The sequence below is a fragment of the Sorex fumeus genome, unplaced genomic scaffold (assembly GCF_029834395.1).
Source record: "Sorex fumeus unplaced genomic scaffold, SorFum_2.1 ptg000236l, whole genome shotgun sequence".
Taxonomy (NCBI): Eukaryota; Metazoa; Chordata; class Mammalia; order Eulipotyphla; family Soricidae; genus Sorex; species Sorex fumeus.
This window is the reverse complement of record NW_026606293.1, coordinates 1,002,756-1,063,703: the sequence shown is the minus strand read 5'-3', so window position 1 is coordinate 1,063,703 and position 60,948 is coordinate 1,002,756. Positions and strand designations below refer to the sequence as shown.

The window sequence follows — 60,948 nt, the reverse complement described above, 5'->3', positions numbered from 1 at the left end:
TTGCGCCGTCCTTCATTGCACATCAGATTTCTTTTCTCCCACATTTGGAGAAGTACATGAGGCATTGGTTGCAGTCCTGCCCTCACGTGCAGTTTTAGGAAATAGAGATGTCACTCTGAAGGTGATTGAGGTCCTTTAATTGACTACACAGTGTGGAATGTGTCAAGGTTCTCTGTAGTCTACCTGCTGCCTAGAGAGCAGGGTCATCTTACACCATGTTATCCCTCTGCTGAATAACAGGAGGAATAATGGTACTTGGTATCTTTAATAGTGGTGACCAAGAGAGATGGATGCCTTTAAATCTTAAGGATATCTCTGCACAAATATTATATGAGAAGTCATTCATTACCAAAAAGGAATGACTAAAAATGATCACATCGCTGAATAAACGGTGGGTATGTTATGTTAGTTACATAACTGACTGTGGCCTCAATAAGTTGACCAATTTTGAGAGATCAGGGTCCCCAAATAGGACTCTAAAATAGAGCAGATACTTTATGTATTCAGAAGAAACTTTATAAACGTTTTTTTATCTGCTTTACATTGATAAGATTTTTCGTCAGCGTGACTTCCATATTGTTGAATTACATATTCTAGTGGGAAGATTTCCGACATGCTTTACACCCCTAGGATTTCATACTGTATGAATTTGATGATGCTGAATTCTGCATGACTTTTGTGAGACTGTGTATGTTTCACATTTGAAATGTTTGTCTTCAGAGTGACTTCGATATTGTTGAATTAGATGTTTTTTCAGTGGGAAAGATTTCCTACATGTTTGCTTGCTTTGCATGCAGCCCATCAGTTTGATGCCTGGCATCCCAGTACTCTGTCTTAGCATTTGATGTTTGCTATTTTGCTGAGAGATATCAGGTGATACTGTGTTACTGTTACTGTATTTGGCATATCGAATACATAACAGGTAGCTTGCCAGGCTCTGCTGTGAGGGCAAGATACTCTCAGTAGCTTGCCGGGCTCTCCGAGAGGGGCGGAGGAATCGAACTCGGGTCGGCCATGTTGGCTGTGTGCAAGACAAACGCCCCACCGCTGTGCTATCACTCCAGCCCTCCAGGTGATAAGTGTTTGGTATTTTCTTAATATCTTACAGACAAATACCAATTGATAAGCCTCTTGAGGATTTGACTTGCATTACCCTGATCTTTCACTTGCCTGGAATATACTCATTTCCTGATATATGTATCTGTCAGATTCCAGCAAGTAAACAACTCTGAAGTCAATAATGTAGCCTCTTCTGGACAGGCTTGATCTGATTGGTAAGGCCCACTAGAATTTTGAGGTTACTGACTTATACTTAAGTATTTCTAGAGCTGGGGAAATCCTGCATCAGGTAAGATGCTTCCCTTGTATGTGGTCGACCGGGTTTGATCCCTGGCATCCGTAGAGTTGCCTGAATGCAGAGCCAAAAGTAAGCCCTCAGGAGATTGTGCACTGGACCAGGATGGGATTGGTCCTAAATCCAGAAGAGAAAATGCTGTAACTTGCATTGGATTGGATGGACTTCTGGTAAAGTTAAGAGAATCAGAAAGAACAAAGGGTTCATCGGGTAGTCTCACCTATATGAGGTGTAAGGAAACAAGGCACCACCCAAGGATAGTGGAAGGAAGACCAGGAGGATTATTCCATGGTAGGAAGCCTGCTTGAATGACTGGTGGATTCCCAGTGTCTCCCTCTTTGGGTTTTTAATTGAATTAGATATTTTTTGTGAGAACATTTTCCTACCTCTTCCGTGAAAATTCATGTGAACTGTTACCTGTATGAATTTATTATTTTTGTCTTAGATGTTACTTTATTGAGAAAGGTTTCCCACCTGTCCAACTTTGATAGTGTTGAGTTAGGTATGATTTCAGTGGGAACGATTTCCTACATGCTTTATACCCCTCGGATTTCTTCCTGTATGAATTTGATATTGTTGGATTCTACATGACTTTCATGAGAAAGTTTTACTACTTGCTTTACATTGATAAGGTTTTTCTTCAGAGTGACTTCCATATTGTTGAATTAGATATTCTAGTGGGAAAGTTTTCCGACATGCTTTACACCCCTAGGATTTCATACTGCATGAATTTGATATTGCTGAATTCTGCATGAATTTCGTGAGAATGGTGCTGTTTCAAATTTGCAATGTTTATCTTCAGAGTGACTTCCATCTTGTTGAATTAGATGCGATTTCAGTGGGAATGATTTCCTACATGCTTGCTTGCCTTGCATGCAGCCCATCGGTTAGATCCCTGGCATCCCAGTACTCTGTCTCAGCATTTGATTTTTGGTATTTTTCTGACAGATGCCAAGTGATAAGTGTTTGGTATTTTGTTAATACCCTGGATGGCTGATACCAATTGATAAGCCTCTTGAAGATTTGACTTGCATTACCCTGATCTTTCACTTGCCTGGAATATTCTATTTTCATGATTCTAGCAAGTAAACAACTCGGAAGTCAAGAATGTAGCTTCTTTTGGAGAGGCTTGATCTGATTGGTAAGGGCCACTAGAATTTTGATTTTGCTCACTTATACTTAAGTATTTCTATAGCTGAGGCAACCCTGCATCAGGTAAGATACTTCCCTTGTATGTGGTCGACCGGGTTTGATCTCTGGCATCTGTATAGTTGCCTGAGTGCAAAGCCAAGAGTAAACCCTGAGCAGATTGTGCGCTGGACCGGACTGGGATTGATCCAGATCCAGCAGAGAAAATGCTGTAACTTGCATGGGATTGGATGGACTTCTCGTAAGTAAAGAGAATCAGAAAGAACAAAGGGCTCATCAAGTAGTCTCAGCTCTATGAGTTGTAAGGAAAGAAGGTGCCACCCAAGGACAGTGGAAAGAAGACCAGGAGGATTATTCCATGGTTGGAAGCCTGCCTCAAAGGCTGGAGGATTCCCAAACTCTCCCTCTTTGGGTGTTTTAATTGAATTAGATACATTTTTGTGAGAACATTTTCCTGCCTCCTCCGTGAATATTAATGGGGACTGTTAGCTCTATGAATTTATTGCCTGTACGGGACTTTCATGAGAACGTTTTACTACGTGCTTTACATTGATACGGTTATTCATCAGAGTGATTTCCATATTGTTGAATTAGATATGATGCTAGTTGGAAAGATTTCCTACATGCTTTACACCCCTTGGATTTCATACCGTATGGATTTGATATTGCTGAATTCTGAATGACTTTCTTGAGAATGTTTTGCTACCTGCTTTAAATTTAGAAGGTTGCAGTAGCCGATCTGTTTGATCCCCAGCATCCCAGTACTCTGTCTCAGCATTTGATGTTTGGTATTTTCCTGATAGATACCAAGTCATATGTGTTTGTTACTGGGTCACTTGCAGGCAGATACCAGGTGATAAGCCTCTTGAAGTTTTGACTTGCATTGCCCTGATCTTTCACTTGCCTGGAATATACTATTTTCCCAATATATGTGTCTGCCATATTCTAGCAAGAGAACAACTCGGAAGTTAAGATGTTAGCTTCTTCTGGAGAGGCTTGATCTGATTGGGTAAGCCCACCAGAATTTTGAGGTTACTCACTTATACAAGGGTAATTCTAGGGCTGGAGCAAATGTGCATGAGGTATGATGCTTCCCCTGTCTATGGTCAACCGGTTTTTGTCCGTGACATCCGTATAGTTGCCTGAGTGCAGAGTCAAGAGTAAGCCCCGAGCAGATGGTGCACTCGACCTGGCTGGGATTGTTCCGAAATCCAGAAGAGGAAATTCATGGGGTTTCTTACGTGTACCCATTTAGTGTTGATGACTTACACGTGACTTTCGTGAGAAAGATTTCTCACCTGTCCAAATTTGATATTATTGTGTTACATATTATTTCAGTGGGAAAGACTACATGCTTTAGACCCCTCCTATTTCTTACTGTATGAATTTGATATTGTTGAATTCTTCATGACTTTCGTGAGAAAGTTTTAGTACCTGCTTTACATTGATAAGGTTTTTCGTCAGAGTGACTTCCATATTGTTGAATTAGATATTCTAGTGGGAGGCTTTTCCTACGTGATTTACACCCAGAGAATATTGTACTACATGAATTTGATATTGCTGAATTCTGCATGACTTTCCTGGGAATGTTTTGCTACCTGTTTCACATTTTAAATGTTTATCTTCAGAGTGTCTTCGATATTGTTGAATTAGATGCGATTTCAGTGGGAAAGATTTCCTACATGCTTGCATGCTTTGCATGCAACCCATCAGTTTGATCCCTGGCATCCTTGTACTCTGTCTCAGCATTTGATGTTTGGTATTTTGCTGAGAGTTACCAGGTGATTAGTGTTTGATATTTTCTTAATATCTTGCAGACAGATACCAACTGATAATCCTTTTGCAATTTTGACTTGAATTTTCCTGATCTTTCACTTCCTTGGAATACACTATTTTCCCGATATATGTGTCTGTCAGATTCTAGCAAGAGAACAACTCGGAAGTTAAGATGTGAGATTCTTCTGGAGAGGCTTGATCTGATTAGATAAAAGCCACTAGAATTTTGAGGATACTCACTTATGCATGAGTATTTCTAGGGCTAGAGCGATTATGCATCCGGTAAGATTCTTCCCCTGTATGTGATCAACCGGGTTTGGTCCAAGACATCCGTATAGTTGCCTGAGTGCATAGCCAAGAGTAAGCCCTGAGCACTGTGTGGGCTGGACTGGGGTGGGATTGGTCCAAATGCAGAGAGAAAATGCTGTACCTTCCATGTGATTGGATGGAGTTCTGCTAAGTGAAGAGAATCATAGAAAAAGGGGTTCATCAGGGACTCTAACCTATTTGAGGTGTAAGGAAACAAGGTACCACCCAAGGACAGTGGGAAGAAGACCAGCAGGATTGGTCCATGTTTGGAAGCCTGCCAATTGTACTGGAGGATTCCATAATTTCCCTCTTTTTTATTTTTTAATTGAAATATATAGGATTTTTTGGGTACATTTTCCTGCCTACTCCTTTAAAATTCATGGAGTTTCTTACCTGTAACAATTTAATATTGTTGACTTAGTTGTGACTTTCGTGAGGTTTCTCACCTGTTTAAATTTGATATTGTTGAGTTAGATATAATTTTAATGGGAAAGATTTCCTACATACTTTTCACCCCTCAGATTTCTTACTGTATGAATTTGATATTGTTGAATTCTACATAACTCTAGTAAGAAATTTTTAGTACTTACTTTACATTGATAAGGTTTTTCGTCAGAGTGACTTCCATATTGTTGAATTAGGTAAGATTACAGTGGGAATGATTTCCTACATGCTTTACACCCCTAGAATTTCATGCTGTATGAATTTGATATTGCTGAATTCTGCATGACTTTCGTGGGAAAGTTTTGCTACCTGCTTTGCATTTGAAAGGTTTGTCTTCAGAGTGACTTCGATCTTGTTGAAATAGATGCGATTTCAGTGGGAAATATTTCCTACATGCTTGCTTGCCTTGCATGCAGCCCATCAGTTTGATCCCTGGCATCCCAGGACTCTGTCTCAGCATTTGATGTCTGGTATTTTGCTGACAGATACCAAGTGATGAAGTGTTTGATACTTTCTAGATACCTCCCTGGCAGATACCAAGTGATAGTTCTCTTGTGGGTTTGACTTGCAGTTTCCTGATCTTTTCCTTGCCTGGGACATACTATTTTCCCGATATGTTTTTCTGCCAGATTCTAGCAAAAAATCACCATGGAAGACAAGAAATTAGCTTCAGCTCGTGAGCTTGATCTGATTGGGTAAGATCCACCAGACTTTTGTGAGTAGTCACTTATACTTAAAAATTTATATGGCTGGAGCAATAGTACAGCAGATTAGATGCTTTCCTTCCTTGGGGCCCACGTGATTTGATCCCCTGCACAGCAGATTATTTCCTGAGTATAGAGGAGTTGGGATCAGAATAGGGACCATATTGACAATGATGGTTGGAAGGGATTTCTCTGAATGGAGATGTGTTTTGAAATTGGGTAACTGACCAAACATGATGGCCTCTCCGTATCGGTATTGGAAGCCATAAGCCCAAAAGGAGACAGAGAGACAAGATGAAATATGCCTGTCTACAGGCACACTTGGTGGCTCAGAGTGTGTGGAGCTGGTAGAAGGGAAACTCAGGACATTGGTGGTGGAAGTGTATTTGGTGAAATGATGGATGTTGGAACATCGTATGTCAAAAACCTGATCACGAAAAGTTTATAACTATCTCAAATATTCAGGTAAATTAAAATGAATTAAATAATATTGGTCACTGTCACTGTCCTCCATTGTTCATCGATTTGCTCGAGCGGCCCCAGTAACGTCTCCATTATGAGACTTTGTTGTTACTGTTTTGGCATATCGAATACCTCACAGGTAGCTTGCCAGGCTTTGCCCTGCAGGGAGATACTCTCTGCAGCTTGCCGGGCTCTCTGAGAAGGGCAGAGGTATCGAACTCGGGTTAGCCATGTTGGCTGCGTGCAAGGCAAATGCCCTACCCGCACAGCTATCGCTGTAGCCCCATAATATTGGTACTATCATAAAATATACATATATATTTTATACAAAAATTCAGTGGTGGAGGGTCTTTGGTACTTTGGTGCTTTCCAATGTACAATAACTTTGTACTTGAAAACCATAAATGTTAATACTTTCATAATGTATTACTTTCAGTGCAATAAAAATGAAAGAAAAATGTAAAACCTCCACTGGTGGAGGTGGGCACTTTTCATTGGGGTGTTTTAATATCAGTCAAGAGAAATGGAGACTATGGTGTGGATTGTGGTGTTTAAAGTTTGTTTTCTGAAATCTTATCATTGACAATATTATAAAATTGTAAATCCCACTGAAATTTAAGAAAAGCATTTTATAGAAACTGTGCTCTCCCTGATTACTTGATGGCAATAAACAGTCTGCTGTTCTGTGTATACAAAATACAAACCAAAAATCTTGAACACTGTACAGGTCAATACTTTTGTAAGCACGTTTCCTACACTAAAATAAAAATTAAATTTTGTTTGTTTTGTTGCTTTTGGGGTCACACCCAGCAATGCTCAGGGGTTACTCTGAGTATAGAAAACTGTTTAAGTTTGAACATAGAAAGGGCAAGAAAACCAGTAATGTGAGGAATATTGTCTTTAATGGAGGCAGGGGGCAGGTGGGAAAGGGGAATATACCAGGGATATTGGTGGTTGGTAATGTGCAGTGGTGAAGGGATGGGTGTTTGATCATTGTGTGATTGTAACCCAAATATGAAAGCTTGTAACTTTCTCATGGTGATTCAATAAAATCAAAATACAACAACAACAAAAGAAAACCAGTAATGGACCAAACTAATCTATCCTCAAACCCCCATTTTTTTATGTTTTGAAATTTTTTGTTTCAATTATGTAGCGAGATCTAGCTATGCGAAAGGATCACTCCTAGAGGTACTCAGGGGACCATAAATGGCAGGTGGTAAAGTGGTATGCAACTAAGGTTAGCCAAGTTCAAGGCCTTAACCGAATACTGTTTGGCCTTCAGAACCAAAACTTTGTAAGCAAAGAAGTTAGTTTCCAACACGACAAATATATCTTAAAATATATTATCAGCAGTTAGAGAGTATAGCAGATGTTCCCCTTACGTGTAGCCACCCCAACCTTGATCCACAGCACCCAATATGATTCCCCCAAGCCCAGAGTGATCTCTGAATGTAAAGCCAGGAGTAACTCTTGAGCACAGCAGGTGTGGCCCCAAAACCAAAATATATGTGTGTATAGATATGATTGTATATGCATATATATGTGTGTGTATACATATGTGTGTACACATACATATGTATGTATGTGTTTATATACAAATAAAGTGGACCAGAGTCATGCTAGAGCAGGTGGAGCGTTTGTATTCTATGCAGCTCGCTCAGGTTCAATTCTTTGGACCACAGATGGTCCACAAGCCGCGCCAGAAGGAACCCCTGAGCTCAGAACCAGGAGTAAGCCTGAGCACCACTGTGGCCCAAAAATACAAAAAAAAATTGTTGAAGTCATCCGTTCCTTATCCCCCATAGCTATCTTTAAAATTAAGTGTTTCTAACGGGGCCTTACAAACAGAACTCAGGGACCATCCCGTGGATATTGGGTCAGACAACTCACTGGAAGGGCCCAAGCATGTGGTGCTGCACTGACTCTGCAGATTGGGGAACCTCCAGTGCCACCTGGCAGTCTCTGGGGCCACCTTTTGATGCTGTGAACAGGGCTTTTAGTGCTGCGGGAATCAGACGTAGTTTAATAATCTACGCTCCTAAACCGCTATCCTCTTGCCCCCCAAAATCAGTTGAAATGTGCAAAGATTAACCCTACCTCACACAGACTAAGGATTATAAAGAAAACTTTTAGGTATTTAAGAAAAGTAAATCCTCGTTCAAACATATCCTACCTCTATAAATGCGTTTATTAGTATGACTCATGAGAGTGTTCAAAGCAGCAAGGAATGTGTCCCAGGCAAAACAAGGAGAGGAGGGGGAAAGTGAAGAGGGGCAGGGAGGAGAAGAGAGGAGTGAGGGATAGGGGAGGAGAAAGGAAAGAGGGGGAAGAGGTGAAAGAGAGAAGGGCAAAGCAGGGAAGTGAAATCTGGAAGAGGAAGGGAAGGAAAAAGAAAAGAGGGTGGGCATGGGGAAGAGGAAACGGGGAGAGTTGGGAGGGTGGAGGAAGGCAAAAAAAGCGGAAGGGGAGGGATAAGGGGAGAGGGAAGAAGTGGGGGGAAGAGAGGCATGGGAAAGGCAAGGGGGAGAGAGAAAATCGGGAAGGGAGGGAAGAGGAGGAGGGGAGAGAAGGGGAAGAGGAGAGGGAAAGAGGATGATGGGGCGAAGGGGAAGGGAAGAAGGAACAAGGGAGAGGATTATAAGAGGATGAGAAGGGTAAGGGGAGAACAGGGACTGGAGCATAGCACAGCGGGTAGGGCGTAGGCCTTGCTCATTGCCAACCAGGTTCGATTCCCAGCATCCTATATGGGCTCAGGAGTAATTCCCGAGTGCATAAGCCAGGAATAACCCCTGTGCAAGGACTGTTGTGACCCAAAAAGTAAAAAAAAAATTAAAAATAAAAGAAAATGCACGACATTAAAAAATAGAGGACAGGGGATGGGGAGAGCACAGAGAGGGGGATGAGGAAGGAGAGTGGGAGAGAAAGCTAGGAGGAGGGCGAGAGCAGAGCAGGGAGAGGCGGAGAGGAGGACTCAGCCAAGTGGACATAAAGGGGAAGGGAGAAGAGGGGAGAGGGTAATGAGAAAGGAAATGGGGAGGGGGAAATGGAGGGGTGAAAAAGCTAAACTGTCCGCGTGAGACAAGTGCCGGTTCTAGTGCGCATGCGTTCCTCGCATTACGTCCCGACGTGCATAATCTCTTCCGGATTAAATGGTCTCTTCCGGGGGAGCTCTAGTCCAATGGGATTGCGCGCTGAAGCCGAGCGACCGACCGTTGAACGGCTTTTTCCAGAGGTCGTTACATCGGCATCTTGGAGCAGAAACCTGTGGAATATGAAGTAAGGCTCCGCTTGTCCTACATGGTGTGTGGGAGGTCGGGGCTGGGGGATTGGGATGCGGGGCGGGAGGAGCTGAGGGAAGAGGCGGGGGCCGAAGCGTCCGAGGGGGCGGGGATCGCGAATTCTGAACAGGGCCGTGACTCTTCCAGTGGAGACCTAGTTCGGCGTCTGGGTCGCTGGGACATTTCTTTACTCTGCGGCAACTTCCGCAGCCCATTGACGAAATTGAAGTTAATCAAGGAACTGAAGGAGCGAGGGGTCCAGCTGGCGGTGGCAGAGAAGGTGTCCTGGCACCCCGAGTACAAGGACAGCGCCTGGATCTTCTCGGGTGAGTTTTGCCGCGGTGCGCTTCGGGTTCCCCGCCTCCTGGCTTTCCAGGGAGGGTTTCAGCCTTCCGCCTCTCTTCTCCCGTTATTCCTCTCCTCTCCCTGGCTCTCGCGCCCCCCCTCCTCGTTTAGGTGACACCCAGAGGTGGTCAGGCGTCACTCCGGGCTCTCCATTCAGCAGTTCCTTCTGGCGGTGCTCACAGAACCTATGGGATGGTCCAGGGATGATGCCAGGGATCGAACCTCATGCAAGACGATTACCCTACCCGCTACACGAGCGCTCCAGCCCTGCCGGCATGTATTTCTGCTTCTTATTTTGGGGCCCACACCTGGTGGTGCTCCTGCGTTTCTCCTGGCTCAGTGCACCGGGATCACGACTGGCGGTGTCTGGAATTATATGGTATGCCAGAGATGGGACCCACGATTTTGGCCACGGGCACGGCAAGCGCCTTACCCATTGTACCATTTTTCCAGCACCCTTATTTCTGTTCTTTTTCCAGGCTTTCATTTTTCCCCTCCGTTTCTCACCCTCCCATCCCATCTTTTTTTTTTTTTTCATTATTGAAACACCATGAAGTACAGTTGAAGACTTACAAGTTGTTGTGCTTGGGTTTCGGTTATAGAATTGATTGAGTACCAATCCCACCACCTGTGCCCATTCTCCACCCCCACCAATACTGGTATCCCACTCCAACCCCCATCCCCCATCTCACCCTGCCTCTGTGGTAGGGCAGTCCCTTTTGTTCTCGCTCTCCTTTTGGGTGCTGTGGTTTGCAGAAGAGACATTGGGTGGCAGTCATGTTCGGTCTATAGACTACTTTCAGCATGCATCTCCCATCCTGGGCAGATCTTCCCAGAACCCTTTATTTGGTGCTCCCTTCTCTATCTGAGCTGCCTTTACCCCTAGATTCTGCCTCTGAGCCATGGAGTGAACAACCTGGTATTTATCACAGCTGTTCTTCGGTGTTAGTCTCTTATTTTGTTACTCTATGTTACCCAGATGAATGCGATCTTTCTATGTCTGTCCCTCTCTTTCTGACTCATTTCACTTAGCATGATATTTTCCATGTAGTACCACTTGTATATATATTTCATGACTTCCTTTTTCTAACTGCTACATAGTACTCCATTGTGTAGATGTACTAAAGTTTCTTTAACCAGTCATCTGTTCTCGGGCACTAAGATTTTTTCCATATTCTAACTACTGTCAACAGTGCTGCAATGAACAAACAAGTGCAGATGTGACTTCGACTATACTTTTTTGCCTCTCTGGGGTATATTCCCAGGAGTGGTATTGCTGGGTCAAATGGGAGCTCAATTTCTCATTTTTTGAGAATCGTCCATACTGTTTTCAAGAAGGGATGAACTGGTCAGCATTCCCACCAGCAGTGAAGGAGGGTCCCTTTCTCGCCACATCCGTGCCAACACAGGTTGCTTTTGTTCTTTTGAATGTGGGCCAGTCTCTGTGGTGTGAAATGATATCTCATTGTGGTTTTGATCTGCATCTCCCTGATGATTAATCATGTAGAGCATTTCTCGTGTGCCTTTTAGCCATTCGGTTTTCTTCTTCGAGAAAGTCTCTGCTCATTTCATTGCCCCACTTTTTAATGGGGTTGGGTGTTTTTTCTTGTGGAGTTCAACCAGTATTTTGTATATCCTTGATATCAACCCCTTGTCGGATGTGTATTTGGAGAATATCCTTTCCCATTCTGTAGACTGTCTTTGTATTTTGGTCAGTGTTTCTTTGGAGGTGCAGAAGCTTCTTGGTTTAAGATAGTCCCATTTGTCTATCTCTTTTCACTTGGTTGGCCAGTGGCGTGGCATCTTTGAAGATACCATTAGCTTCAATATCATGGAGGGTTTTGCCAACTTTGTTTTCAATGTACCTTATGGATTCCGGTCTGATGTTGAGGTCTTTGATCTATTTTGATCTTGCATTTTTTTCATGGTTTTAGGCAGAGATCTAAGCCCAGTTTTTTGCATGTAGTCATCCAGTTTTGCCAGCACCATTTGTTAAAAAGGCTTTTCTTACTCCACTTCGCATTTCTTGTTCCTTTATCAAAGATTAGATGAGCATTTGTTTGAGGGGAGATGCCAGTATATTCAATCCTGTTCCACAGGTCTGCAGCTCTGCCTTTGTTTCAGTACCATGCTGTTTTAATTAATACTGCTTTGTAGTAGAATTTGAGGTTTGGGAGGTTAATTCCTCCCATTTTCTTTTTCCCAAGTGTTGCTTTAGCTATTTGTGGGGGCTTATCCATATAAATTTCAGGAATGTTTGCTCCATTTCTTTGAAGAATGTCATGGGTATCCTAATAGGGATCGCATTGAATTTGTACAGTGCTTTGGGAAGTATTGCCATTTTGACAATATTAATTCTCTCGATCATGAACAGGGGATATTTTTCCATTTCCTCGCGTCCTCTTTTTGTTTCCAGAAGCAGCGTTTTGTAGTTTTCTTTGTACACGTCCTTTACTTCCTTCACTTCACTTAACTTAATCACTTAACTTCCCGTTAGTCGGCGATTTGCTCGAGCGGACGCCAGTAACGTCTCCATTTGTCCCTGTCGCGTGCTAGTGTAGCCCAATGGCATCTGTTCGCTCCGGGAACATGAAGGGCCTCAAACCGATCGTTCATGATCTTCACGAAGACGTCTGACCATCTGGTAGGTGGGCGGCCACGCTGTCTTTTGACATCCCGTGGAATCCAGTCGGTAACAGCTCTAGTCCAGCGGTCATCTTTAAATCTCATTACGTGACCAGCCCATCTGATTTTCGACACTTTGGCAAATGAGACAGCGTCCCTGATTCTTGATCGTCGACGGATGTCAGAACTCCGGATTCTTTCTCTCATTTGAGTGAAACGTGATATTCCAAGCATAGCTCTTTCTATTCTTCTTTAGGAGACCTGAATAGCGTTCTCATCTTGTTTGCGTAGGGCCCAGGTCTGTGAGGCATATGTTAATGTAGAAACAACAGTGGAATCAAAGAGACGTGCCCGGAGCCGGAGGTTCTTCGTCCTCTTAGCTATTTCTTCGACGTTCTTGAAGGCGTTCCAAGCCGCTCTCTTCCTCCTGGGCAGCTCGGGTGCCAGGTCATTTGTCATGTTGACCTCTCGACCTAGGTACACATAGCTGTTGCATTCGGAGATGGTCGTTCCATTGAGAGTGAATGGGGAGTCAGGAACGAGGCTGTTTCTCATAAACATTGTCTTCGTAAGATTCAGCTGTAGTCCTACCTTTCCACACTCACGGTCAAAGTCGGCCAGCATTTGTGTCGCTTGGCTGATGTTTGGTGTTATTAGAACAATGCCATCAGCAAAGCGGAGGTGGTGTAATTGCCGACCATCTATCTTCACTCCCATTCCTTCCCATTCCAGTCGTCGCATGATGTTCTCGAGGGTGGCATTGAAGAGTTTCGGTGAAATGGTATCACCCTGCTGCTCCCCTCTCTTGACATCAACGATCACTTCTTTGTAGAAGTACTTCCTTAGTTAAACTAATTCCTAGGTAGTTGATTTTGTGGCATACAATTGTGAACGGGATTGTTTTCTTCATGTCATTTTCTTCTCTCTCACTATTTGCATATAGGAAAGCCATGGACTTTTGGGTATTGATTTTGTAGCCTGCCACTTTATGATACAAGTCAATCGTTTTTACGAGTTTCTTTTTTTTTTTTTTTTGATTTTTGTGTCACACCCAGCAATGCACAGGGGTTAGTCCTGGCTCTGCCCTCAGGAATTACCCCTGTCAGTGCTCAGGGTACCATGTCAGATGCGGGGACATTGAACCTGGGTTGGCCGCGTGCAAGGCAAACTCCCTACCCATTGTGCTATTGCTCCAGCCCCTCTAGGAGTTTCTTGGTAGTGGTTTTAGGGTTCTCTAAGTATAGTATCATATCATCTGCGAATACTGAGAGCTTGATTTCTTCCTTTCCTATTTAGATGCCCTTAATCTCTTTTCCTTGCCGAATCGCTAATGCTAGTAATTCCAGTACTATGTTGAACAGTAGTGGAGACAGTGGACATCCTTGTCTCATCCCTGATCTTAGGGGAAAGGCTCTCAGTTATTCCCCATTGAGGATTATGCTTGCTGTATGCTTGTGGTTGATGGCTTTAACTATATTGAGGAAAGACCCCTCTCTCCCCAATTTGGCGTGAGTTTTCATCATAAACGGGTCCTAGATCTTGTCAAATGCTTTCTCTGCATCTATTGATATGATCATATGCTTTTTATCTTTTCTTTTTTTATATGATGGATTATGTAGATTGATTCCCGATTGTTAAACCATCCTTGCATCCACGGGATGATCCCACTTGCTCATGGTGTATGATCTTTTTGATGAGTTGTTGAAATCTATTTGCTAGTATTTTGTTGAGAATCTTTGCATCCGTGTTCATCAGGGATATTGGCCTGTAGTTTCCTTTTTTGTGGTGTCTTTGTTTCCTTTTGGTATTAGAGAGATATGGGCTTCATAGAAACTGTTTGGGAGAGTTTCTGTGTTTTCAATTTCCTGGAAATTGCTTGTTGTTCCCTATGAGATTTCTGTTGCTCATCTTCAAGCGCGCTGATCCTCTCTTCAGCTGCACTTATCCTATTGCTAAGGGTACTTACTTGCTTTTTAATTTCACCTACTGAATCCTTTATTTGTGACGCTTCTTTGTGTAGCTATTTTATTTCTGCTCTCATTTCTTCCTGTATTTTCTCGACTATCTGTTCTATTGTTTCTTTCATTTCTCCTTTTAGTATTCTGGACATCTCTTCCATTGACTCTTTGAGTAGATCCTTGAAGACCCTCTGCATTTTGTCCCGGAACTCTTATTCAAAGAGAGCATGCATAATTGTGGACAATCTCGGTTGAGGATTCGCGATTCTTTTCTTCGTATTCTCCTTGTAGTGGAGATTTGCGTTGTTTCTTCATGTTGCTTTGGTTGCTAGAGGTAGAATGCTGAAATCACAGGCACTGATCCGTTTTATCGTGGGAAAGGATTTTGGTTAAGATTGGTCGATGGTAGCCACCCTTCTCCCAGTCTAGAGTCCGACTTTCTATCGGTAGCTTGCCGGGCTCTCCGAGAGGGGCGGAGGAATCGAACTTGTGTCGGCCATGTTGGCTGTGTACAAGGCAAACGCCCTACCGCTGTGCTGTCGCTCCAGCCCTGACATTGAGTGAAGCTTTGGAGGAGGTGCTTTTTAGGATTGAGATTGTATAGCTTATTTCATACTGGCCTTTTGTTAGAAGTAGAGTAGGCCAGTGGGATGTTGTTATATTGTAGTAGAGGTGGTCAGAAATTTTTGGTCGGTATTAGGAGACAAAGTATGGGATGAAAGTCCTGAGTGCTCAGATTGGGAAATATAACTATGGCCAGGAGAAGGACACACCCACTTCTGGGAGGCCACGCAGCCTATGTAGTGGCCACGCCCCTGGCCTGCCCCCCTCCCGTTGCCCTCTCCTTCACCCTCCCTGTGCTCTCCCCCTCTTATTCCCATTCTCCCTGCTCTCCTCATCCCCTGTCCTCCTCTATTATTTAATGCTGTACAGTTTCCTGTATTCTTCATTTTTAATTTTTTACTTTTTGTGTCACACCCGGCCTTGCACAGGGGTTACTCCTAGCTTACTCACTCGGGAATTACTCCTGGGGCCATATAGGATGCTGGGAATCGAAACCGGCTTGGTCACGTGCACGGCAAACGCCCTACCCACTGTGCTATCGCTCCAGTCCCTGTCCTTTCACCCTTCTCCTCCTCTTATAATCCTCTCCTTGTTTCCTTCTTCCCTTCTCCCCTTCATACTCTTTCCCTCTCCTCTTCCCCTTTTCTCCCCTCCTCCTCTTTCCCTCCCCTTCCTCAGTTTTCTCTCTGTCCCCCTGGACTTTCCCATGCCTCTCTTCCCCCCACTTCTTCCCTCTCCCCTTCTCCCTCCTCCTTCCTCTTTTTTTTGCCTTCCTCTACCCCTCCCACCTCTCCCGCTTTCCACTTCCCCATGCCCTCCCTCTTTTCTTTTTCCTTACCTTCCTCTTCCCATTTCCCTTCCCCCCTTTGCCCTACTCTCTTCTACCTCTTCCCCCTCTTTCCTTTTTCCTCCTCTACCCCACACTCCTCTCTTCTCCTTCCCCCTGCTCCTCTTCACTTTCCCCTTCCTCTCCTTGGTTTCCCTGGGGCACATTCCTGGCTGCTTTGAACAATCTCATGAGTCATACTAATAAACCCATTCGTTGAGGTAGGTTATAATTTAATAAGGCATTACTTTTGTGAAATGCCTAAAAGTTTCCTTCTTAATCTTTAGTCTTTGAGAGGTAGGGTTGATATTTGCATATTTAAACTGATTTTTTGGGGGGCAAGGAGATAGTGGGTTAGGGGCACAGTTTTTGTTTTGTTTTGTTTTTTATTTTTTTGCTTTTTGGGTCACACCCGGGGATGCACGTGGTTATTCCTGGCTCTGCACTCGGGAATTACCCTTTGCAGTGCTCAGGGGACTATAAGGGATACTGGGAATTGAACCTGGATCGGCCGCGTGCAAGGCAAACGCCGTATTCGCTATGCTATTGCTCCAGCCCCAGGGTTGCAGATTATTAAAGTAGGTCTAGTGTCCCCCAGCACTAAAATCCTGCTCACAGCATCAACCCATGCAGCCTTGGTGGCCCCAGCGCACTTCCAGGTGGCACTGGAGGTTCCCCAAGCTGTAGTGTCAGTGTATCACCACATCCTTGGGGCCTTAGAGTGAGTTGTCTGACCCAGTATCCAGGGAATGGTCCTTGGGCTCTGCTTGGAAGACCCCTTTGAAAACATTTTTTGAAGGTACCTATGGTGTATAAAGAGCGTATGACTTTAAATTCTTTTTGTATTTTTGAGCCACAGGCAGTATTGCTCAGGATTACTGCTGTTTCTGAGCTCAGGGCTTCCTTCTGTTGGGGCTTGGGGACCATATCTGGTGCACAGGATTGAACCTAGGCCAGCTGCATATAAGACAAGCTCTCTACCTGCTGTAGTATGACTCTGGTCAACTTTATATATATATATTTATATATATATGTGTGTGTGTATGTATATACATACACACATATACACAGATACATGCATGCATATGTATTTATATGTATTCACACATATATGTATATATAACCATATATCCATACACATATTTCGGTTAGGGAGCCACACCTGCTGTGCTATTGGTTTACTACTGCCTCTACATACAGAGATCATTTCTGGGCATGGGGGAATGATATTGGGTGCTGGGGTCAAAGTTGGGTTGGTACATGTAAGATGAGCATCTGCTATACTATCTCTTTAACTGCTGATAATGTATTTTAAGATACATTTGTGTTGTTGGAAACTTAACTCCTTTGTCTACAATTTTTTTGTTTTGAGGGACACCAATAGTACGTAGGTAAGGCCTTGAAATTGGCTTTCCTTAGTTGCTCACCACTTACCACATAGGGTCCCCTGGATATCTCTAGGAGTGATCTTTGAGCATAGTTGAATGTGGCAAGATCATTGAAACAAAACATTTTCAAAACAAAAACAAATTGGGGGTTTTGAGGAAAATTTATTTGGGTCCATTGGTGGTTTTCTTGACCTTTCCATGTTCAAACTTAAAAACTATTCTATACTACTGGTGTGGGCTGGAGCAGTAGCACAGCAGTAGGGCCTGTGCCTTGTGTGCAGCCGGCCCGGCCAAGCCGGTTTTGATTCCTCCGCCCCTCTCGGAAAGCCTGGCAAGCTACTGAGAGTATCTTGCCCGCAAGGCAAAGCTTGGAAAGCTACCCGTGACGTATTCGATATGCCAAACACAGTGACAACAAGTCTCACGATGGAGACGTTACTGGGCCCGCTCGAGCAATCGAAGAACAACAGCAGGACAGTGCTACTACTGGTGTAATGTATTCTATTAGATTGTGAGTTCAGATCCTCTTTTTTGATAACCTCAAGGCTAGGCCTAGGGCCTTGTAGATAGTACATGCTTGGTAAATGTTTGAACTGAAATGTGATTTTTCTCTTCTAGGTGGACTTCCTTATGAACTGACTGAAGGTGCTGTTTATCTGTGTTTTTGCCCAGTAAGTTCGCTTTAATTTTCTCCTTTCTAGATTATCTGTGTCATTTTCTTCCGTGATGAAATTTGTTTCCATACAAATTGTAAGCTGGCTGGCATTTCTGCATAGGGAGAGCTCAATTCAAGATTTTGCTTTAGTTCTACCCAGGACGTAGATCTAGAGCTCTCCCAGTCTGGAAAATCCAACAATTTGTCTCTAGGCTTCGGCTCTGTTTCTATTGCTTTTGTTCTTCTTCTTTTTTTTTTATTTTTCATTGCAGAGTCCTTCAAGCAGTTACTCCTGACTGTGCTTAGGAATCACTCTTCATTTTTCTTTTTGGGTCACACCTGGCAATGTGCAAGGGTTACTCGTGGCTCAGGATTTACTTCTGGCATTGCTCAGGGGACGAATGGCCTGCTGGGAATTGAATCAGGAATCGGCCACATGCAAGGCAGGCACCCTACCAGCTGTGCTATCGATCCAGCCCCAGAACCGCCCATGGTGTGTGGTGCTGGGGATTGAACTCCTGTCAGCTGCATGCAAGTAAGGGCTGTACCCCCTGTATTTTCTCTATGGATATTTCCTTGATCTTTCATTGAGACTTTTTAAACTTGGATCTATAGTAGAGCAGATGAAAGGACTTTTAGATAGCTACAGTTCCCCTACAAGGTTTCTTTTTGACCCCCTACGGACTAGGGATAACAGCCCTTCTCTGCCCACACCTGTGTGACACTATCCATTTAGGCAAAGTATACAGGATGTAGGGGAAAAGAACTAATGGTTTTGGTTGTAGTTTGCTTTCTTTGTTTTCAGATAAGTGTGAGGTTAGTGAGCCGACCAGATCTCCTGTGGCTGGAGAGCTTAGGGGACAGTAGTTTCTGGTCAGGGGATGCGTACAACAGAGGTTAGAAGGCCGTGGGAAAGAAACTTGGCAATGCTTTTTATGAGAAGTGAGCCATAGGTATAGGTTTTGGCCATCCCACTCAAGCTGAGAGTTCTGGCAGGGGTTGAGGTGTCTTCCTCCTAGCTTCTGGGTGTTGGGGAGGTTCACAGTAGGTACAGCACATGATTTCCATTTCTTCATGGTATCTGTTCCTGTCTAGTCTCTCATCTAGGGCTGCATCCTTCAATATCACTGGCCTGCATACTGGTCCATGGACTTTTGTTTGAAGACCTATTGATCTAGATGTTTTTGTCTTGTTTCTATTGAGTGATGGTCAGCTAGTATGTGTATTCTAGTTTTCGCTCCACAGTGCTCTTCATAAAGACCTTTTGGCATTGTTAATAATGACTTTGAAAACCATTTTTGATTTAGATCATTTGTCTAGGATTGGGTTCGAGCAGAGTGGTTTACTCTATGGGGGTAATATGAGAGATTTTGTAGGGTTATGGAACTGTCTTTGGAATTTTGGAAAAGTGTGTTTTCTGGAGACAAACCTAAGGACAACAAACAACCATTGGCAAATGCACTGCATAGTTTTTTTTTTAAATTCTTAATTGTCTTTTATTTGTGAGCAGTGTTTCCAGTAGTTTACTACTAGAAATTAAACCATAATATATATTTTAGCATGCTGCTCTTCTTTGTGAAATTATTGGGTTAATGTGGCTAGTTTTCTCTTTACTGATTTTTAATTTTTTTTTCGTTTTGAGGCCATACTAGTCTCTGTGTAAGTATCATTTCTGAGGAGCTCTAGGGACCATATGTGGTTATCTAATATGGTTTGGTTTTGTGCAAGTCAAGCACCCTGCCTGCTGTACTGTCTCTCCAGTCCCTCTTTGCTAACTATTAAATGTTACTTTAAGATGTTTTTATATTATTTTCAGATTGCTCTCTATAAAGGTTTTCCGGCTTTCCGCTCAATAGTATGCCCCCTTTTTCTGAATTCTAATCAACAGTGATTTGTTATTTTAAAATTATTTGCCATTTACTTTCTTTCTGAAATTTATCTTATTAAAGAATTGTGGTTTCCAGAGTCATTGAAAGTTGAGTTTTAGACATTTATTTCATCATCAGCCCTACCACCAGTGTTCCCTTATTCCCTCCCACCTCAACCCCCACATCATCCTCCACCTGAAAACTTGGCAGGAGCATGACAAGTTTCCGTGGTTGCAGCGTGGATCCCATGTTTTCAGTTTTTGTATTTCCTTGCTTTCTCTTTTATTTTTAAAATTTTTTTTAAATATGGAATGCTTCACAATTTTGCATGTCATCCTTGTGCACTGGCCATGCCAATCATCTCTGTATTTTTCCAATTTTAATATATGTGCTGCCAAAGCGAGCACTTGCTTTATCTTTTCATTTGCTTTTAAATTCATCATCACTGTATCATTGTAGCACTGTCATCCCATTGTTCATCGATTTCTTTGAGCAGTCACCAGTAAGGTCTCCTTTCGTCCTCAACTGAGATTTTCACAAGTTCCACATTGGAGACTTTCTCAGGGTCAGAGGAATGAGAGCCATCATTGTTACTGGGTTTTGGCATATCGAATACGCCATGGGGAGCTTGCCAGACTCTGCCATGCTGTTGGGATACTGTTGGTAACCTGCTGGGCTCTCTGAGAGCGAGAACTAGACACCGAGAGGTCATGCGGCCGGAAATGTGGCTGCATGCTTTCAGGAGCTTGGTTCATCAGCAGTGACATTAAACATCTTTTTCATAGATCAACAGATCATTATTCTTTTTAGTATGCTATGTACTTTGCCTATTTTTTTTCTAGTGTTGTGTTCCTCATTAGTGATTTTACAAGCCTCCTTGATAGAATATGGATATAGTTTTGTTATATCATTTTATCATGTATTAATGGGCTGGAGCGATAGCACAGCGGGTAGGGCATTTTCCTTGCATGCGGCCAACATGGCCGACCCGAGTTTGATTCCTCTGCTTCTCTCAGAGAGCCCGGCAAGCTACCGAGAGTATCTCACCTGTACGGCAAAGCCTGGCAAGCTACTCATGACGTATTCAATATGCCAAACACAGAAACAACAAAGTCTCAATATGGACACGTTACTGGGCCCGCTGGAGAAAATTGATGAACAATGAGAGGACAGTGACAGTGACATGTATTAATTGATTTTTAAAAATGTGATATACTAGGATGGAGAGAATACATAGATTAAGGTCCTTGCCTTGCATACCATTTTTGGCTACAGTAGTGGTTCATTTTTGAGCACTTTATATGATTTCTTGAACACAGAGCCAGAAGTTGCCACAGAACTCTCCTGGGTGTCCTTCCCCCACCCCAATTTGATGTGTGATAGTACTGTGCCTTTATTCTTTCATGTTGAAAAGTTTTCAATTTGAGGTCTAAAGAGGCCTTTTTAACCGATTCCTCTACTGTTTCTTTGCTTTTTATTTTGAAATACTACTTATATTTCATGTTAATATATTTTATATGTTTATTTCAGACGTAATACAGAAAAACTATAAAATGCAAGGAATGCCACAGTATTCCCTTAGCCAAGTCCCTGAATATTAGCATTGTACCTAATTGCTACTACTATTTTTTATTAGAGAAACACCATGAGGTACAGTTACAGACTTACAAATTTTTGTGCTTGGGTTTCAGTTATACAGTGATCAAGTACCCATCCCTCCACCAGCACCCATCCTCCACCACCACGGGTCCCAGCATCCCTCCAACTCCCCATCCCCCCATCGCACCCTTTAATACATGCCTCTGTGGTAGGGCATTCCCTTTTGTTCTCTCTCTCTCTCCTTTTGGGTCCTATGGATTGCAAGAGATGCATTGAGTGGCAATCATGTTTGGTCTATAGTCTACTTTCAGCATGCTTCTCCCACCCTGGGAGGATCCTCCCAACACCCTTTATTTGGTGCTCTCTTCTCTATCTGAGCTTCCTTTTCCCCTAGCGCGTGTGGCTGGCCTCCAAGTCATGGAGCAAAACTCCTGGTACTAATCTCGGCCACTCCTGGGTGTTAGTCTCCGATTTTGTTGCTTTATGTTCCCTGGATGAATGCAAACTTTCTGTGTCTATCCCGCTTTTTCTGACTCATTTCGCTTAACATGATAGTTCCACTTGTATTACCACTTGTATGTGAATGTCATGACTTCATCTTTTCTAACAGCTACATAGTACTCCATTGTGTAAATATACCAAAGATTCTTTAACCAGTCATCTGTTCTCGGGCACTCAGGTTTTTTCCAGATTGTGGCTATTGGAAAGAGTGCTGATCCCTATAAGGATACCCATGATATTCTTCAAAGAAATGGAGCAAACACTCCTGAAACTTATATGGAACAATAAGCCCCCACAAAGAGCTAAAGCAATTCTAGGGACAAAGATAATGGGTGGAATCAACCTCCCCAACTTGAAGCTCTACTACAAAGCAGTAATAGTTAAAACAGCATGGTACTGGAACAAAGGCAGAGCTGCAGACGAATTGAACCGATTTGAATATACTGACATCTCCTCCCAAGCATATGCTCATCTAATCTTCTGTAAGGGGGCAAGAAAAGTGAAATGGAGCAGGGAAACCCTCTTTAATAAATTGTGCTGGCAAAAGTGGATGGCTACATGCAAAAAAGTGGGCTCAGATCTCTGCCTAACGCCATACACAAAAGTATGATCAAAATGGATTTATGACCGCAACATCAGACCGGAATCCATAAAGTTCATTGAACACAAAGTTGGCAAAACCCTCCATGATATTGAAGCTAATGGTATCTTCAAAGATGTCACGCCACTGGCCGAGCAAGTGAAAACAGAGATAGACAAATGGGACTATCTTAAACCAAGAAGCTTCTGCACCTCCAAAGAAATACTGACCAAAGTACAAAGACAGTTTACAGAATGGGAAAGGATATTTTCCAAATACACATCCAACAAGGGGTTGATATCAAGGATATACAACGTACTGGCGGAACTCCACAAGAAGAAAACACCCAACCCCATCAAAAATTGGGCGAGGAAATGAACAGAAATTTTCGCACAGAAGAAATCCGAATGGCTAAAAGGCACATGAGAAAATGCTCTACATCACTAATCATCAGGGAGATGCAGATCAAAACAAGGAGATATCATTTCACACCACAGAGACTGGCCCACATCCAAAAGAACAAAAGCGACCGATGCTGGTGTGGATGTGGCGAGAAAGGGACCCTCCTTCACCGCTGGTGGGAATGCCGACTGGTCCAACCCTTTTGGAAAACAGTATGGACGATTCTCCAAAAATTAGAAATAGAGCTCCCATTTTTCCCAGCAATACCATCCTGGGAATATATCCCAGAGAGGCAAAAAACGTATAGTCAGAGTGACATCTGCACTTGTTATTGCTATTTTTACCTGTTTCACAGTTTCTGATTTTACTAAGTTATCAGAGAGTCCATTGCAAGACATGATTTGTGGGTTTGGACCATGCCTGGCGATGATCAGGGATTACTCCTGGCTGTGCACTCAGGAATTACTCGTGGTGGTGCTTGGGGTAGCACATGGGATGCTGGGGATTGAACCCCAGTCACAAGGCAAGTGCCTTTGTGCTGCCCTCCAGGTCAGTACCAAGATCTTTCAGTTTGTGTTTCCAAAAACTAAGGCCATCAGGAAATCAACACTGATACAGAACTATGATGAATCTTTTGGTTTTCTTCCGTTTCACCCTCTGTCTCATAAAACCCTTTTTTGTCTCTGGCCCATACCCAGTGGTTCTTAGGGGCTACTCCCAGTCCATTGCTCAGGGTCGTTCTCACTGGTGCTCAGGGGACCATGTGGTGCTGGTGATCAAATCTGGATCTCCAGCATGCAATGCAGTTGTACCAGCCCTTTGAGCCATCTCCCCAACTTGCTGATAATCTCTTTATTGTAGGAGAAAAATTGCTTTGTGGTCCTTGATCTGTCATGTGCCCCTCTCGGAGAGCCTGGCAAGCTACCGAGAGTATTCGATATGCCAGACACAGTAACAACAAAGTCTCCAATGGAGACGTTACTGGGCCCGCTCGAGCAAATCTGTCATGTAAATTATAAAAATTTTAGTCTTTTTTATTTTGCCAGAGATAAAGTACCAGGATAAAGGTGCTTGTCTTGCATGTGGGTAACCCTGGTTTTTATTTTTTTGGGGGGGGTAATATAATTTTTCTTTTATTTATGGGATTGCTATTATTTTTTTTTTACATTTAAATTTTTTTTTTTAGATTTTTAGTAGTGAAACACCATGAGGTACAATTGTGGATTTACAAATTTTTTTGCTTGGGATTCATTTATACAATGATTGAATACCCATCTCTCCACCAGTGGCCATTCTCCACCACCACTGATCCCAGTATCCCTCACACCCCCCGTCTCCCCCCATCACAGCCTGCTTTTGTAAATTTTATTGAATCGCCGTGAGAAAGTTATAAGCTTTTATGTTTGGATTACAGTCACACAATGATCAAACACCCATCCCTCCACCAGTGCACATTCCCCACTACCAATATTCCCGGTATACTCCCCCCTTTTCCCACCCTCCCCCTGCCTCCATGGCAGACATGATTCCCCATATTCTCTCTCTACTTTTGGGCATTATGGTTTGCAATACAGACCCTGAGAGGTTACCATGTTTGATCCTTTATCCACTTTCTGCACACATCTCCCATCCCAACCGATTCCTCCAGCCACCTTTTTCTTAGCGATCCCTTCTATATTCCAGCTGCCTTCTCACCTTTGCTCATGAGGCAGGCTTCCAGCTATGGAGTAATCTATCTGTCCTGTGTATCTACTATCTTTAGGTGTCAGCCTCGTGTTATGTTGTTTTATACTCCACAAGGGCTGGAGTGATAGCACAGCAGTAGGGCGCTTGCCTTGCACGCAGCCAACATGGCCGACCCGAGTTCGATTCCTCAGCCCATCTCAGAGAGCCTGGCAAGCTCCCCGTGATGGATTCGATATGCCAAACATAGTAACAACAAAGTCTCCAATGGAGACGTTACTGGGCCCGCTCGAGCAAATCGATGATCAACGGGAGGGCCTTTACCTTTTACCTTTTATTTATTTTATACTCCACAAATGAGTGGAGTCCTTCTGCGTCTGTCCCTTTCTTTCTGACTCATTTCACTTAGCATGATACTTTCCATGTTTATCCATTTATAAGCAAAGTTTATGACTTCATCTCTCCTGAGAGCTGCATAGTATTCCATTGTATAGATGCCCCAAAGTTTCTAGGGCACTTGGGCACTTGGCCCAGATTTTGGCTATTGTGAACAGTGCTGCAATGAACATAGAGGTACAGATGTCATTACTACTGTGCTTTTTTGCATCCTTGGGATATAGTCCCAGAAGTGTTATTGTGGGGTCATATGGAAGCTCACTTTCTAGTTTTCGAAGAATTGTCCATATTGTTTTCCAGAAAGACTGGACTAGTGGGCATTCCCACCAACAGTGAAAGAGTGTCCCTTTACCCCCACATCCATGCCAGCACTGGTTGCTTTTGTTCTTTTGAATGTGTGCCAGTCTCTGTGGTGTGAGATGATATCTCATTGTTGTCTTGATTTGCATCTCCCTGATGGCTAGCAATGTGGAGAATTTTTTCATGTGCCTTTTGGCCATTTGTATTTCTTTTTTGAGGAAACTTCTGTTCATTTCTTCCCCCCATTTTTTATGGGGTTGGAGGTTTTTTTCTTGTACAATTCTACTTGTGTCTTGTATATCCTGCATATTAATCCCGTATCAGATGGGTATTTATTAGGTAAATATTCGTTCACATTCTGTGGGCTCTTTTTGTATTTTTGCCACGGTTTCTTTTGAAGTGCAGAAGCTTCTTAGTTTGATGTAGTCCCATTTGTGTATGTTTGCTTCCACTTGCATGGGGCTGACCCTGTGTTAATGTCCAGCATTGGTCCCCTGAGTGCCTAGAATGACCCCTGAGTATAGAGCTAGGATTAACCCCCGAGCACCTCTGGGTATTTATTATAGGATAAAACTCATTTTTAGGGTGTTCATTTTTTAAAAGTTTTTGTTGAGTATTGTTAACAGTGTCTCACATGTGCTGTAATGCTGAGCCATCTTCCTAGCCCCTGTAAGTTTTAGTGCAATTATTTTGTAATCATCGCCTGAATCAGAATGAAGCTCAGTTTCATTACCCTCAAACTTTCTTCACGTGGTACCTTTTATAGTCTTCTCTTTGATTTTATTTCTGTATGTTTTTCCTTTGAGGTTGGGCACTCCCAGCTGTGCTCAGGGTTTACTCCTGGCTCTGTACTCCATGATTCTTATTCCTGGTAGGCTCGAGCGACCATATGTGGTTTTTGTTTTCTGGTTTTGCTTTTTTTTTGTTTTTTTGGCCACAGTCTGTGGTGCTTTGATATTCCTGGCTCAGTACTCTGAAATCATTTCTGGTGGACTCTGAACCAACTCCCCCTCCCCCGCCGCCGTTTGATTATTTTATGTGGCAAAGTGTATCATTCTTTCATGTTTCTGGATTTGTAATCAATTATAGGTGTTTCTACTCACCCACTGCTCTTTTTTTTTCTCATGTGTAAGATTTTAGTGCCATAAATTGAAATCCCTGATCCATTTATAGTTATTTTTATGAATATTTGTGGGACATGGATTCAGTTTGTCTTTTCAAATGGCTAATTTTTGTAAATTGAAACATTAACCGTACCATATTTGTATACTAATTCATATACGCTTGACTTTCTTGGTGTTTTTCTTCCTTTTTATTGGTTTATTTATTCATGACACATACCAAGTAGCTAATCTTATGAGCTATTCAGAGTTTTTCTAGTTCTTATTTTTTTTCCCTTTTTGGGTCACACCCGGCAATGCACAGGGGTTACTCCTGGCTTTGCATTCAGGAATTACTCCTGGCTGTGCTCGGGGCACCATGTAGAATGCTGGGAATCAGACCCGCGTCAGCCACGTGCAAGGCAAACTCCCTACCTGCTGTGCTATCATTCCAGCCCCATTCCTAGTTATTCTTATGTTCATTTTTCCACAAGAATGTTGGAAACAATTTACTCTGCTCCAGGGGAAAAAATGTGTGCACTTTAAAAGTGGAATTGCGTGAAATTTATATATTAGTTTTTGAAGGACTTTTATTTTTGCTTTTTTTAAAATTTTTTATTAGTGAATCACCATGAGGTACAATTACAGACTTGCAAACTTTCATGCTTGCATTTCAGTCATACAATGATCGAGTACCCATCCCTCCACCAGTGCCCATTTTCCACCACCAATGGTCCCAGCATCCCTCCCACCACCCCGCCCCGTCCCTTCCACCCCACCCCGCCTCTGTGGCAGGGCATTCCCTGTTGGCTCTCTCTCTCTTCTTTTGGGTGTTGTGGTTTGCAGTAGAGCTATTACGTGGCCATTATGTTCAGTCTATACTCTACATTCACCCTGCATCTCCCCTCCCAATTGGGCCCTCCTAGCACCCTTCTCTATCTGAGCTGCCTTTTCCCCCAGCATGTGAGGCCGGCTTCCTAGCTGTGGAGTAATCCTCCTGGTACTTATTTCTACTAATCTTGGGTGTTGGTCTCCCATTCTGTTACTTTATATTCTAGAAATAAGTGCAACCTGAGAAGGATTTTTAGTGCCTTTGTTATGTTGGGTTATCCTAACCAACAACAAACGATATTTTCCCCTCAATTTTATTTTTATAATGTTGTTCACAAGAATTTATTACATTCAGTATCCCAACACCAATTCTACCTTCATTACACCTTCTCACCCCCATTGTTTCAGGTTGTCCGTCCACCAGTTAAGCCTGCCCCCAAAGAAAGCCATAGGTAATTTATTTTGTATTGTTTGCTATGAATAATATGTTACAAATGATTCAGAAATGTTTTCTTTGAGAAAATTGTGTGAAGATTTTTGTATCTCACCCTAGAGCCATTAAACCCAACAAGGGATATTATTATATTTATTTAATTCTATGTTTCTTTGAGGAGTTTTAAAAAGTTTTACTTAAGATACAATTTGTAGTTTATTTTTCTTTTGGGGTCATACCTGATGGTGCTCATGGCTTATTCCTGGCTCTGTTGTCAGTGACCCCTTGTTTCAGGGCTCAGGGCCCATTTGTCATACCAAAGATTAAGCCAGGTCTGCCACATTTAAGGCAAGCACTTTGACCCCTGTACTGTCTGTCCAGCCCTGTTCAAGTCTTTTCATTATTTATATGTTTACTTATTATTTTGGCCAGACTCTGCAGGGCTCAGGGTTGATTCCTGGCTCTGCATTCAGGAATTAGACCTGGTGGTGCTAGGTGGATCTTTTACTGGGAATAGAACCCAGGTTGGATATGTATAAGGCATGTGCCCTACCCAATGTACTCTTCATCGGGTCCCTCAAGTTTATGTATTTATTTATATTTGTTTTTGGACCATACACGGCAATACTCAGGGGTTACTCCTGGCTCTGTACTCAGAAAGATTCCCTGGTGCTTCTTAGGGGATCATTTGGGATACCGTGGATCAAATCCGGGTCTGACACTTGCAAGGCAACTGCCCACACTACTGTACTTTTACTCTGACCCCTCAAGTTTATTTATTTATTTATTTATTTATTTATTTATTTTGGTTTTTGGGTCTCACCCAGCGATTCTCAGAGGTTATTCCTGGTTCTGCACTCAGGAATAACTCCTGGCGGTGCTTGGGGAACATATGGGATGCCGGGTATTGAACCCAGGTCACCCACGTGCAAGGCAAATGCCCTACCCAATGTGCTATTGCTCCAGCCATTAAATAGGTAAATAGTTCATGAAATCACTTTAGCTGTTTTTAGTCGTTTCTGTTATAAGATGCTAGATTTTGGCAGAAATTTTGTGTCTATGATTATGTTTATAATGTATTCATCAATTTTTTTTTGTTCTTTTTGTTATTTGTCCCACTCCAGTGATGCGTGGGAACTTTCCCTAGCTCGGTGCTGGGGGATTACTTCTGGTGGTGCGTGGGGGACCATTTGATACCAGGGATTGAGCCTAGGTGGCCTACCTACAAAGCATATGCTGAAACGCACTAAGATTTCTGTTTGATATTTTCTTTTTGTGACTCTAGTAAAAATATTATTTTGTTTTTGTTTTTGTTCCTCACTTGGCAATAGTCATGGCTTTGCGCTCAGGAATCGTTCCTGGTGGTGCTCGGGAGAATGTATGGGATGCCCGGGATTGAACGTCATTCGGCCGTGTGCAGGGCAAGCACTTTACCAGATTTACTGTTGTCCTGGTGACACCATGCTCTACTCAGGAAGTACTCCTGGCTCTGTGCTCTGGGATCTCTCCTGGGAATGATTGGATATATTAATTGGTGGGGGGAATTTTGAGTCTTAATTTTTATCACTATTTTTAAACTTTTTATTTCTACTTTTAATTGAGTCACTGTAAGCTAGACCCTTACAAAGCTGTTCAAGATTAGGTTTCAGTCAGTGTTCCAACACCCATCTCTCCCAAGTTTACATTTCCCAGCACCAGTGTCCCCAGTTTCCCCTCCCATCACCTTCCCCCCACCCCCCAGCCTGCCTCTATGGCAGGCACTACTCATCTCTTCATTCACTTTTTAAATGGGACATTTCCTATTATATCCTTGAGTAACTTTTTTTGTCTTGTTTAGGGGTGCCACACCAGTGGTGCTCAGGGATCACTCCTGGTCGGGCTCAAGAGACCCTATGGGGTGCTAGGGATTGAACCCGGTTGACTGCATGCAAGGCAAGAGCTCTACCCACTGTCCTGCTCTAGTTCCCTCCGTATACCTTTTTATAGTTAATCTTCATTCGTCATCTGGTTCTAGCTTCGTCTTTTATACTCAGTATTTAAGTTTTGTTTGTCAAGCATTCTGAACATTTTATTTCTAATAGTGTGTCTTTTTTGTAAATAAATAGATACGGTGAGATTGTTACCATAAATCTGGTACAGGATAAGAAGCCTGGGAAATCCAAGTGATTTCTGCTTCCTTTGCTATGAAGTCCAGCAGAGCACAATACTGGAGGTTGACAATTTTAATGGCATCAAGGTGGGTATAAGTAATAAACAGGATTTCGCTGAAGGTTTCTGATGTAGTAGTTTAGTTTTATTTTTCCCCTGGTTCAGAAAGTCCCAGGGGCCACCAGGATGAGACATAAAGAGTTTCAGGGGTGTGGAAAAATGGTTCTAGGAAGCAATTACATGGGCCTCTGCCCCAGTCAGCACTTTTTTCTTCCTCAGTATTAGCTATTTCTCCACCCACCCAGGGAGGCCTTTGTTTCTTACCTTTCCCTCCTCAACACTGTAGTTCTCCAGCCCAGGAGAGTGACTCGTGGAGAATGTATCAATGATTGCACCAATAATCAGGAGTTTCAAGGATAGCATGGAATGGGGATATAGGTTTCCATTTTATGGAGCCTATATTCAAATTGACTCAAAGAAGGAATGGTTTTCAAAACATTTTTTTCTTTTCGGGTTGTATGCAGCAATGCTCAGGGGTTACTCCTCGCTCTGCACTCAGGAATTACTTCTGGCCTTGCTGGGGATGGAATGCTGGGGATCAAACCTGGATCCGTCAGCTACAAGGCAAATGCCCTACCCTCTGTGCTATCGCTCCGGCCCCTCAAAAATATTTATTTATTTATTTATTTATTTATTGCTTTTTGGGTCACACCTGGCAATGCACAGGGGTTACTCCCGGCTCATGCACTCAGGAATTACTGCTGGCGGTGCTCAGGGGACCATATGGGATGCTGGGAATCGAACCCGGGTCAGCCGCGTGCAAGGCAAATGCCCTACCCGCTGTGCTATCGCATCAACCCCTCAAAAGTGTTTTAAATGGGAAATAGGATAGATGAAAAGAGGTAGATTAGACTTAAAGATAAGACTAAAATCAGACCTTGTATTGGAACAATAAAAGCTAGACTTTGGGAATGTAGAGTGCCTGATGCCTATAGAATTAAGTATGTATCGGGGACTGAAGTGATCCTACAGTGGGTAAGGCTCATACCTTACCTGTGGCTGACCAGGGTTATGATCTGGACACCCTATATGACCTTCTGAGCACATTCAGTAGTGGCTCAACACCCCCAACATCAAAAAAGAATTTTTAAGTCTATGCTTGAAAAATGAAATGGTTTTGTTTGATGTGAGTAATTACTATTTTGTTCCTTGCACAGAGTTTGTGTTTCACAGCAAAGTATAAGTGTGAACTAGTCACAAAATTTCCCAGAGTTTTTTTTTATGTCATGACATAAATAGAGCACAAAAATATTTGTATGGCACACAGGGGTAAACTGACCGATGATGCTAGTGCACTTGCCTCAGGGGCTCAGTAGCCCTCAGGCCCCATGTGGTTGCCCTGAGAGCAGAGAAAATTGCTAGCTGGGAAAAAGTGCTCAAACACACCAGTTGGGCAAACAGTGTTGGAGATTTTCCCAGAGATTGAATTATCAGGAAGTTGGTGTGGATCACTTAGTTTGGAAGGAGGGCTGTCTTTGATGATGCGTTGGCTTTTTGTCTTAGATCAAAGGACAAACTATTCGAGTGGATCATGTGTCTAACTATAGGGCTCCTAAGGACTCACATGAACTGGATGATGTGACCAGACTGCTTCAGGAGAAGGGCTGTTGGGCTCACATGCCTTCAAACAGTTCAGCTGAGGACTCTGAAGATGACAAACCCACCAAAAAAAAAAACACACACAAAAGAAGGTAAAATGTTATGACCAAAAAAGATTCTAGGTGGTCTTAATTGTTTTTTTTTCTTATGAATAAAGCTGTTTATGTAACCATAGAAAGGTATGTTTACTTTCTAATAGGAAATGTTCATATACAAAGCTCTCTAGAAATCATGACTTAGTAAACTTGTTTATGTCAAGATACAAATGTGGATACTCAATTTTTTTTCTTTTTGGGTCGTACCCGGCAATACACAGGGGTTACTCCTAGCTTTGCACTCAGGAATTACTCCTGGTGTTGCTCGGGGGACTATATGGGATTCTGGGAATCGAACTTGGGTTGGCAGTGTGCAAGGCAAACACCCTACCTGCGGTGTTATTGCTCCAGCCCTGATACTCATTTTATTTTATCTCGACTTCCCTAGAGAAAAGTAAATTTAAAGATTATACTGATGTGCATACACACTTTCTAGAAAATCATTGAAGACATTTTCACCGCTCATCATTTTTAAATTGGAGGATGATAATTTGAATCTTTTGACTCTGCATCTTATAGACTTTGCTCTTTTTTGCTGTCTTGCCATGAATATACTATTAAAATTCAAGTTATTAGACTGGATGATAATAGTACAGCGAGTGGGTAGGGCGTTTGATTTATACACAGAACCAGAGTTTGATCTCTTGCATACCATGTGGTCCTCCAAGCACCACCACCCCAACTTCAAGTTAATTTTTGGGGGGTGGGAGGTCACACCCGTTGGTGCTTTGGCTTACTCCTGGTTCTGCATTTGATGCAGTGTATTTAGAAAATAAGTACGTTGGGGGAGAGCTTTTTATTTTTTCATTTCCTTTTTGTGGCTCCCTTCCATTTTTTTTTAATCTCCAGACAAAAAGGGGAAAAAAGAAAATGAAGACAGAAAAGTGGGAGGTACAGCCAGAACCAGAGGTCTCCTGTTCATCACCCAGAAGCAAGATGCTAAAGGAAAACGATTCCCCCGAATGTAAAAAGTTCATCAGCAAGAACTCTGAAAAGGTTCTGAAGTCAGAGTCCGGAGAGGGGATGAAGCAGTACCACAGCTCCCCTGAGGTCAGGACTGTTGGAGTACACGGAGCTTAGGTTTACCAGATTGTACCCATCACAGTGCTCCCGAGTCACTCCCATTACTTTGTCTGTCTGTAACCTCTTCTATGCTCTCTTCCCCAACCAATTTGTAAGGTCTCATCCTGCTTAGACACTGAAGCTGTACTGTAAGTTAATATTGTCTTTCTCCTCTCCTTATGTCTTTTGAGCAGTTAACCTTAATGCAATGTCCTTTTGTATAGATACAGGAAGACAATTAATTACTATGCTCCGTAACTTAGGAATTGATTGGCTTTGAATGTTATTCACTCCTGGGCATCTGCCTTCTCAACTTAAGCCTCAGTTGCCCTACTTCCTAGCACCCCAAGGGCAGGGTCCCGACGTGGGACTGGATGGAACCAGGGCAAGCCGGTAAGTTATGTGCTACCCTGGCATCGTGATGGGCCAGGCCAAGGTGCCACGATTCTTAACTATAAGTTAAGAGTTTGATCATAGGCAAATGATGTCATGATCCAAAAGTAACGACGAGACTAGGGCCCTGCTGCTAGGAATAGGAAAGATATCTGGCCTGAGCACTGCAGTCTGAGATCGAGATGGTCTTAGGAGAGCAATTCTATAAGCTCAAAGTATTTCTTACTGTGTCCATACAAAATGATTAATATTATGTATGCTTATATATTGGTTGGACAAGGAGAGGAGAAACACGTCCTAGAAGCAGTTTCCTGTGTGTCCTGACTAGCTTGGATGAGACTGCTTTTTTGGAGATGTAGATTCCAAGCTCTAGCAGACTGGTCTTTGTTGTGCTAATCTAAGTGCTTGTAGCTTGTGAAAAGGTGAGGCCAGGATTACTGGCCTGGGGGTGTAAGGAAACAATGTATGTTTGCTGCCTCAGTGTTCTTTCTGTAACTCCTTTTGATGACATCATTATATTGCGCCCTTCAGAGGTACTATGATCTATATAAGGGAGATTTCAGGGCTCTCTGGGGGACACGTGCATCAGAGAACCTGGGAAGATGGGGCTGAGGACAGAAGCGGAGAGAACAAAGGCGCACGTGCTCGAGGATTCCTGAGGCCTCCATGACATACATCTCTTCCATGTAATAAACGGCTACTAAGACCAACTAGCTTGGCCTCGTTCCTTCCTTCACCTGACCATCGCCATCGACCTCCCTGGAGTGGGGAAGCGGCCAGACCGCCGGCCGTTTTATTTTTTGTGTGTTTACACAAGGACAGACTCCCACTCCAGAGCAGAGGCCATAGACAGGGAGCCAAAGAAGGAGAAGCCCAAACAGGAACACAGGTCTTTAAGTAGGAGGGAGGAAAGGGAAGAAAAGAACAGGGATAGGAACAGAAATCAAAGATCAGATATGCAAGTTCGCTGGCAGGCACAAGGAGCGTTCTGAATGGCATGGTCGAAGGAGTAGGAGTAGGAGCAGTGATAAATCCCACAGGTATCAAAGATCCTGGCACTCCCGGGATTGGCGATCCCCCACTTCCAGAGACTACAGGCATCACTGAGACTGCAGCCAATTGAGTTGCTTCGTAGAATAGGACATGGAATGGTGTGTTCTTGTGTGCGTGTGTGTGTGTGTGTGTGTGTGTGTGTGTGTGTTGGGTCCCACTAGGAGCTACTCATGACTTACTCCTAGCTCTGTGCTCAGGGGTCAATCCTGGCAGGGCTCAGGACCATATGAGGTTCTGGGGACTCAACTTAGGGCAGCTGCATGGAAGAGGATCACCCTGTCCACCGAACTGTCTCTCTGGCCCCAGATTTGAACTGTTCTAAGAAGCAGTTTTTAGAAAGCAAAACCAATTATTTCTCTCTTTTGATATGTAAAATCTTTTGAAGCTCAATTATTTTATTCGCTTGTGTATCAATCCTTGAGAGAGATATACTTCCTAAAGTCTGATATCCTTACTTTTTTTGGGCGGGGAAGGCAGGTAACACCTGGCGATGCTTAGTGATTCCTTCTGGCTCTGCACTCAGATATTACTCTTGGCAGTGCTTGGGAGACCATATTGGATGCCATGGAGACTGAACGCAGGTTAGCTATGTGCAGTTCCTATGCCTGACCTGCTTTTTTATCTCTCCATTTCCTGATATCCTTAATTTTTTATGCACAGTTTGTTGTCCTTGGGAATATATTTGCCATTAATCAGATTACATGTGCTAAAAATGGTTCATATATAGATCCAAGAACCTATACCCCCCCAAGTAGGGTGAAAAATATTTAAGAAATGGGAAAATAGGTGTTCTTGATTTTTCATCTGTGTTTGATGACTTTCCATCTGGCAGATAAAACCATAGAGATGTGTGACTTAATTCGGGTTAAGTAGCATGACATAGATACAATAATGAAGCTGTTAGTCTCTTCTGTGCATATTGAGATGTGCCTTTTCCTGAATCATTTTGTTGTTGATACATTCCCACATATTTTCCTTGCAGTTTATTTTTATTGAGAAATTGACACAACAAAATTCACCTCGTACAAAAATGTAGTTTTTCAAAATTGCCTTAAAATTGGTTTGAAATACTGTGAAGGTTCTCCTGTTAGCTTCAGACCTTTGTATGTATATAATTGTCACAACATCCACCACCAAGTTTTGGGTGCTATCCCACCACCAAAAAGACCCCAGCTGGTTCCTTCCACTACCTACTCCTTCTCTCAGAGAGTCACCATTGTATTCCTTCAGTCTAGCAAGTTTGTTATTTTCTTTCCTTTTTACTTTTTTGGTGAAGCAAGAGAGTTTTATTATTTTTTAAAACTTAAAATAATTGTTTTTTTTTTTTTTTTGGTAAGACCCGGTGAAGCTCAAGGGTTGCTGCTAGCTCTACCCTCAGTAATTATTCCTTGCTGTACTCGGGAACCACATGGGATTCTGGGGGTAGAATGCAGGTTGGTCCTGTGCAAGGCAAATGCTTCACTCACCGTTCTGCTGTCCCGGCCCTGAAGCAATTTAGTTTTGTTGTTTTTGTTGTTCCTGCAAGCCTTTATTGAAGAGCCGTGATCCATAATGGATTTAGATCTCATTGAAAGCAGCCACATCCATGGACTGCACCTAGTACTCAAAAGCAGTGATCTGCTCCTCCAGCATATCTGTTCCAACTTTATCATCTTCAACCACACACTGTATTTGAAGTTTGCTAATTACGTATCCTACTGGTACTAGTTTGGTAGAGCCCCAAACCAAGCCATCTGCTTGAATGCTTCTGATGCACTCCTCTAATTTTGCCATCTCTGTTTCATCTTCCCAAGGCTTCACATCTAGTAAGATGGAAGACTTGGCAACAAGTTCAGTTTTTTTGGCTTTCTTTGATTCATACTGTGCAAGGCGTTCTTCTCTTAGATTCTTTGCTTCTTCGCTCCCCTCATCCTCATCAGATCCAAAGAGATTAATGTCGTCATCATCTTTACTGTCCCCAGCTCCACTTCCCGTGGTGTCTTCCACATTAGCAGGGCCACATTTGCCCAGAGCTTTCTTCACCCCTAGCAGACTGGCCTTCTCCTTCTCGAAGGACTTGATGTGGTTGTACCAGCGAAGGGCATGATACAAGGGGGTGGGCCTGTGACCTCCTCAAACACCGCCACGTTGGCCTGTGACGACACGTACCCCTCGATGTAGCTTTTGTCCGCCAGGTAATCTTTGAGCACCTGGAGGCCTGCGGGAGTCTTCTGAACTCCAAATCCCATGGCGCTTGGCTGCTGCTGCTGGGGCGAGTCTGCCGAGGGAAAGGGTGACGCGGAGCGAGGAGGCAAGAAACGCTCGCCTCTAAGAGGCAGGAAAAAAAGGGCAAAGGAATTTAGTTCTAATTAAAACTTGAAAATCTGTGAGGACAGAGAAAGGAAGAAATGTGTGTTCGGGAGAAAACACAGGATTCTCCAGAGTAGAAAAAGGCAAGTAAAGAACACAGAAGCAAGTGGTATGCATGTTTAAGTGAGTACACGGGCTTAAAGAGCAAGCCAATTTTGTTATTTCTTCGGGGTGTACTTTCTTTAGTAATGCATACTCCAAATGAGTAAATAGTGATGATTGTCTTTAACTTCCAGACTTGGTCTATTCCATTTTGTCCAGAATGACATTTTATCTTTTAAAATGACAGAATAGTATTCCAGTGTCAGTATGCTCTTGCTTCTTTGGCTAGTCATATGTGGATGGGCATTTAGGTGAATTCCTATCTTTTCCCTATTTTGAATATGATATAATCAAAAAGGGGTGTAAATGTCTCTAGATAAGTGTTTTTTATGTCAGATGACTGCCCAGGAGTTTTTTTTTTTCCAGAAGTGATTTTGTTGTGTCAAAGAATTTCTTTTCTTGTTTTGTATTTTAGGCCATATCTAGCTCTGTTCAGGGCTTACTTTTGGCTTTCTACTCAGGAATCACTCCTGGCAGGTTTGGGGTAACATATGCTTTTCAGGGGACCAAACCCGGTTCGGCTGCGTGCAAGGCACAGCAGCTACTTGAATACTCTTTCCAATCATTGAGTGTTAACCATTATTTTGCGTCACACCTGCGGATCAAAGGGGTTACTCCTGGATTTGCACTAGGGAATTCCACCTGGCGGTGCACAGGGGATTATATGGGATGCTGGGAATCTTACCCGGGTTGACTGATTGCAAGGAGAATGCCCTCCCCGCTGTGCTATAATGCTCCAGCACCGAGAATTAACCATTTTATTGGTAACATTAGTGGCATTTAGTCAATTCATAGTGTTGTGAAAGCACCACTTCTGTCTAGTTCAAAGTATTTTAATCTGCCCTTAATAAAACCCTGTACCCATTAAGCTATGTCTCCTCATGCCTTCCTTGCTCTTCCAAATTCACCCATCTGTTTTCCATTTCTATGAGTTTGTCCATTCTAAGTGACATCCTATAACCATTAACCTTTTGTGTCATTTTTTATTTCAGTTAGGATAATGTTTTTGAGGTATATGGTATGAAAGAAGGATGTGGTGTCATTTTGGGTTAAGTGGAGCATAGTTATCTTAGCGGCATTTGCTGAGGAGCCTTTCTTTGGCCTAACTTCATGAATTCCTCTCCTTTGTAATAGACTCAGACAGAGCCTCTGACTCTGAGGGTTGATATCTGGGCTCTGAATTCAGAATTCCATGGGTCTGAAAGTTCCATCATTTATTTAAGTTTGGAATTGTATTTAAACACTGATTTATAACGTAGCCCGTCCCAACACTGAGAAAGCCTGTTGATTTTGGTCACAAAGACCTGCACACCTGAACTTTCAGCAGGTTTATTTCTGGGTAAGTCTCGGTTCTGAGATAGTGGAGTCTGACCAGATGCATGACTGCGACTTTGCAGTTGGGGAGTGAGCAGCAGCCAGGGCTCAGTTTGGGCGGGCCCTGGGCTGGCCCCTGAGGCCTCAGCTATGCATGGATGATAGAAGGAGTTTGGGCAGCTGCTTGGTCTCTTTCAAGATTTTGAGTCTCTGGAGCAAGAACAATAGATGAGCCTACATGGTACGGTGCGTGGTTCCTGGGTGTGACTGCCAGAGCTTCCAGAAGTACAGGGAGGTAAGGGAGGTAGCCCATTCCGAGTCAAGATTTCAGTCACAAAAACTTGCATACTTGAATTTTCAGCAAGTTGGTTTCTGACTAAGTCTCAATCCTGAAACAGTGGGGTCCACCCAGAGAGAAAGCAGTGTGGGAGTAAGAACCTTCTGGGACTCTGTTTGGGCCTTTCCTGGCCTGGCTTGCCGACCTTGGAGAAAGTTCTCTTGCATTCATAGGGTTTCTCTCCTTTGTGAATCTTCTCAAGTTCAGTGAGGTTTGATTTCATGAATCAGCTTTTCCTACATTTCATACTCTAAGGGTTTGTTCTCTTTGTGCAATATGTTGTGTATAGGGAGACCTGATTTGTTGTAAAAAGGTTTTATCCATTCTTGATATTCATAGGCTTTCTCCCCTGCATGAATTATGTCGAGTGAGGAACAATTTTATCGAAAAATTTTCTTACTTTCTTTACAATTCATAGGGTTTCTCACGTGTGTGAATTCCATATTGTTTAATGAGATATGATTATAATGAGAAAGTTTTCCCGTTTCCTTTCCATTCACAGGTTTTCTCTGTGAATTTCGTTCCTATTCAGTTAGGTATGATTTGAAAGGAAAGTTTTCCTACATTCATAGGGTCTCCTGTGTAAATCCTCTCATGGTTAGTGAGGTTTGATTTCAATGAGAATTTTTTCCTACATTTACAGGGTTTCTCTCGTGTGAATCCTGTTATGTTCAATCAGTAATGACTTAATGGAGACAGATTTCTTCCTGCATTCACTGCATTCGTAGGGTTTATCTCATGTGAATTCCTTATGTTCAATCAGACATCACTTCTACGAGAAAGATCTTCTACATTCAATACATGAACAAGGTGTCTCTCTTGTTTGAGTCCTCTCATGTTGAATGAGAGATGATTTCACTATGAATGTTTTCCTACATTGTTTATGTACATAGGGTTTCTCTCCTGTGTGCGTTCTTTCATGTTGAATTAGGTCTGGCTTCCTTGAGAAATTTTTTCTACATTGTTTTTATTTGTAGTGTTTCTTTCCAGAGAGTCTCTGTTTTGAGTTATCTATCATCCATGGCTCTACTCCTTATTTCATGTTTACTTTTTCATGGCTCTACTCTTTGCTTCAACTTGTTGATTGCTTCAGGTGTGATGACAGAAAGTCCCAATGACTCCAGGTCCTGTAGTTTTCCAGCATCACGTCACCGAACAGGGTCCTCTGCTCATCAGCCAGGCAGGAACTGCCAGTCTTTGCACGTAACGTTCACAGGCTCCTCCACAAAGAGCACCGTCCCCAAAGGTGTTTTCATAGGTATCTCTTAGAAATTCCGTGAGCTCTTGAAGTAGAGTTGAGGAAGATTGGGAAAACTGGCATGGCTGGCTCCTGTATCTTAAGTCTTATGTTTATGGTTTGGACAGAAGTCTGCATAATTTCATGAGCATGCCAAGTTAGAATCTTTCCTTCCTGTACCTGCTGTCTGTGCTCTTCTGCTGCTTTACAACCTGTGTTTGATACTAAGATCCTCCTTCACGTCACAATGAATTTAAGTGAAGCAGCGATTTTGGCCCAGGATGATCCTGGAAGCAGCAAGTTCTGGTGGATAGCGTCATTTGGAATTTTGAAGGGCTCTGCAGGAAATCTTTTGAATGCTTTGGACAGACTAGAAGAATTGTGCCACTCCTTGAACACCAGGGTTTTCTTCCCTAGTGATCCTGATAGGGAAAGTGTATCCCTTGAGCTCTGCCCCTCATTTTTGTTTCATTTTAAATCTTAATGATTTTACCCGAGATCTCGTGCTGGGAGTTAGGTCAATTGTCAAAACTCTTGGAAAAACACCACTTTTGACTACATTGGTTGAGGTCACTGCAGTATATCTGGACTTAGTGGTGCCCTGTTCCAGAAAGCAGCTGCAATCTGTAAACAGTGAGATCCGAATTTCAAAAGGAGTGTTAGAGAGATCAGGTCTTTTGGTGTATGTATATTCCTAGGTTTGTAGATAAGACTTCTTTAGAGGAGGACCGTGGCCTAGGCAATAAAGTAGCAGGGTTCAGGGTATTACATGAATTTAAGGTGAAAACTGGATATTCTGAAAGAGGACATAACATTGAAGAAGCAACAATCTATCATGCAAAAAATGTGTGTCTTGGTTTTAAAGAGTAGTGTTAATTGATGAGAGATGTGGATTATTCATGCCTGTCCCCAACCTCAGTTATTCGCCTATGTAAAAAAGCTGTGGCAGCTACTGCTCTTAAAGCACTTGGCCATCCTGCTGCACCTGGCTCTAGATTCTTGCTTGAATATCCCGTTGGTCTTTTTCTGGGACCTAATGACTGGGTTAAATCTCCAGATGCTATGCCTAACTTTTGGAGCCAAACATTAAAGCGCTTGTGCAGCTGTGGCAAAGGTAAAGCTGGGGCTCACGTTTAAGCCCACATTGGGGCCAGAAAGGCAGTTCTCCGTTCTGATCTACAAAAGAAGAGGAATGTCCTTGGCATCCCTCAGACTTTCACGTAGGGCTTTATTGCACTGTAGAATCAATGGTTCAGTCCACACTGTGAGGCTTGAAGGTGCTTCTAGGTTGTAGGCATCGAAGCGTCAATATAGCATGGAAAGTCTGGTTCTAAGGTTCTCGTCGAGGGGACCCGAACAACTCCCAGGTGTTTCACCTGTTACTGGTTGAGCTAGGCCTTGTTTCTTAGGATTTCATATCCCCAAAGCTAAAAAATTAGAGGAGTTTGCACAGTTTTTGTTATCCTTATTGTGTAGGGGAACAGATGAACAGATTATGCACACACTGAACAGGTTTTACCTTTGTAAGAGTACATCCTCTGGATCATGACCCAGAGCACGTGCACATAGAAGAGCATGGTTCCAAAAACCCTGAGGAAATAGACCTAAAAAAATGAGGTTGTTTCCCCACATCCCACTTTAAAGGTAATACGTGTTGCGAGTCTTCTATTCTCTGAATGCGCAAAGAAGGATTTTTTTGATCTACTTCTGTCAACCAGAATGTGGACGGAGAAATGTTTCCCAATATACAGTAGGGATTTGGGAGTGTAGGGTAAATTGGAATAAGAGGTTCCTAGGGTGCTCTTAAGTTACTTTTGTACCATCCTTCGTTGCGCATCAGATTTGCTTTCTGCCACGTTTGGAGAAGTACATAGGGGCTCAGGTGTTTTAAAAGACCAACCAGCAGCTCAGATTTTGTCTCTGATTGGTTACAATCCTGCCCTCACTTGCAGTTTTAGGAAATAGTGGTGTCAGTCTGAAGGTGATTGAGGTCCTTTAATTGACTACACAGTGTGGAATGTGTCAAGGTTCTCTGTGGGTTACTTGCTGCCTAAAGAGCAGGGTCATCTTGCATCATGTGATCCTTCTGCTGAATGAACACGACTTCTAATAGTACTTGGTACCATTAATAGTGGTAAGCAAGAGGGACTGATGCCTTTAAATCTTAAGGATGTCTCTGCACAAATATTATATGGGAAGACATTCATTACCAAAGAAGGAATGTCTAAAAATGATCACACCACAGAGAGCGTAGAGGGTGGGTATGGTATGTTAGTTACATAACTGACTGTGGCCACAAGAAGTTGACCAATTTTGAGAGATAAGGGTCCCCAAATAGGACTCTAAAATAGAGCAGATCCTTTTTGTACTCAGAAGAAACTTGATAATCTTACCTGCTACTTCCAATATTACCGTAGGTTCTTCTGTAATATATTTTAAAATTTGGAGGAGGTTGGGAGGTAGTCCCAGCGGTGCTCAGGGCTGACTTAAAAATTTTTTTATAAAGTTCACAATTTATTACACTCAATGTTCAAACACCAATCCCACCACTATTACACCTTTCCAGCACCACCCAATCTGGCCCCAAAAGCAGGTCTTATATTTCATTTTCATTTTATTTCATTTCATCATCCTGTTATTCGTCGATTGCCTCGAGCAGGCCCCAGTAACGTCTCTTTCATCCTAGCCCTGAGACTATATTCAAAGCTATTTAGGAGAATGAGACCCATCATTGTTACTGGTATTTGGCATACTTGGTGCGCCACGGGGAGTTTGCCAGACTCTGCCCTGTGGGCAGGCTACATTCGATAGCCTGCAAGTTTGTCCAAAGTAGGAATAAGACAATAAGATGTCATAAAAAAAAAGACCTTAACAGGTCTTATATTATTTTGCATTATTTCTTATGAAAAAGCCTCTAAAATGATCCAAAAAGTTTCCTTAGAGGAAAGTGTGTGAAGCTTGTTGAACCTCACAATAGAGTTGTTAAGCCCTTGTGTAACAACAGGTAATTAACACGTTGTTACAGGCCAAGCCTTGTGTGATTTAATTGGTTGTCTTCTACTTTACACCCCATCTGATGTGGTGTGCTATTCCTGGTACATCAGTGGTGTAGAGTATGGGTTGTTGCTCCAGGAATTTTACAATTTTAAATAGGGTGATACAGCTGGAGTTAAATGTTTAACCTTATGGTGGCTTTGAGGTCTGGAGCATCTCTGCAGCTTGTTGCTCTCTTCTAAGATTTGTGAGTCTCTGGCTCATGGACTTCAGTGAACTTTTATGGCCCCAGAGGCAGTTCATGGGCATGACTGCCAGGGATATGGGGAAGGTCACCCAGTGTCAGTGCTGACTCTTGAGTTTCAGCTCAGGAAGCAAACTTGAGTCAACTGCGTGCAGGCCAAGTGGCTCATTTCGGGGCCCGAAAGGCAGTTTCCTATTCGGAACTCCAAAAGAGGAATGTCTTTTGCATCCCTCAGACTTTCACATGGGGCTCTAGCTAATGAGTTCCAATGTAGAATCCATAGTGAACTCTACACGGCAGGCTTGAAGTTGCTTCTGGTTTGTAGGCATTGCAGTGTCAATATAGCATGGAAACTGTGGCCCTAAGGTTCTAGTCCTGGGAATCAGAATTACACCTAGGTGTTTCACCTGTTATTGGTTGAGCCTGGCCTTCTAATGATTTCCTGGCTCTGCACTCAGGGACCACTCCTGGAAGGGCTCTGGGGATCAGCTATAGCACCAGGACTGAACTTGTGTCAGCCACGTGCAAGGAAAACTCCCTATGCTCTTTATTCTCAACCTAGCCCCTTCTGTAATATTTTGGGCAACTCGCTCATTGTTTTATTTATTTAATCATGAGCAACTGCAGCCTCACTAAAAGTGGAAAGGGAATATATAAAATAATGTGAAACTGAAAGAACTGCAGGGAAAGCCCAAGCATCAGAGGACATGAGTATGTATGGGATGGAGGGCTCCTGAGGTACAGAAGGAATGGTCTTGTGGTTTATTTGTTTTGTTTTGTTTTGTTTTGGGACCACACCTAGTGGTGCTCATTGGTTATTCCTGGCTCTAAACTCAGGATTTCCTCCTGCCAGAACTTGAGGAACCATATTAGGTGCTGGGAATTGAAGCTGGATTCAGGAAGTAAAAGGCAAATGTCCTACTCACTATTTAGTGTTCTTGCCCAAAATAGTTTAGTGTTCTGGGCGTTTTTTGGTTTTTTTTTTTTGCTTTTTGGGTAACACCTGGTGATACACAGGGGTTACTCCTGTCTCTACACTCAGGAGTTACTCCTGTTGCTGCTCAGGGGATCATATGGGATTCTGGGACTTGAACCCGGCTAGGCCACTTGCAAGGCAAACGCCTTACCCGCTGTGCTACCTCTGCAGCCCCTGTGCTGGTAGTTTTAAGAGTAAACATAAGCCATTAGTATTGTGCACAGTCTGAAATCATTTTTGGGTGGTCTTGCGATTCCTGGATGCAAAATGCTCCCTGGCTTCCATGATATTCATGTCCCTTTCACCATGCCAAGATCTTAGTGCTTGCCATCCAACCAGTCTGTACTATGGTGCAGGGAAAGAACTGCGAGTCTTTTGTGTTGGTTCCTGCTTTTGCCATGGACAAGATGCCAGGATTCGTGTGCTTTAAGATGAAATTCTCATTATTCAGCATCTCCTATTGTGTTTTTAATTTTTAACTCTAGCCTTTGAAGGTCCAGCGGTTTGTAATGTGCCCGCCTAGGGCCTCACTCCAATCCCTGCATTCATAATAGGAGAATGCAGGAGTCTGGCCAGTGAGTCAGAGTTCTTCAGCAACAGACACAGTTGTAGGGGGCAGAGAGTGGCTTGCTCCCCCAGAGGGAGACCAGTGCTCCCCGTCTTTCCGAGGCAGCATTCCCGTCGTTCACTGGCAGTGCTCAGGGAACCAAATGGGGTACTGGGAATCGATCCCAGGTCAGCTGCATGCAGGAAAATGCCCCACCCGCTGTAGTATCGCTCCAGGCCTGAAGGTCTGATTTCTTGTAATAAGTTTTCATCTATTCTTTACATTCATAAGGTTTATTTCCTGTATGAGATTTACAGTGACTCTGGAGAACTGTTAGACAGAAGAATTTTTTTCCTTCAAAAGATTTCTCTCCTGCATGAATTCTTTGTTTTGACTGAGAGAGGATTTGCATGAGAAAGCCCTACTATGTTTTTTACAATTCATAGGTTTTCTCACCTGTATGAATTCAGTATTGCTGAATTCGATATTATTTTAGTGAGAAAGATTTCCTACATTCCTTCATAGGGTTTCTAACCTGTATGAATATGATAGTGTTGTATTAGGCATGATTTTATTGAGACTGGGTGTCAACATACAACTTCATTCAGAATGATTATATGTGGGCAGAAGGAACCTTATATATGCGAGCCAAGTCGATATGGTTTCAGAGATTGACACTGGCCCTTCCTCAAAGTATGCCCTCCTAGAGCATTCTAAGTCATCTTCCAGGAATCGGTCTCTTTCACCATTTGCTGTTATTTGTTAGTAGAGTTGATTACAGATAAGCTCATTGTTGATTTGATTTGCATTTTCCTGGTATAGGAAATTGTCAATTAAATCTTCCTTGGCTGGGATATACAACTTTTCCATATATGTGTCTGTCAGATTCTAGAAAGAAAACAACTCTAAAGACAGGGAGTAAGTTTCATCTGGAAAGGCTTGATGTGTTTGGTAAGACCCAACAGATAATGGGGGTAGTAACTTATACGTATTGAGGTAAGTAGTCTCTATTTCAATACTACTGTGTTTGAGGTCATCGTATAGAAGTTTAAGATGTTTGCTTGCCTTGAATGCAGCCTGCCAATTAGATCCCTGGCACTTCAATATTCTTGGTAATAGCCCTGGTAATAGCCCCAGATATCAAGTGATATGCTCCTTGTGGTTTTTCACTCTATTATCCTGAAAGATTCCTTACCTGTGATATACTATTTTCCCAATATATGTGTCTGTCATATTCTAGACAGAAAACTACTCAGAAGTCAAGAAGTTCGCTTCTTCTGCACAGGCTTGATCTCTTTGGGTAAGACCCACCAGAATTTTGAGGTTACTCACTTATACAAGAGTATTTCTAAGGGTAGAGCGATTGTGCTGTTTCTTACTAGGGCACAAAAAATTGAGGCTGGGCAGGGTGCATGCAGAGCAGATATCCTCAGGTCTGGTCTCAGGTGGTCCCCCTCCCACAATGCCGTGTTTCAGGGTCTACCAACCAGATGACCTTGGCTTTGATATAGCAGAACCACAATGTGTTGAATATGTAGCATTTCATCTCAGAGTTCTGTCGCTCTATTTGCACTACTCTGATGGTTTTGTGTCCATTTCTCCACTCTTGGAAATGAGATCCAATTTGTATGCTCTGCAGAAATGCTCTCTTAGTCTTTTTCTACCCCTGAACTGTCATCCATTCTGAACTGTCATCCATTTGCCATCACGCTAATACCGAGCTTTAGTGGAACAATCACTGTCTTTGTAGGCCTTATTGCTCCCATAGTTTTTCAAAGTGAAATTAGCTCAACTGTAGGGCCAGCCTCTCTTTTCCCAGGTCATCTCCAAAGAAATACTGAACAAGCTATCTTGGGCCTCTTGATTCCTACCCCAATATGTGCTGTCTTAAAAAAAATAGTTTAAGTATGGACGTTTCTCAAAAAATTAGAATTTGATCTCCCATTTGACCCACTAACACCACTCCTGGGAATATATTCCAGAGAGGCAAAAAAGTATAGTCGAAGTGACATCTGCACTTGTTTGTTCATTGCAGCACTCTTTACAATAGCCAGAATCTGGAAAAAACTGAGTGACCGAGAACAGATGACTGGTTAAAGAAACTTTGGTACATTTACACAGTGGAGTACTGTGTGGCTGTTAGAAAAGATGAAGTCATGAAATTCACATACAAGTGGTAATACAAGTGGTACTATCATGTTAAGCGAAATGAGTCAGAAAGAGCAGGATAGACACAGAAAGTTTGCATTCATCTGAGGAACAAAAAGCAACAAAATGGGAGACGAGCACCCAGGAGTGGCAAAGATCAGTACCAGGAATTTTGTTCCATGACTTGGAGGCAGACCACATGTACTAGGGGGAAAGAAAGCTCAGATAGAGAAAGGATCACCAAATAAAGGGTGTTGGGAGGATCCTCCCTGGGTGGGAGAAGCATGCTGAAAGTAGACTATAGACCAAACATGATTGCCACTCAATGCTCTCTTGCAAAACACAACACCCAACAGGAGAGAGAGAGAACAAGGGGGAATGCCCTGCCACAGAGGCAGGGTGGGAAGGGGGAGATGGGGGGTGGGAGGGATGCTGGGACCCGTGGTGGTGGAGGATGGGTGCTGGTGGAGGGATCAGTACTTGATCATTGTGTGACTGAAACCCAAGCACAAAAATTTGTAAGTCTATAACTGTACCTCATGATGTTTCACTAATAAAAAAAAATAAAAGAAAAACAAGAAATACAAAAAGGCAAAAAATAAATATATTTAAAAAAAGAAAAGAGAAAAAATAAAATACAGGGATGGGGACACCATTCCAATGGCAAAGCTTAAAAAAATGCAGCTCAGATATAGAACGGACCCCCAAGTAAAGGGTGCTTGGAGAGCCTACTGGGGTGGGAGATGTGAGCTGAAAGTAGATTGTAGACCGAACATGATGGCCACAAAATATATGCATTGCAAACCACAACACCCTAAGTGAGAGACAGAGTAAAAGGGAATGTGCCTTCCAGAGGGAGGGGAATGAGAGGAGGGATACTGGGAACATTGGAGGTGCAGAATGTGTACTGGTGGAGGGATGTGTACTCAATCATTGTGTGACTGAAACATAAGCACGAAAGTTTATAAGTCTGTAACTGATGGTATTTCATTAAAAATTTTTTAAAAAATTTTAAGCCTCTTCACTCCTCACGCTGCGCTCATCTCGTCCCAAACCCAGGTCAGTTCAGCTGCCGCCTCTTGAACCCGGGACTTGCATCTCTCCCTTCAAGACCCCAGGCGACCCCCAGACGCCTGGAGTAAAGCAGTTATGAGCGTCTGCCCTCCCCTCTTCACACCTCACACTGCACCCATCTCGTCCCAAACCCAGGTCAGTTCAGCCGCTGGTTCTTGAACTCGGGACTTGCATCTCTCCCTTCAAGACCCCGGGCGCCCCCCAGACGCCTGGAGAAAAGCAGTTCTGAGCAGCTGCCCTCCCCTTTTAACTCCTCACGCTGCGTCCATCTTGTCCCAAACCCAGGTCAGTTCAGCTGCCGGCTCTTGAACCCGGGACTTGCATCTCTCCCTTCAAGACCCCAGGCGTCCCCCCAGACGCCTGGAGAAAAGCAGTTCTGAGTGTCTGCCCTCCCCTCTTCACTCCTCACTCTGAGCCCATGTCGTCCCAAACCCAGGTTTCTGTAGAGGCTTGGCCTCTACACAAGTGGGCGTGGCTTCTGCAGAAGTGGGCGTTGGCAATTTTTCGGCGGGCCAACGCTGATGCGGCCGCAAGAGGTTACCCATACTAAGGTATGGAGCGATAGCACAGCAGTAGGGCGTTTGCCTTGCACGCAGCCAACATGGCCGACCCGAGTTCCATTCCTCCGCCCTGTGGCGTATGCGATATGCCAAAAGCAGGAACAATAATGGGCCTCATTCCCCGTACCCTGAAAGAGCCCCAATATGCCATTGGGCTATGCTAGCACGTGACAGGGATTAATTGGAGCCATTACTGGTGCCCGCTCAAGCCAATCAATGATCAGCAGGATTACGAGACAAATGACTGATATAAAATATGCAATTCAAAGGAGTTTAGCTTGATTCATCTGTGTGTGTTGGTGTCACTGTCTTCACAATAAAAAAGATTTTGTAAGTTATAAAGAAACAGGCAACAACAAGTGGCCAAAGTCATTGAAATTGGAGGTTTTGTTTCCCTAAAAAGTGTAACCAGTATTCTCATAAATCCTTCTCTCAAAATGGTTTATAAAACAGAGAATCCTGCATGCTGAGAAAGTGCCACAGTCTATGAATTCTTATTTTTCTGTTCCTGAAAGAGGTCTTTTGATTCTGGGGAGAAAAGCACCTCCAGCATCTTCCGCAATGGGGCAAGTGCTGTTTCTTACTAGGACACAACAAATTGAGGCTGGGCAGGGTGCATGCAGAGCAGACATCCTCAGGTCTGGTCTCAGGTGGCCCCCCTCCCACAATGTCGTGTTTCAGGGTTTACCAACCAGATAACCTTGGCTTTGATATAGCAGAACCACAATGTGTTGAATATGTAGCATTTCACCTCGGAGCTCTGTCGCTCTATTTGCACTACTCTGATGGTTTTGTGTCCATTTCTCCACTCTTGGAAATGAGATCCAATTTGTATGCTCTGCAGAAATGCTCTCTTAGTCTTTTTCTACCCCTGAACTGCCATCCATTTTCCATCACGCTAATAGAGAGCATTAGTGGAACCATCACCACCTTGGTAGGCCTTATTCCTCCCATAGTTTTTCAAAGTGGAAACAGCTCAACTGCAGGGCCAGCCTCTCTTTTCCCAGGTCATCCCCAAAGAAATACTGAACAAGCTATCTTGGGCTTCTTGATTCCCACCCCAAAATGTGCTGTCTTAAAAAAATAGTTTATTTGTTTTGGGGTGGGGTTGGTTTGGGGGTCACACTCTGCTCTGCTCTGCTCAGTTCTTAATTTTGGTTCTATGTTTAGGGTGTTCACAGTGCCAAGAAGACCATATGCAGTGCCAGGAATGAGTGTAGGGTTGTCGTTGTGCAAGGAAAGTGACTGTTTTTTTTCATTATATATATCATTTTTACAAACATAGTTCACAATAGTTCATTACCGAAAGAGTTCATTACAGATAATATTCAAACACCAATCCCACCACCGAGCACCTTCCCACCACAGTATAGAGGTAAGTGTGTGAGGGTTGTTGTCTTTTATTCTGAATCATTTAAGCCCAAATATAAGAGAATACACGCAAGTATATTAGAAACCGAATGAATGTGTGATAATTTTGATAAGTAAGTGAGATAGAGTATATGAGGTTGCATGCCGAAAATGCGGCCGCACACTCCAGGAAGGCAACTTTACCCCTATTTTATCTCTATGGCCCCTGAGCATAGTGCCTTTTTTGTCCAATGGACATTGAATGAAGCCTGCCAGAACCTCATCACCACCTGTTTTCTTGGTCTCTCCTAGTATTTACCTTTAAAGGAAGATGTGAAACAGAGCATTTCCTGTAAGACAAGGTAGACTTTTGTGTTAGTAAGTCCTGAGAACAACCAGGTATGGCCTGTAAACAAACAATAACAAAACCCAAACCCCCACAATATTGCATTACTTTTCACTCTATAATGAACATGAGTCAAAATGTTGTGTTTTCCGTTTAGAGTGGAGAACAGAACTTTGTGAATGATTGAAGACATGTAGGTTCTTTAAAGAAACCGTTCAGTCTCAACTAATGCTTTGCTGTCATGCTTTTGAGAAACAGATAATTCCATCCCATCTAATTCTCCTTAGGTCAGGGTTAGAATTGGCTTTTGAAGAGATGTTAGTAATGACTCTGATGATGGTTTTATTTAATTAATTAATTTTGCCTTTTGAGTCACAGCCGGGATACGCAGGGGTTACTCATGGCTCTGCTTTCAGGATTACTCCTGGTGGTGCTCAAGGGATCATATGGCATGGTAGGGATTAAACGTGGGTTGGCCTCATGCAACGCAAACGCCTTACTTGCAGTACTATCGCTCCAGCCTCATGATGCTTTTCTATGAGAAAGGCGTTAGCAGCAAAAAAATTTCTTCACGAATATTACTTTGATTCTCCAGTTTATTTGGATTGTTATAAGTATATCATGGGCTATAAGTCAATTATTTGTTTTAAAATGTCATCAGTTTCAGGATTAGAGAGATAGTACTTTTAGTAAGGTGCTGCCTTGCACCTCCCAGAATGATTCCTGAGCACAAAGCGAGGAGCAAGCCCTGATTACAGATGGTTGTGGCCCCCTATTTGTATCTTTTATTAAATATGCAGTTAATTTACTGTTTCTGAGTACAAAGTTGTAATATTTTAATTTGTAAAAAGGCTCACTTGGCTTACTTTGATTTTAGGGCCACACCTGCCAGTGCTCAGAGGTTATTCCTAGCTCTGTACTCGAGAGAGTATATAAAATGCCAAGGATTAAACTCAGGACAGCTGCATGCACGCAAAATGCCCTATGAGCCGTTCTATCTCTCCGGTCATCCCTTGCCTTATTTTTTTAAATCATGTTTAATAATCATGTGAATATTTTATTGTCCTTTTAAATTTTGCCTTTTTAATGATTTCCTTAGACTACAATCCCCAAAATGGAAGCAGAAGATGCAAAAATAACAGGTTGATAGAACCACTAACTTGTCTTATTAAATTGCTTTTCTGAAAGACCAAGTATGTGGAACCATCAGCACTATGAAGCTATGTCTAATCATTTCTTACATTCTGACAACACTGGGCTGTATTTTTTTCCTCTGCAAGGTATACTTTGTTATCTTCAGGCTACTCTAATTTGCATTTTTCATTGCAAGTTGGCCATGTGTTTTCACTTTTAGTCCTTTGGTATATTAACTTTATTTTTAAATAATTCCTTCTTCAAAAATATTTGATGTACACAGTTGTGTTGTTGGGGGGTGGGGATTGAAAGGGAGACATGTTAGGATCCTTGAGGAGCTACACTGGTGGTAGGTGTTGTGTTGATAATATGTGCATTAGAAACCACTATTTATAGTATTGTAGACCAAGTGATCAAGTGATGTGAAGTAAACCACAAAGTATAAATTATAAATTAATAATTTTTTAAAATGTGATCATTTTCAGGGTTAGAGACATAGTACATCAAGTAAGGTGCTTGCTTTGCACCTCCAGGAATGGTTCCTCACAAAGCTAGGAGGAAGCCCTAGCATGGATGGGAGTCGCCCGCCAGAAGTGAACAATTTATAAACAAATGGACTATCTTAAAATAAGAAAAAGTGAGCAGAATACAAAGACAATCTACACAATGGGAAAGGTTATTCACCCAATACCCATCTGATAATGGGTTGATATCAAGGATATACAAATCACTCGTTGAACTCCACAAGAAGAAAACCGATTCAGAAAATGATTTAAAAAGGAGATTATCCATGACTTCTACTCGGATCTCTTCAATAGCCACGTCCACCTGCCCACCTACCAAATTCCGCAGGATGTATATGTCATTCCCAATGTTCCTTTTCTGAAATACGACATACCATTTCTTTGGTAAAGAAGCGTACAGCTATGGTAAAGAAGCATTCATGCTACCTTGTCCAGACAAGGTAAGACCTTAGCAACTGAAGAACTTGCCGCCAGTACTCGTCAATACAGTGGCTTGGCTCGCCAGTACTCGTCAATACAGTAGCTCAGCACTTCACATGCTACCTGTCTGAATGCAAGGTTCTGTCCCAATGGAAAACCAGAAGGACCATTCTGTTGTACAAGAAGGGAGACATCCACGACACCGGCAAATATTGCCCAATCTGCCTATTGTCCGTTGTCTACAAGTTGTTCACTCAAGTCATCCTGAAAAGAATAGACAGAACACTAGACAAAGAACAACCATGTGAGCAAGTCGGGTTCCGAAAAGGATTCAGCACGATCGACCATATCCACACGGTGACCAAGCTCATTGAGGTTTCTCTGGAGTTCAAGATGCCACTCTGTCTAACGTTCATTGATTTTAGGAAGGCATTTGATTCAGTTGAGACTGAAGCAGTCATCACAGCCCTAGCCAAACAGGGTGTTCAAACCCAGTACAACAGGATCCTCCAAGAGCTGTATTACGGATACACCACCAGGATCTCACCATTCTACAAGGAAGTGATCATCGACATAAGGAGAGGGGTTCAACAGGAGGTCATATGGCCCCTAGTTGAGAAATAGTACTTTAAGAGAGTATACCAGTATAGGAGAATCAGACCCATTGCATAATAAGGACAGAGGGAGAGAGAGAGAGAGAGAGAGAGAGAGAGAGAGAGAGAGAGAGAGAGAGAGAGAGAGAGAGATTTTCAAATGGGAAAAAAGATTCAAGGAGAAAGTCAGCATCTTACCCCATTACCTGGTGAGACAAACAATGACATTGGTTGGGTTTAATAGTCTGACATAAGTGTTCTTATTCCACAAGTTCCATATGCTCTCCTGGTTCAGAGTGGGGCTAGGAGAGCAGGTAAGGGAGGGAGAGTTCTTTTGAAACTCTCTGCCCTTATCATATTTCTCAACCATGAAACTAGAAGATAGTGGTAATATGACAGGAGCTTCCTCTGGATCCCTCTGGGCCACAATTCCTGGCTGAAAGGAAGAGAAACAGTGAGGCAAGCCCCTTCTTTATTCCTACAGCCATCTGGTATAGCTGCTGCCACACCTCATTCTGACATTAGGCAAATACCAGTGGATTGAGTAGAGGGTTGCCCACACTGAGCAGCCACAGGTACCCCTTCCAACACTATGTAGAGGTGGTGCTCCTGGCAGTATCTCTAGCACAATGCCCGTGATAGGGAATGGAGTCCAGGACAGAATGAAGGTTCCAATGAGAACAGTCACAGTGCAGATGGTCTTGAAGTCCTTGGGAGTTCTTGAGGGCCTGTAAGCTCCAGCCATGACTCCTGCATGCTCCATCTTTCGGACCTGTTGACTGTTCTCAGAGACAATCTTGAGCATGTCACAGTAGAGGAAGACAAAGATGGGCAGGACTAGGAATAAGCCAGCAAGAAGAGGGTCAGTACATAGACCCGGTGAAACACAGAGAAGCTGCAGGGTCCTTGGTAGGTGGTCTGCTGGAATACAGGGACTACAAATGGGAGGAAACCAAACAGATAAGAGAACAACCAAAGCCCGGCAATGCAGGCCCCAGCCACAAACCCATTCATGATCTGGAAGTAGCAGAGGGGCTACTGGATGTCAAGGTACCCGTCAAAAGCAACAGCATGACTGTAAGGACTGAGGCAATTGCCGAGGAAGTGATAAATGCCATCCGAAGGCTGCGGAGGGTCTTCTGTGTGGGCCGGGTGGGGCTAGTGAGCTGATCTGTCACCAGGCCAGAGATGGCTACACCAAGCACAGCATCAGTCATAGCTAGGTTCGAGGTGAAGCAGAGACTCACTCCATCATTCTTGTGGATCAAAAACAGCAGAGCCACACCACTAGTGAATTAGCTGCATTGATGAGCGAGGACAGGACAGCGAGGGTCACTCCAAATGGGGACGATAACTCCATGTCTTGAAGAAGCATGATACCCACTTACTCAGCTCAAATTCCCAAGGGCTAAAGGAGCTGTGGGCTCAGGGCTGTGGCACAGTTCTGTTCTTCTTTGGTCATTTAGGCTGGCAGCTTGCCATCTTTGGAATCCCGCTAGTCTTCTAGAGTTATTCCCAGTCTCCTTTTCACTCCTCATCCTCTTGCCTCTCCAGCTCTCTGAAGGTAGCAATCAAAGGGCATATATCCTATCCCCTGAGCCTGAGTTAGTCCCTACCCTTTGAACAACCAAGTTACCAGACAACTCCTAAGTAGCTGGTGCACATCATCTTGCCAGGCTCTCTGCCTTTATGATGATTTGAGGGCTCTGTTTGGACAGACTGGGATATTAGTCAGGTGTCCTGTCTGGCAGAAGACATAATTAACATAAATCACATTTTGTCTTCAGAGTTTGATAATAAGTTTCCACCCTCCACCCAACCCCTGCTAAAGGACTACCTGAAAAACGAATTTCCGCTTAATTAAGCAATTACTTAGTAACTTATTCTCAGTTAATTTTATGGTTGCCTTCAGTCAAGCAAGGTGATAATAATCAGTTGATGTGGGAAGTCAGGGCAAGCAAGTTACTTCAGGGTCCAGGATACTTTAAGGCAAGTGAATTGGAATGTTAAGCTGTTTCTTAAGTTGTATTCCTAGAGCCTCATTTCAAGGGTTGGGGGTTCTTTTTCTCATTCGTTGAAACTGTGTTTTAGAAATTCAGAAAAGTAGGACTCTTAATATCTGCATTCAGTTTAGAATAGAGCCCTTTCCCTATGTGAGGCTGTTGTGAAGTGTTGAGTCCATTGAAACGGTTTTCTACACCATGCTGGATGTCTCTGCTCATGAGTAGTGGCACCAAGCCTTGCTTCTTTTGATCCTGTGTGTCGCTGGAGCAGATGTGGAGGTAAGGCGTGCTCTAGGGTTGAGTTAGGAAAGTTTTCATTTCACAGGAAAAAGACTTGTTAGGGTTCTGCCAGAGGGTGGTGGTGCTGGGATGGGTGAGCTGGACTCTGCTTTGGAGGGCAGCAGCACAAGGTCACTCCAATTTTAGATTGCGCACATTAGAAATAACTTTTGCCAGCTACTCTCATCTTGGATACCAGCAATAGAGGTGAGGGGAAAAGAGCTTTTAGAAGCTTATTTACTCAGTTCTTGTGACAGCACAAATGGGCAACATTAGTGTGTTAAGTGAAGGAGTGGAGAGCAAGGCACAGGGTGCAAGATAAATAATCTACTCCAGGATGTTTTGGCGGTCGGTGTAGGCCATTGGCAGATATGCCTCTTGCAGACTCAAAAGGGCTATAAAGTGGAAACTTGTTCTTCTAGTCGTCAACTTGACAGCAGTTACTATTTGGTACATGCAGCAGGAGGCCCGTTTCAGGTGCATGACACTGTGCTTAATTTTGTATCTAGATCTAGAGTTAGAAGACTTTTTTAAAAGCCCTTCCTCAGGATCAAAAGTATCGGAGTCACATGGAGACTTTGTTAGAAATCAGATTCTTGGGTCCCACTCCCAGAGCTTCAGATCCATTCAGCCTGGGATGGGCCCAAAACCTGCATCTCTGAAAATTCCGAGGTGGTAGAATACTGCTGGCTGTACGACTGGAATATGAAAATTAATGCTTTTGGGAATGGAGAGAGAGAGTACAGTGAATAGGGCCTTGCATGCAGCTGACCCAGCACCCTAAATGCCTCCCCCAGAGACCTGTTAGGAGTAGTAACTAAGTGAAGAGCCAAGAGTAAGCCCTGATCATCACTGAATGTGGCCCAAATCATCCCCTCCAAACAATAAAAGCAAATCACTGCTTTTGTTGCAGGGGTTCTTTAGCCTTTTGTGTGCATTGGAACCACTCTGTGATTTCCTCGAACTATTGATATTTCAGTATCTACAAGAGATTCTGGAATTGTTATATTTCAGTATCTACAAGAGATTCTGGAATTGTTAGTGTTGTGTGTGACCTCTGTAGCTAGAGTTTTAAATGTTTCACAGGGAGGTGGTGAGAGTGACACTTTGACATCTGGGATAGTTGGTGGCATATCGAACATATCGTGGCATATGTTCTAGAGAATCAGCTTAGATGCTGGCTTAGTGGAGCAAGGCAAAATAGGCAGATACCAAACCTGATCCAGAACTTTACTGTTAATCTAATGGGAAGGCTGCATTGACTTCACAAATGAGCTGAAACCTCAGTTAGCCTTCTTTAAAAAGGGTACATGTGGGGCAGCATGATAGTTCAGTGGCTAGCACACTTGCTTTGCACACAGCACACCTGGGTTCAATCCTCGCCATGCCCTGGAGTCAACCTGAGCACTGCCTATGTGGCCCCCATATAAGAAACAATAAATGAATAAATAAAAGCGCACATGGTAATTTCTGTTCCATCTAAGAAGACTGAGTAAAAGCTCTGCGCCAAAGTTCTGCACAAGTGTGGCTGTGTCTTGGTATAGAAGTATAAACACAGGAACATAAGTATTTCCAACTCAGGTCATGACTGCAGTGAGGAATGTTTGCATTTCTAGATAAAAATGTACACAAGAATTCGCCCTACATTTATTTCCTTAAATTCTCCTGTGGCCGGGACAGTAGTAGTTTGAGCAGGGCATGTGCCTTGCACACAGCTGACCTGAGTTCACCCTTGCCACCCCATTTGGTCCCCAAACCCGCCATCAGTGATCCCTGAGCACAGAGAAGGAGTAGGTCCTGAGCACCACTGCATGTGTCCCCATACAAATAATTAAAATAAACTCTTTAGTAAAAATTTAAGTTTAAAAACTATTCCTTAGGCTATGTATAGAAAGGTCTGGAATACTTGCTTTGCATCTGAAGGCCCTGAGTTCAGTCCCCAGTCTGGTATGGTCCCCCAATCACCACTAGAAAACAATCCTGAACAACTGTCAAGGAGTAGTACTGCGAGGTGTGGCCCATACCCCAAACCCCAAAGGAAGATCCTCAAATCACTATAATAATTCTGCCATCTGTCACTGTCATTGTCCTCCCGTTGTTCATCGATTTGCTTGAGCGGGCCCAGTAACGTCTCCATTATGACAATTGTTACTGTGTTTGGCATATCGAATATACCACGGGTAGCTTGCCAAGCTTTACCGTGCGGGCGAGATACTCTCAGTAGCTTGCCAGACTCTCTGAGAGGGGCGGAGGAATCGAACTCAGGTTGGCTGCCATGTTGGCTACTTGCGGAGCAAACGTCGTACCCGCTGTGCTATCGCTCCAGCCCAATTCTGCCATAGGTGAGAACAAAATTTTGCCATTTTTCCAGTGGCAAAAGCATGTGCTCTGTAGTTAAAACATGTGGGGGCTGGCCCAACATTATTTTTGATTTTGTACACATGGGATACCTCACTGGATTTCTTCAGGTGTGTCATGGGTACAATCATACCTACTTCACACAGTTGTGGGGAATGACAAAATGATGCCTGATGGTTCTGAAGCAGCTTTCATGAATTAATTGTGAAATGTTACACGGGTATAATTGAGTGTCTTCCACTTCCTTGTTAAACATAGTATATATCAGATCTGAAGCACTGGTATTATCTGAGATCTTTGTAGATATTCAAATACTCAGGCCCTGCCCAAGACCTATTGAAGCAGTCTTCATTTGAACAAGATATCTAGGTAATATATATGTACATTAAAATTGTCTTTTCCTCTCTCACAGTCTCAGATATCTGACTGTATTCATCTAATTTTGCTACTGTGATATAGTGGCTTGAAACAATGAAAATGCACTGTCTTAGACTTCTCCATCTCAGATGTCTGAAGTGAGTGTTTCTTTTTTTTAAAAATTTTTTTATTAGTGAAACATGATGGGCTGGAGTGATAGCACAGCAGGTAGGGCATTTGCCTTGCACGCAGCCAACATGGCCAACCCGAGTTCGATTCCTCTGCCCCTCTCAGAGAGCCTGGCAAGCTACAGAGAGTATCTCGCCCGCACGGCAAAGCCTGGAAAGCTACCCATGACGTATTCGATATGCCAAACACAGTAACAACGAAATCTCAAAATGGAGACGTTACTGAGCCCGCTCGAGAAAATCGATGAACAATGGAAGGACAGTGACAGTGACAGTGACACACCATGAGGTACAGTTATAGACTTACAAATTTTTGTGCTTGGGTTTCAGTTATACAATGATCAAGTTGAAGTGAGTCTTATAGTGCAAAATCAAAGTGATGGTAGGGCAGTTTCCTCCAGAGTCTAAAGGGGGAAGTAATTTGTTTGATTTTTGTTTCTTTGGGGGCCGAATCTGGAAATGCCCAGGGTGTACACCTGAATCTGCGCTCAGAAGTCACTTCTAGTGGTGCTTGGGGGATCATTTAGGGTGCTGGGGTTGAAACCTGGTTGGCCACATGCTGGGCAAATGCACTACCCCTCTATTATTGCCCTGCCCCCTTCCACACTTGTTTAATTTTAGAGAATGCGTGCACTCCTTATCTCATCGCTATAACCATTGCTTCCATATTTCATACCTTTATCTTACTCTGTTTCTTGTCTCCCTCTTTCAAGAACCCCTGTGATATCAGTGGGACTTCCTGTGTAATCCATGAAATCCCCCGTCTTAAAATGTTTTAACTTAATCATATCTTCATATCTCTTTTTGTGTAAGATCAAATATTTGGGTGTGAGGCAAGTGTGTGTGGGCCTTGCACTGATCCATTATAATTCTGCTTTAGTGCTAGGTGCTATGATGCCTGAGGCAGAATTTGAACCAGGTGACTGATTGGAATTCTGGTGGCATATTAGCCCACTCAGATATTGGGGGAATTCTCTTTTGTAGAGAAATAAGAGAAAGTTGGCTCTTTTCCAAAGCTTCTTTCCCTACAAGCATTCAAGCAGTCATGGGTTCAGGTGTTTAACGTTCCACTGTTTTGCCTCAAAGCATTCATTCCCATCTTAGGCTCCCAAACATGCCATCAGGCACATCGCCTCTTTTAGGCCAAAGGGCTAAGCTGTGCTCAGTGTGTGCAGTGGGAGAAAATTTTATACACTTATCAAAGCCTTACACCTGCTCTGTGATGCTTACTGCACTACAAAGAACGTTCGAGGTTCAAGTCACACCATCCGAGCTAGGAGTTTCTGTTTTCCACAGATTCCACGTGAAGAAAATGATCCTTCAAGATAGGCGATTTTTTGTGGCTATCTCTCTCTTGGTGTTCCTCGCACATTCATGGAGGTGCTGAACCAGTCGATCGTATTCCTCGTCAATCTTGTCAACAATGGCATCTTCCCATGTTGCCGCAATAGTACCAAAGAGTTCCCAGTTGGTGGTCATTCTGGGAGTTCTCTTTTTGAACTTTGCAGCCCTTTCTCCCCGCTCTGTGAAGTAGAATTTTACACGAAGGAGACGGTGATCCGATCCCGTTCGAAATTTTGGGACAACAGTGACATCAGTCAGGCAAAACCGTCGATTGAATATGATGTGGTCTATTTTGTTTTGGAATCGTCCACCGGGAGACTCCCATGTCCATCGTTTAGATTCTGCCTTCTGGAACTGTGAGTTACCATGAATGGTCTTGGTCGACATGATGAACTCAGACAGTCTCTCACCCTATTCATTCCATTCTAGGCCATGGGTCCCGATGTGAAGTTCTTCAGCTGATCTTCTCGGTCCTATCTTGGCATTAAAATCACCCACAATGATCTTGTAGAAGGTGTGGTCTTCTTTATAGAACTTCTCTAGCTCCATGTAGAACTTCTCGATTTCTCTTTCATCATAATGAGATGTTGGTGCGTAGACAACGAAGATAGAAACTGCAGGCAGTGAGCCACATCTATTCAAATGTAAACGTCCGATTCGGTTGTTAGGCATTCGAATGAATCAATGCTCTTGGCCAAGTTTGTGTTGACAAGGACACCGACGCCTCCACCACCTCTTTTATCGCATGTTCCGAGGAAAAATTCTTCTCCAGTGTCGAAAACGGCATGGTGAGATTCGTGCCTTCTTGTCTCGGTCAGACCAATGATGTCGTACTTGATCATTCGCGCTTGTACCATCAGGTCCTCGATGGATGCATCTGATGCTAGCGTACGCGCATTGAAAGTACAGATGATCATTTTGGTCTTCCTTCATTGTGGCAGCCTAGGTCGGCCTTGAGATTTTATCGGCCTCTCCTTTCTCATCCTTCTGAGTGCTGCCATGTCGGTGAAGCCTTCAGGGTCAGGTGAATGAGACCAGTTGTAGTTACTGGTTTTGGCATATCGAATACACAATGGATAGCTTGCCAGGCTCTTCCATGCAGGTGGAATACTCTCGGTAGCTTGCCAGTCTTTCCGAGAGGGATAGAGGCTTTTGGGGCGACCTCTAATCATCCTTGTAGGTGTTACCATATTTGAACCCTATCAAATACGGTACGACAATTCCGGAAGATGGGTATTTAGTGTCTTATGATGTGTCGCGTGGCCGCTTCGTGCGGGTCCGGAAAGCGTCCTGGAGTGTGGCGACGGCTGGGTAGTGGAAGTAGTGTTGAGAGTGGAAGTCTGCCAGTGGGGTATTTATCTGGGTAGGATGGGTCTCCTGTGCGCAATTCGATCCCTGAGTGGTTGATGGAAGCAGACAGGGCAGGGTAGGGTGGGGCTCCTGATTAGAATCCCTTTGTCGCCTGTGGTTGGTGGGAGCAAGCAGAGAAGCTCTGTCCCTGGGTCCACCGAGCCTGGAGTCCAAGGTCTCAGAGAGTTCTGCTTATCTTGTTCTGTGGGTCTTCAGTCGTGCGTGAGTCTCGGCCGGAGCTGCCACGCGGGTCCGGAAAGCATCCTGGAGTGTGGCGACGGCTGGGTAGTGGAAGTAACGTCGATCAATAGATCAATCGGAGTATGAAAAAAGAACAGTGATAAAAGTCTCAAATTCCCTAGTGACAATAACACAAGTTAGCTACAAAAAGTAGGAATGAGTAGAGTGCTCTCCCTAAAATGGTGTCAGGATGAAACTGACATAAATTATGTACATGTGTCAAAGACCACTTGATCACTTCTTGATCACTTGACATTCCATTACTCATTGATTTGCTCAAGTGGGCGCCAATCAAAGAATGTAGAAGACACATATTTAGGTGTTAATAGTGAAAATGCTGTTTTAAAATGAATTCATATTTTCAAAAATAAAACTAAGATATAAATAGACCAGTGGAGCACCAAATATGGCCCCAAACCCTTCACATTTGACAGAAGTAGCTTGGCAAGTGTTGCAAGACAGATTTAATAAATATTGCTATTTTATATGTACACATCATACACCTATAATTATATGTATGGAGAGATAAATGCAAATAGAATTGTTTTTACTTCATAATAAAATTTTTGTTTTGTTTTCTGGCCACAACAAGCAGTAGTCAGGACTTACTCCTGGCAGACCGGGGGATGTGGTGTGC

The 60,948-nt window shown here is 43.2% G+C and overlaps 1 non-coding gene and 3 pseudogenes across 1 annotated transcript; 1 reads left to right on the top strand and 3 right to left on the bottom strand.

Annotated features, from left to right (window-relative positions):
- The first annotated feature begins 4,552 nt into the window (after window positions 1–4,552).
- Window positions 4,553–32,515, top strand: LOC130018101 (RNA-binding motif protein, X-linked 2-like; annotated as a pseudogene).
- Window positions 20,009–20,115, bottom strand: LOC130018106 (U6 spliceosomal RNA). Its single transcript, XR_008791473.1, has one exon. It is a non-coding gene; the product is annotated as a U6 spliceosomal RNA (small nuclear RNA).
- A 2,985-nt stretch (window positions 32,516–35,500) lies between the features above and the next one.
- LOC130018085 (elongation factor 1-beta-like) lies at window positions 35,501–36,186 on the bottom strand (annotated as a pseudogene).
- A 16,380-nt stretch (window positions 36,187–52,566) lies between these two features.
- Window positions 52,567–53,552, bottom strand: LOC130018100 (glucose-dependent insulinotropic receptor-like; annotated as a pseudogene).
- Between the last annotated feature and the right edge of the window lie 7,396 nt (window positions 53,553–60,948).